The following is a 72,089-nucleotide window of genomic DNA, read 5'->3' on the forward strand; positions in this document are numbered from 1 at the left end:
GATACCGCGAAACAAAGAGTATGCATTATTTGTCTATACTGATGATTTATTTTATTTGTTTAATAATGTATTATAGTTTTACTAATGTGTTTGTTTTCTTCAGGTATCATTGGACTTTGACTATCGTTCATCTTGAGCGGAAACGTGTTTTTCTTTTGGATCCATTGAAATCTCGTTTGGGCTTGGAAAATGATCAATGGAGATATATTGTTGATGAGTATGTTTAATAATCAAATGCTCTTTTATAATGTATTTTATTTATTGAATGCAATAGTTTGACATATATATGAATTTGTTTTGCAGATCTATTATTTCTTTTTATCATGAGAAGGTTTTGGTAAAATGGATTTGCCTTGTGGTACGTGTTTAATTTGTATGTATATTTGTGTATTTTTTTTTATTGTTTTTAAGTTGTTTGTATTTTATTTTGCAGAATATTCCATCTCAGAAAGATACAAAAAGCTGTGGGTATTATGTAATAAAGTATATGGATGATATAGTGTCTGAGAAAGTGTTGAAAATTGATAATATTGTAAGTGTTTATTCTTTGAACAATTGGTGTTTCTTCTTTGAACAATTGGTGTTTATTTTTGGAACAATTAGTTTTAATATATGACATTTTGAAGTTATAGTTTTGATGCATGATTTTAATTGTGATATGTTTTTTAGTGGGATAAGTATGCTAGGAGGTCATCTTACGGTGTAGATGTGATGAATGAATTACGTCGAGATTTGGAAGATATTATTTTGAGATATGGTATTGATAATGAAAATGGTGGAGGAGGTCGTGTAAGGAGGATTGTTAAGGAATCTAAGTACCTCCGTTCTCCATTTATTTCTCGGCATCCAAAGTTGATGGATAACATGGATAGTCGTAAAAGGAGGATTGTTGAATTTGCACTGAGTCCTGGTTTAAGCAGGTAAGAAGTTGAAGTTATGTTTGTTATATGAATTTATATGTTATTTTGGCATATACTGATAGTTTTTTTCCTTGTTTTGAAGTGATGTATTTTTCAGTGATGGACAAACCTTTATTGATAAACGGGAGATTTTATCACTGTTTGGTCATGATCATATTGTCAATAATATTGTGGATGCTTGGAGTTCAATTTTGAACACTGAAGAATTGAAGAAATATAATGGAAAACCGAAAAGATTTTTTTTCAGTACATATGCTTTTGTATGTTTCCTAACTTTGTAAGTTTGTTTTTTGTTTTCATTTTGTAAATAATTGTTATGCTAAATATTGTTTTGATTATTTTGTAGAATCTTCTGTTTTCTGGTGCTAGTAGATCAAGAGAATATAATTTTAAGGAAAGGCTTCAGAATGAACTTTCTTTTTTCAAATTTAAAAACTTGGCTGATGTTGAATTGGTAAGTTTTATGGTGGAACAGCAGCTGTTGAATACTGTTAAATGTATTGAGATACTAATGTTTTTTGGTGTTTATTAGGTGTTTTTTCCTGTTATTTCTCATGGACATTTTTATCTGATTGTTGTCAACAATCTTTCAAAGACTCTTGAAATATTGGATAATATGACACTCCCTCGAAAAATCAGTCGTGCTGATAAGTATGATGATTGTCCAGAACAATTGGTATGTTGTAACTTGATTTACTTCATTCTTTGGTTTTTTTTTTGTATATGTGATAACATATTTTCTGATTTGTTTGTTGTAGTTAAAATCCTATGCTGATTTTGTTTTCAAAAATGATGCTTCTTCATTAAAACAAATGTGTGCATACAAAGTGCAAATCCTGAGGATGAAGTGGAGAAGCAACAATAACCACAATGATTGTGGTATTTTTCTTTTGAAGCATATGAAAACATACATTGGTCAGAGTGTGAAGGAGTGGAATATTGGATTGACAAAGAATTATAAGGTATATGTTGTAAATTCTTTATGTAACAGTTTGTATTACTATTATTCTATTTTATTATATCATTTTTTTTTCAGAGAAAAGAGTTTAGAAAGCTTAGAATTCTTTATTGCTGGAGCATTCTTTTGAATCCAATAAATCAGCTTGTTGAAGAAATTGATAAGAAGTCAAAAGAATGTGTTGTTGGAGCTGGACTAAATTTAGAATAGTATATTTTGTATGTTAAATTTGTAAATATATTTTAGAATTTGTAAATATACTTTAGAATTTGTATATAAAATTGTATATTTAAAAAGGTTTTTCAAATTATGTTTGTTTATTCTTAACATATTTCAATATTTAGCAGATATAATTCATTTGGAACAGACGTTACATTTAATTTGAACAAATGGTATATTCATTCGGAACAAACTATATAATTACATTGAACAAGTCGTACAATTTTGTAGAATTCATCCACAACCTTTTTTCAATACTCACAACTAGGGGTGCACACAAAAATCCGAAAAACCAGAAAACCAAACCGAAACCAAACCGAAAATAAGGTTAACCGAAACGGATGGACTAGTGTACGGTTATTAATTCTAAAAATAATGGTTAATGGTTACGGTTACGGTTTCTTTATTCCAAAAACCGTGGTTAACCGAAACCGACCGAATCTCAATTAAATATTAAAAAAATATAAAAATAAATTTATTTATATGGGTAAACAATTATTTAGTCCCTATAGTTTTTCATAACTCATTAATCAATCACTATTAATTATAAGGTCTCTAAATTTTTTCACTTTTAATGGTTTAGTCCTATCAAATATTAACATCAAATGAGATGAAAATATGTAAATAACTCTCAGTTAATTTGTTAATGTCTCTCTAATTTCAGTTATTCGGGTTTTTTTTTTATGTTTTTGGATGTAGAAACAATGATAAAATTTTATTACTTGTTTTTCAAAATTTTAACTCCGCCTGTGAGGGTCACTTGGTGGCCTTTACAGCCGGTCCCAAGCCTGGACAAAGGAGGAGGGTTGCGGTAGGTTTGTGGCGGCCAGTGTAAAACTTAGCCACATCTTATGACATGAACCATAATATAAATACCGTTGGGGCGTTCCCTACTCAGCGACGCGCTGCACTTCCTAGACCCGGGTGTAGTGATAAATGTGCAAGGGTTGCTAGGTCGTCGCCCCGAAGCGGCGCGCCACCCCAGGACCCGGGGGTGGTGTCAAATATGCAAGGGTTGCGGGTAAATAAGCTAGTCCACGGTAATGGTAGGGGTAGGGGTAAGGGTAGTAGGTTACGCTTTGGGACATGGAACATAGGTTCTTTGACAGGAAGATTAGCTGAAATTGTAGATGTTATGAAGAGGAGGAGAATAAATATATTATGCCTACAAGAAACCAAGTGGGTTGGAGCCAAGGCTAAAGAGATAGCTCATTGGGGTTATAAGCTTTGGTACTCAGGAAAGGATAAGGGTAGAAATGGAGTAGGTATTCTTATTGATAGGGAGTATATTGATGAGGTAGTAGCGGTGTCTAGGAAGAGCGATAGAATTATGAGTGTTAAGCTAGTGATAGGGGATGAGGTTGTGAATGTCATTAGTGCATATGCGCCACAAATAGGATTAGATGTGTCTATAAGACAAGCTTTTTGGGATGACTTAGAGGAAGTGGTGCAACAGGTTCCTAGGGATGAAAAAATGGTACTAGGGGGTGATCTCAATGGACACGTGGGTTCTAGGCGAGATGGGTTTGAGAGTGTTCATGGAGGGTATGGTTTTGGAGATAAGAATGAAGCAGGAAATGATATTTTGGAATTTGCATCAGCCTATGACTTGAGTATCATGAACACATGGTTTATGAAGAGAACATCCCACTTAGTGACTTATCGGAGTGGCGGTAATGCGAGCCAAATTGACTTCTTCTTAGTAAGGAGTGCTTGGAGAAAGAGTTATATTGATTGTAAGGTGATCCCTGGTGAGAGTACGACAACCCAACATAGAGTAGTGGTGCTAGATTTTCGAAGTAGGAAATGTATAAGAAAACAAACACCTCAAGTAGAGACTAAGATTAAGTGGTGGAAATTGCAAGGGGAGAATCAACAAAAATTTGTGGATGAGATGACCAAAAAAGATATTTGGACTTGCAATATGGATTCAGATATAGATTCAATATGGAATAAGATGGAGCATAGTATAAGGGAAGTAGCGAAGGAAGTTCTAGGGGAATCTAAAGGTAGCATGCCACCGGGTAAGGACACATCTTGGTGGACAGAAGAAGTACGACAAGCAGTAAAGAGTAAGAGAGAATCCTATAAACTATTGGGGAAATGTAGGAGTGACGAGAACTACGAAAAATACAAAGAGGCTAAAAGGGAAGTAAAGAAGGTCATACGAGATGCTAGAGCAAAGGTGAATCGGGATCTGTATACAAGATTGGATACGAAAGAAGGGGAAAGAGACATATATAGAATTGCTCGGATGAGAGATAGGAAGACGCGAGATCTCGGAAAAGTTAAATGTGTGAAGGATGTGGACCAGAAAGTCCTAGTTGGAGATAAGGATATCAAGGAACGATGGAGGTCCTATTTTGATGACTTATTTAATGGAGATCGCCAACAAGATGTTGGAGATATAAGTATCCATCACGATATGATAAATCATGAATGCCTGCGGAGAATTCAAAAGGGTGAAGTCAAAATGGCATTAAGTAAGATGAAGTTGAAGAAAGCAGTAGGACCTGATGGCATCCCTATTGAGATTTGGAGATGTTTGGGAGAAAGAGGAATCGAATGGTTGACGACGTTCTTCAACAAAATTTGGAGAAACAATAAGATGCCATCAGAATGGAGGAAAAGTACCTTAATCCCTTTGTATAAGAACAAAGGCGATGTCCAAGATTGTGCCAACTATCGGGGAATCAAATTAATGAGTCACACTATGAAACTTTGGGAGCGAGTGATTGAACAAAGGCTAAGGAGGACGGTGAAGATCTCAGAAAACCAGTTTGGCTTTATGCCGGGAAGATCAACTATGGAAGCCATCCATCTAATGAGACAATTAATGGAGCATTATCGAAATAAGAAGAAAGACTTGCATATGGTTTTCATTGACTTGGAGAAAGCATATGATAAGGTACCAAGGGAAGTACTTTGGTGGGCCTTGATAAGGAAAGGCATTTCGCGGAAATATATTGACATCATAAAGGACATGTATGAGGGAGTATGCACGAGTGTACGTACTAGTGTTGGGAAAACTGAAGAGTTTCCTATTACGATTGGAGTGCATCAAGGTTCCGCACTAAGCCCATTTCTTTTTGCCATCGTTATGGATGAACTAACAAGTTCACTTCAAGATGGTATACCATGGTGCATGCTGTTTGCAGATGATATTGTGTTGGTTGATGAGACGAAAGAAGGAGTGGAGATGAAGTTGGAACTATGGAGGCAAACTCTAGAATCTAGAGGCTTTAAGTTGAGTCGAAGTAAGACAGAATATTTGGAGTGTAAGTTTAGCGGCCGTAGGAGTAGGGAGGCAGGGACAATCACCCTAGATGGGAGAGTTGTTCAGGCCTCGGATTGCTTCCGGTATTTAGGATCTATTATCCAAACGGATGGAGAAGTAGATGGAGATGTTGCCCATAGGATTAAAGCTGGTTGGTCGAAGTGGAAGAGTGCTACGGGTTTCCTTTGTGATCCCGGCATGCCTAATAGATTGAAGGGAAAATTCTACCGGACGGCAATTAGACCAGCATTGTTATATGGTACGGAGTGTTGGGCAGTGAAACACTGCCACATCCATAAGATGTCGGTGGCGGAGATGCGTATGTTGAGATGGATGTGTGGTCACACGAGAAAGGACCGGGTGCGTAATGAAATAATTAGGACAAAAGTAGGGGTTACATCTATTGAGAATAAAATGAGAGAAAACCGACTAAGGTGGTTTGGCCATGTGAGACGTAGAGCGCTTGATGCGCCGGTTAGGAGAACCGAAGAGTGGCAAAGGGATGTAGTGGTGAGGGGTAGGGGAAGACCTAAGCAAACTTGGAGGAGGGTGATCGAGAGTGATATGAGTTTATTGGGAATTGAGGAAAATATGGTAGTGGATAGGACGGAGTGGAGGGAGCGAATCTGTGTCGCTGACACGACTTGATTTTCACGGTTTTATATGATGGTTCATGTTAGCCGACCCCGAATCATTTCGGGACTAAGGCTTTGTTGTTGTTGTTTGTTGTTGTTTTTCAAAATTTTATAGCCATAAGTTTTATTAGGGGCATTTTGTATTTTTTTATCCGTTTAATTGTTTTTTAACACATTTTTAGACGGAGATTTGATATAGGGACTAAACAATTTAACAGAATCAAAATTGAGGGATCATAATGCACGTACATCTCCCTCTCCGCAGTTAATCTCTTCAACTCGCCATTGACCCGCCGTCTCCCTCACAATAAAAATTAGAATTCTTTTATTATTTTTATTTTTATTTACTAATGGTTAGAAACCGAAATAAAATATTAACCGACCGAAATAATTGGTTAACCGATTAGTGGTTAACCGAATTTAATGGACTAGTGTATGGTTAGTGTTTTTAAAAAACCGATTAAATGGTTAACCGACCGAATTAACCTTAATGGACTGATTAACCGACCACGTGCACCCCTACTCACAACCACTTAATGGTACATTAAGTTGGAACAAATGTTATAGTTATATTAAACAATTTGTACAATTTATGTATACTTTTGGATCAATATAAGAGCATATCCAATGGTTCATACTCACAACCACTTTATATATATCATCCATTTAATAAACATCATTTTATTAAATAAATTGTGTTGGAACATAGTACTAATTATATTTGAATGGGAAATGATTTTAGATCACATTAAAGTAAATAAAAAGAATGTAACTATTTTTGATTGATCAATGTAATATTTATTCCGGAAAAACATATGTATTCTGATGGAACAATTCAGTTTATGGAATGGAACAAATGGTTCATTAATTCGGAACAAATGATATAGTTACATGGAACAAGTGGTACAATTTGGTAGAATTCAGTCTACAGCATTTTTCAATACTCACAACCACTTAATGGTACATTAAGTTGGAACAAATGATATAGTTATATTAAAGAATTTGTACAATTTATGTATACCTTTGGATCAATATAAGAGCATATCCAATGGTTCACACTCACAACCACCTTATATACATTATCCATTTAATAAACATCATTTTATTAAACAAATTGTGTTGAAACATAGTACTAATTATGTTGTAATGGGAAATGAGTTTAGATCACATTAAAGTAAATAAAAAGAATGTAACTATTTCTGATGGAACAATGTAATATTTATTCCGGAACAACATATGTATTCGGATTGAACAATACAGTTCATGGAATGGAACATATTATGTATACCGTTGGAAGAATATAAGAGTATATCCAATTGATCAGTAAGTTTGCTTTTGACGATTCATCTTGTAAAATAGAAAATGAAATGATATAGTTACATTTGTTTCAGTAATAAGGGATCAATAAGTAATCACTGTTTGTTTGAATATAATTAATACATGGTATATGTTTCATTAAAGTTTTAATTGTTAATAAAATGAATACAAATTTATTTTAATCTGATTTTAATTCATCCCCTTTGCAATAATAAATAAATGAGGAAATAATTATTGATTCTGATACGAATAGTTTAAGAGACTGATTCACAGATTTATATAGGAAATAATACCAATAGTTTAAGAGACTGATTCACAGTTTTAATTTAGTTTGCATTTAATAAATATTTTCATATACGTAATAATCTTAATACTGTTGAGATTCCTAATATACATTTATTTTGAATGAAAAGTCGTGTTTCATTGCAGGAAAAGTAGAATTTGAAGAGTCTAAATTAATAAAAGCTTCTGAGTTTCCCAATAGATAATCATTTGAATGAAAGAAAGCATGTTTGATAGTATGAAGTTGAAGAGACTAAATAAAATTCTATAAATAGTATTGCTCTCTTTATTGATCGTATTTTCTTAGTAGAAGTTGAATTGGAGCAAAGATGTCAGGAAGCAGTTCGAGTTCGTCTAAGAGAACGAGGTCTTCTTCTCCTGTTGAACCTTTAGTACGTAATGAACGGAGTGAAATTCCTAATGAGCTATTTAAAGTTATTGAAGATATGGAGGAAACTTTTATGGAAGGGTATATTGACGACATCATAAAGAAGCTGAAGGGCATGAAGATTTTCATGTCTTTATTTTGTGACTCAATGATGTCTTTCATTGAGAAAGGAATGGAGGAGAAAGTGGAGTTGAAGGAGGAGCTGTAGGAAGTGAAGATGAATCTGAAGGACCAGATTAAGAAATATAACAATGATGTTATGGGTCCTGATAATAATTTTATTTAATGTTTTTTTTAATTGTGAACAATTGTTTTTATTTTTATGTTTTTATGTTTTTTATGTTTATGTTTGTATGTTTTTTTTTATTTAATGATATATTTTTTTTGTTATGTTTTTTATACTGCTATATATTATTGATGTTCATATATTGTTAGTGTAAATATATGTTGTTTAAAATTAACACATAAGTTCAGTACGTAAAGCAGGTAGTGATATTCCTGATGAACTTTTTAAGGTCATTGTTGATATGGAGGAAACGTTTATGGAAGGGGATGTTGATTGCATCATGGTGAAGCTGAAGGGCATAAACGCTTTTATGTCTTTATTTTGTGTGTCCGTGATGTGTTTCATTGTGAAACGAGAGGAGAAGAAAGTGGATTTGAAGGAGAAGCTGAAGGAAGTGAAGAAGAATCTGAAACGCAAGACTGAGCAATATAACAATGATGTTTTAGGTCGCAATAATGATCTTATTTGATCTTTGTAAGAAATGTATTATCAAGACATATAATAACAAGTTGTTCCAAAAAAAATCACAGGTTTCAAAGTGAAGTAAAATAACAAAATATACTGTTAGAGGAAAGAAAGTTTAGATATAGGGATTTTACCTTATCTCTTTGCTTTTTCTGGGCAGTTTCTAATGTCATGGTTGCACAATTGGTGACATCCTTTGTTTTTTCTGCGATTGTTCAATTGCTTTCTCTTTTTCTCCCTTTAATCTTTTCTCACTGTTTGTAAGCTGAATCCCAGTTCCTTTGTTTTTAGAAATTTTAGGTTCTTTGATTAGAACTTCAGAGGGCCGACTTGTTCCAACCAACATCTCTATGTCTTGAATTTTAGTAGAATTGTTGATGTCCTTTCTTTTCTTTGCTTCCAGCTCTGTCCTCAATGATTGAATGTTTCTTGTGAGATTATTTAGGTCCTCTTCATCCCCTTCAGCCAAACACACAGTCATGTGAATCTCACTCCATAAGTTATTCAACATTATTTTCTTTCCCATTGTTCTAGCACATTCTTCTATAACATTATTTTGCAATGTTATCTCTGGTAATATTTTCCATCTGTTTAGCACGTACTGGTCATGAATTTTTTCCAGCATCCTATCCTTCCATACGAGCACCATATGTCTACAGGGAATTCCTGCTCTATTGAACATCTTGCACAAACATGTTGTGTCATTGTTGTCTGTATTATAAACAACCTGATATGTTATTTTTTTACCTTTTTCCCTTACAGTGATTCTGCATTTTTCAGTGTGTTTCTGTATATCATCAACGCCACATTTAAATGAAGCATCTATCACTTGTCTTTGAAATTCATAGAAGATTGTTCTTGTAAATACTTCTGATCCATACTTTTCGATAGGAATTGGTGTTTGAGTCATAGGTATTGAGTGTTTAGAATCATTGTCATTTTTTCCTTGTGTATGTCTTTGTGCTTCCATTGCACCCTCAAACCGGAGGAGGAATTCAATGAGAGTTAAATGACTTTTTGTGAAATAAGTGAAGAAGTGATTTTCACTTTCTGACCTTGAGGTTGTTCTCATTAAGCCCGCTAGGAATGAGTCTCTGAAATAAGCAGGAATCCATGTTGATCTTATATCATACATGTGTTTCAGCCATCCATGTTCTTGTAAATTGAATTCCAAAATAATTTTCATCCATTTTTGTTCAAACTCTTCTGGTTCCAATTCTACACTCCACACGCAAGAATTTATCTTTGTGATAAAATATGTTTCTTGCATTATTTGTCTTCCTGTATTTGTAAGAAAAGAGTTTAGAATAAAATTAATGTATGCGTATTGAACAACACATATATCATTTTGGAACATTTTATGTATTCGTATGGAACAACACATGTATTATTTTGGAACATTGTATTTATTGAATAGGACAATAGAAAATAAATAGCATAGAATTATTTTTCGTACCTATTTTGTCTGACATCTTCTTCATAATGTACCACATGCAAAATCTGTGTTCTGTTTTTTTAAAAACATTTTTTATTGCAACTATCATTGCTGGATCTTGGTCTGTTATCAAGCAAGTCGGCTCATTGTTGTCCATTGTTTTCAGAAATGTTTTAAAAACCCACTCAAATGATGCAATATCTTCGTTAGCCACGAAACAAGATGCAAATGTAATACATTTTTTGTGGTTGTCAACCCCAGTAAATGGTCCAAATATCATATTATACCTGTTCATTGTAACATAAAAATAAGTTTTCTGTTTGAAGAACATGACACAATTTTTATGTTTCAAAATCAGTATATGAATGGCAGAAAGCAATAATTTTATGTCAAAGATTATTATGTAGTACTTGTTTGTGCTATATGTGGTGTCAAATGAGATCATATCACCATAAAGAGCGTAGTTTTTGATACATACAGGGTCTGCCCATAAAGCTCTACAGAGTCTGCCTTCTTGATCTACTTCAAATTCGAAAAATAATGCACTCCATAACTCCTTTTTTTCTGAAAATTATCTACAAACATTTGTTCATCTGAATCCTTAATATATGCTTTCAAGTCTCTCTGGAAGTTCTTAAAATCTATCTTCGATGCACCAATATTTTCATATCCTCCATAAAGTTCCTTTGCTTGTCTATAAGTTCTTAGAGGACCAACATTCATCTGTTCAACCAAATCAGAATTTATTTTATTTTTAGATGAAATGAGCAAAATTCTATAAGTAAACAGAATACATTATTTATAATGCATAACTATTATGAAGAAGATTTTTTACCTTTGCATTATTAACTATCATCTTTTTAAGTAGAAGGTTCATGTTCCTGCCCTCTTTTTGATATTGTACACATCCTGGAGTGTATAGAAGATGATTATATTCTTCTTTAAACTGTGTCACTTCATAGTTTCCATTGTCGGAAAGTTTGATAATCATTTTAGCACTGCATCCTACGCGACTGAGTGTCCTTTTTCTGGTTTTTATATCACTGGATGTTGCTTTTCTTTTGTGATATTTGTAACCTTCTTTATTGCATACAAAAAATTGTTGTTTTATAACACCTTGTTTCTTTCTTGAAGTTGATATCCTACTATTAAATCCAGCAGCACATGCATATGATTTGTAGAATTCTTGAGCTTTATTATAATTCTCAAATATCATTCCAAGAGCAGGTTTTAACTAATTTGAACAATTAGGAATCCATATTTTTGTTCCGTTAGGGCTGAGTCTTGTGATTACTTCTGGTGTGTAAGGTACAATTGCAGTAGAAGAGTAACTAGGTGAAAGCAAATCTACAAAACAGGTAAGAGAATTGAGATTAGGACAAATATGTACTTTGAACAAATGGTACATTAGTTCGGAACAATTACTATATCTAGTTTGAACAAATAATATATTAATATGGAACAAATGATATATTCACATGGAACAAGAATTACAATTTGTTAGAATTTACAGTACAGTTTCTGTTAATAATTAGTGTAAGAAAGCTATTATCAAGTCTGAGAATAAGTTTAGAACAACTATTATCAAGAAATCCATATATATCAGATAAATTTCAGATAAATCTATTATCAACAAATCCATATATATCAGATAAATGTAAAGTTTCAGATATAAGCAAAATACCTGGAGATGATGTTATGGTGTGTGCCATATTGCACTGATTGTTGTCTTCAGATTCCATATTTTGGTGTTCGTATTCCATATTCAGATTGAATTATATGAATACAGATGAGAAATCGATCGATAATGTTGATGTCAAGAGAATCGATCAGTAATGTTGAGAGTAGAAAATCGATCGATAATTCAACGGAGAAGAAAATCAAAGTTTAATCTCAATACAGATTAGAAATCGATCGATGATTGTGAGAGAAGAAAATCGATCAAGAATGTTGAAGAATGAGTTTGATTCGCGCGTTTTTCCTGTGAGGAACAGAGGAGAATTGACGCGTGTTTTTTGTTTGAATTTTATTGCCAAAACGACGTAGTTTTGTTATGTCACACAATAAGCTTATTGTCACAACTTAAGCCCTTGTCACGCTGGATCTCACCTCTATATATATATATATATATATATATATATATATATATATATATATATATATATATATAATAAATTGAACGATTTCGATTTAACAAAAAAAATAAAATTACGCACACATGTGTAAAATTGACCCTTCCAACGGAACAATCCTATATTTAGGGGGAGGATTGGTTCGGTTCGATTACTAACCGAACTGAACTGTCAGTAAACCAAACCAAAATATACCTCATTTTAGGAATCGAAACTAATTGGTAATCGAATATTATATAACTTTTCGGTTCGATTCGCTTAGCAACTGAATAACAGAAATATATAAATTTATGATTTAAATGTCTAAATTACAAAACTTTATACTAGAAAATATATTTGTTTATTAAACAAATTATTATATTTCTTACCAAGATACAATTAAAGATTTAGGATTAGTTTCCTACAAATAAAAATAATAAATGGGCTTAAAATTAAAATGCAATGGGTTAACGGCTATATGAACTTTATTTATGTGAGCTGCTAAATATCGCCCCCAAATTACTTTATCACTGCTTTTATTTGGACTTTTTTACCCTTCTCATAATTTTAAGGGTTAATTACAAAAAACTACTCTGTGGTTTGGACTTTTTGCGATGTGGTACCTGTGGTATTTTTTGTTACAAACACAACCCTGTGGTTGTCACCGTTAGACAAATAAAGGAGACGGTCAAAATTCTGTTAAAAAGATGATGTGGCACAGGGGCAATTTGGGAAATTCGATTTTTTTATTTTTATTTTTTAGTTTTTTCTTTCTCCCTTTTTCTCCTCCTCCTCCTCCTCCTCCTCCTCCTCCTCCTCCTCCTCCTCCCTTTTCTTCTTCTTCTTTCTATTTTTTTCTTTTTCTGTTTTTCTTCTAATTTTTTTTAGATTTATGGAAATTCCAGAAATTTGGAATTTCCAGATTCTGGAAATTCCAGAAACCTGGAATTTCCAGACGTGTCATGTCTGGAAATTCCAGATTTCTGGAGTTTCCCGATTTCTGGAATTTCCATAAATAAAAAATTAGACGGAAAAAACTAAAAAGAAAAAAATAGGAAGAAGAAAAGAAGAGAGGAGGAAGAAGGAGAAGAAGAAAAGGGAGGAGAAGAAGAAGAAAATGAAGGAGGAGAAGAAGAAGAAGAAAATGAAGGAGGAGAAGAAGAAGAAGAACACGATGAAGAAGGAGAGAGAAAGAAAAAACTAAAAACTAAAAATAAAAAAATCGAATTTCCCAAATTTCCCCTGTGCCACATCATCTTTTTAACAGAATTTTGACCGTCTCCTTTATTTGTCTAACGGTGACAACCACAGGGTTGTGTTTGTAACAAAAAATACCACAGGTACCACATCGCAAAAAGTCCAAACCACAGGGTAGTTTTTTGTAATTAACCCTAATTTTAATCAAAAACTGAAAATTCTCTCTCCAAAATCATAAACCCGAACAACAATAATTGAAATTATGAAAATAATTGATGTGTGACAACCGAACCCCGAAAATGGATGATTACGAGTCGGAAACATTAAAATTTATATTTTTTTTATCAAAGAACTCATGAAAATAATACATATTTTTCATGATGATTTTGTATTTTTCGTCATAAAAAAATTGGAGAATTTGTCATTTTTGTCACAAAAAATTGAACGATTTTGTATTTTTCGTCACTAAAAATTTTATTATTTTGCACATTTCAAAATTTGGCCTAAACGGGTGTCACATCCGTTCGATCCATAATTATAATTATATATATATATATATATTTAAACTTCGGTTCGGTTTCGAACCGATTATCAAACTAAGCCATTATGAAAACCAAACCAAACTAGAAAGTAAAACAAGTGAAACCAAACTAAAATTTCATTTATGCCACGAGTTACCGGTTATTTTACTCAGCTCTACATGTATTTGCCACTAGTGCAAATGTATGTTTGGTTGGAGGGAAGGGATGACCGAAAATGTGACGAAACTCTTAGTCTAGTGGTTGAGAGCATATCTAGGATTACTAGGGAGTCATGGATTCGAATCACATGAGATAGGGGTGTAAATTTTTCTTTATTACTATATAAGTGCAATCATGGGTGTAAACGAGCCTTGATAGTTCGCAAACTATTCGAGCTCGGCTCGGTGAAAGCTCGATAGGGCTCGGCTCGAGCACTAACAAGCTAAGTTCGAGCTTCCTCAGGTTTGACTTAAAAGCCCGCGAGCACGCTCAATTATTTTTAATTACTATGTATATTTCATTGGTTATTATTATTTTTCATCGCAATTTATAACTTAAATAAGATTAGGTTTTGATAAGGAAGAAAATACATTACAAACTTTAATATACATTTCATTGTTTGAATTTTTTTTCCGAGTTTGTGTTTTCCAACCATAAGTACCATATACTATTCTGAAATGTATGTTATAAAACTTTTTTGTTTTTTACGCTACTTATTCTATGTATGTATGATGAATTTGGTTAAAACTCGTTAGAAACTCGATCAAAGCTTGGCTCGATCAAAGCTCGTCAAAGCTCGGCTCGAGATATTACCGAGCTAATACCGAGCCTTCCTTTTTAAAGAAAATGAGAGGAAGTACAAACCTCCATTCCTTTCCTGCACTAGGACGCGAGGAAATAAGTTCGATCAGCTCGAGCCATGAACACTTTCTTGTACTAGGAAGGGAGGAAATGAGTTCGATTCAGCCCGAGCCATGGACAGTTATAAGCATACATCTATCTATACTATATATAATAGCGGAAGCAGAGAGAAATGAGGAGAAGTGTTTTAAAGACCTTTTTGATGAGTTGTCAACGTAGTAAAAAATCAAAATTAAAAAGATTTAATTAATTAAAAATAATAGATTTATATTTATAATATATTAAATAATTACTAGCTCATTAATTAAAATAATAAAAAAAAAGTAAGAGTCACAGGAAGATGAAAATATTAATTAAAAATATTAATTATTTGAATCTCTTCAAATTCTCAAATATTGAGCATAATGATTCTAATTAATAGAATTAATTTCACATATTAATTATAAAACGTTTTTTTTTGTACTGAGTGGTTACAATTGCGGTTTAGTTTTATTTAACTAAAATTAATTTATAGACTTAATACTTTATTAAGAAAAAATAAAAAAAATTAATTAATGAGCAAAAAATATTTTCACTCTCCTCTTTATATGCTTATACCTTGACATTCTCTCTTATTTTCGAAAAAAACGAGAGAAAGATATAGTTCTCTCCTAATTATCATTTTTGTCCCTTCATTTTTGTTTTCTATTCTTTTGTTTGTTTTCTTGCTTATGAAATTCAAGAATATATAATTATTAGAAAATATTAATGAAGGCAAATAAATGATATCTGCGAGCGTGACTGATATTCTATACAATGAAAAAATGAAGAACAAATTGATTGAAAGTCTTGATGAGATATTACGAGATGAAAATATGAGAACTCATCACCTTAAGTTGATTCAATTAGATATATTAGGTTATTGTAGCATGATGAATAATTGAATTCGAATACTTGGTGTGAAATTCGATCAAGCAAAATGATTATCATCAAGATGAATTTGTGACTAATTCTTATGAATTTTTTTTTTTATATGTAACATATTGAATTGATAAAGTTTCTTCATATGCAACATTAGAGAAGTATTGATCGTAATAGTTTATAGCATAATATATTGATGTTGCTTCCATTTTAACATAAATTGTAATTCTTTTGTATCGTAGATATAATATTTAATTTTAATTGTAGTTTAATTCAATTTTTGTTTAACATAGATTGTAATTCTTTTGTATCGTAAATATAATATTTAATTTTAATTGTAGTTCAATTCAATTTTTGGTTTTTTCATTATTTTCTAATATATTTCTTAATTAATCTCCTATTTTATTATTATTTTTTCACAGAATTCCAGTTATAAAAAAATATGAAAATTTATTAAAATTACTAAAAAGTACCAATCATTGAATTTTGTAAAAATAAATAAATCATTTACCTTTAATTAAAATTCTATAAAAAAAATTAATCAAGACTAATTTACTCTTTTTTTTTTTTGGTAAGATAGAGTAGCCTAAAGGCTACAAGGGGCACAGCCTGGGGAAGGAGACGCCCAGGACATCTTGGAGGAGGATTTCCAAAACTAATTTACTTAAATTTGAATCATCAATAAAAAAAAATATATTAATTTCAAATATACTTAATATAAAAAAAACTTCATAACATGATATAAAATTACTTAAAAGTAAATGTCTTCTTCAAAAAAAAATAAATAAATATGTCAATTTACTTATTTATCTAAATTATATAAAAGTTTCATAGCCCGGATTTTCGACTAGTATAGAAATAAAAATGAAGAAGAGGCTGCAACTCATCTATAGATTAAACTCTTTCCTTTTCCAAATCAATGCCTAAGAAGTAGCAAGAAGAACAATAGCACTCGTATTCAGTTTAAAGTAGACCTGTTCACGGGACGGGTACACGCCTGACTCATGAACATGTCTCGTTTAAAGCAATTATACATATATAATATAACCAGGTCAAAATCTTTTCTAATTAATCTAAGTTGTGATTCTCTCAAAATGAGGATCTCTAAAGATTACAAGTCTAGCTTGTCTGAATCAGACTCTTGTTCCGTGTTACTAGCCGAATTCTCCCCCAGTTATGTCAAATGCGCGCCAATACCAAGACTGCAAATCGCCTTCAACTCTTTGCGCAGCAGCAGATGATCCGGAGTACTAACGAAGAATCTAGCTGCACGACGACTGTAAGAATGCTGTTCAATGCTGCTGCTGCTGTCTCTAGACGAATATTACTTCGAGCTTGGCGCACGGATGGACTTCCAAGTGACTCTGGAAATCTTCATCCCCTTTGAACCGGAATGTGTATAAAGCTTGCCTCTGTGTCAAGCCTACTGGGTATATTAAGTACACGTTATAATCATCGTCTCTTCCTCTTATGCTTTCCGGTCTTTCCTTTTTCCAGATCGGTACGTGTTTCTTCGACTTGAACTTGTTCAGCACTTCCGACTCCAGCGCCTTTAGCGTCAAATTCCCGGACCTGCACATCGTAGACTTGATTAATGTTTAATTACACAGAACCTGAAGGTAAAACTGCAGACTGGACACGGAATCTACTCTTAACAGTATCAACATATCCGAGCAGGACGACAAAAGGAAGCAATCAGATTATTTTTTGGGAAGTATCGATTTAGGCTCGACGTATAAAATAGCACCAATATAGGCTTAACGTTTAAAAAAGTACCAATTTAGGCCTCGATACGGAACGTGACACGTCATTCGTATTAATCTGTTACGTTCTGATTTATCTCTCCATGTACAATTGACATAACTTAATAGAGTAATATATATAGCGTGTCACGTTCTGTTATCGAGGCCTAAATTGCTACCTTTTTTTAAGGTTAAGCTTACATTGGTGATATTTTGTAAGTGTAGCCTAAATTGATACTTCCCCAAAAACTATAGGCATATTTTAGTACCTTATCCCTATATTAAATGTATTGTAGGACTAAAAACTACGAAAATACGGAAGGTCGAGAATTTATGCACGTTTTCCTGTGTCTAAAAAGGCATAGAGACATACAAGGCTTAATACATCGTTTGCCCCCTGAACCTCTCCAAAAAGTTTGATTGGTTCCTTGAACTTTCAAAATGTCTTGATAGCTCCCTAACTTGCATAAAATGTTCAGTTAGCCCTCTCAACTTGCGTAAAATGTAATCAATTAATCACTCGGTTGCAAAAATAGTAAGTTAAACGCGGAAGATGTATTGCACACATTTATAAAAAACTAAAATGACCAAGTCCGGGGTATGCGGTTCTAACATTAGAGAAGACAAGTTTTATAGTTGAGCAAGAAAGAACTTTCGTTTTTAATCTATTCTAAGAATTATGTAATAACATTATAAGACGCCTGCAATACATCTGCTCGATTTAACTTACTTTTTTTTTGCAACCGAGTGATTAATTGATTACATTTTATGCAAAATCAGGGGGCTAACTGAACATTTTATGCAAGTTTAGAGGGCTATCGAGACATTTTGAAAGTTCAGGAGCCAATCAAACTTTTTGGACAAGTTCAAGAGGCAAATGATGTATTAAGCCGACATACAACAAACATATATATACCTATCACTTGCTTGATTGCTCTGTTTTTAGCTACTTACTCGGGAACTAGCTTCGCACGCACCTCACCCGAGAACGCAAAGGCGCGTAGCTTGTTCCACAATTAAACGGTTCTGCGTGTATCCCTCACCTAATACCGCCTACTGAGGCTTGAAAGAAAGTAGCTAATCGCCTGTATAATAGATCTACGAATAGCCAACAACGCCTCTAACATTTACATCTACTTAGAACAAACATGTAAGAGGTGGCAATTTCGTGTTTCATGTCAATATCGTGTTATCTCATATATATGTTCCATATGGTTTTAAATGTTATAAATGCTAGAGAAATGATTTTCGTGTCAATCATGTCGTGTTAGTCGGGTTGTTTCTGTAAATCATGTTTTCGTGTCAGAAATTGCCACTCTATGTACATACAACCAAAGTTTGAATCCAGTTATTTTAACTAAGAATGCGTCACTAATATCCTTTAAAAAAAAGGGCGGGTGCACTACACGTCCCCGCTAAGCAAGGGTTCGGGGAGGGGTCCCACCACAACGGTGTACTGGGGCAAGCCTTCCCCTTCCACTTTTTTTTTTTTTTTTGCAAGAGGCCACTTCTAAGATTCGGTCACACGACAACAACGTTTAAATTCTCGATTATGGCGAGTAATTCGGTTACCTCAAGAAAACGGACTCCATTTCGAACCTTCCTCGTTCTCTTACGTATAAATGATAAACAGTTTGAGAGCCTCGCATGCACTTGCAAGGGCGTTTCTTAAACTCGGGGCTATGTTCCTCTTTCTCCCGAATCATAGTTGCCAAGTGAATGCAAAGACGGCACGATGAGTGTACAGCTGCCATATCAATAAGAGCCTTGAAAGAATCGGATGGTCCATCGTACTTCCACCTGATTAACATAAATCTTTTCGTCAAGAAAACATCGGAATAATTCAATAAAATACACAGAAATATCAAACCATCATGTAGACCTGGCAATTTCGTGTTCGTGTCGTGTCATTTTCGTGTTCATGTTGAAAAGATTAAACCCAAACCTAACCCAAAAAATTTCGTGTCATTATCGTGTTAACCTACTCGGACTAGTGTTGATTTAGTGTCATGTTTTCGGGTTACCTGTAATTTTGTTATACATATATATTAATAATAACTTTTAAAAATATAAGAAGATATGTACTTCTTTTAAATACTTTATGTCATTTTTATATTAGTATGCTAACACTAACCATCGAAAAATCCGTTAATATCACGTTAAGGGGTCATATAATGTGTTTCTAACAATTTAGGAGATTCGAATGAGGGCGAGCCTTGGCGCAATGGCAAATGTTGTTGTCGTGTGACCAAGAGGTCACGGGTTCGAGTCTTAGGAAGGGCCGCTCTTTTATAAAAATACGAGAGAATATACGAATAATTTTAAATATTCGTGTCATTTTCGGGTTAGCATGTAACCCAACCCAAAAATTTGCGTGTCAGTTTGGTGTCAACACAAAATCACACATTACCTACTTAGTTAAACCCAAACACTAAAATTGCTGTCGATTTCGTGTCGTGTGTACTTGTACAACCTCTACCATCATGTGCTATATCTAATAGAATCATACCTCAGTGATTGATTGTATGCACTGGGATTTTCTGCGAGGTATTTCATAGTTTCGGCGACAGTCTTAACATCTTCGATCTGTTTAATGTGCAAAACTGAACCCGGTTGAGGAGCAAATTCTTGAATATTTGGAGCACCAACAACCACAGGGATGGTTCCTAACAAAAAATTTGTTGCAATTTAGAAACAAAAGCAACTGCTAAAATTTGGTAGAGCGCAGAGAGACCGAGAGATCGAGAGAGATCATACCAGCGACGAGAGACTGAAAAAATTTCTCAGTGACATAATCCTCCTCATTTGAGTTCTCAAAAGCCAAGCTAAATTTATACCGTTTCAGAGTTTCTACTTTGTCAACTGCAGAAGAAAAAGGTAATATATGAGATTTTTTATGCATAATTCCAGGTAAATTTACATGCAAGACCCTGAACTATAATGCTACTAACAGTATAGCACCTAAACTTCATTTTGTGACATAAAAGTCCTTGAACTTTACATTATGTAACATTAAAGTCCTCCAAATAAACAAAAAACCGTTAAAAAACTAATGAAATGATGAGGATAAAATAAGTATTCAATAATAATTTACGGTGAGATGCATAAAAAAAGAATCAATGTAGTTAAACTTATCCGGATCATCATTTCATTTATTATTTTTTTTAGGCCTAATACATATGTTGCCCCTTGTACTTAGCTCAAAACTTCAACTGCCCCCCTGAACTTTCAAAAGATCCAAATGCCCTCTTAATCTTGTCCAATTGCATTCAACAACCCCCACTTTTTCAATAGAATTTGTTGGATGCAGAAAAATGGAAGACATGCTCCGCCACATGTAGAAGTGCTCCCCACTTATCAAAACGAAAATGCCAAATAGACAAATAATTAGCAACTTTTGAAAGTTCACGGGACAGTTTAGTTTTGGGTTATTGAATGCAATTGGTATAAAAATAGGGGCTATTGGACAAGAACAAGGGGTTAATGAATCAAATTGGACAAGAATAGGGGATTACTGAATCCAATTGGACAAGAACAGGGGGTTATTGAATGCAATTGGACAACAATAGGGGTTATATGGAACTTTTGAAAGTTCATGGGCAGTAAAGTTTCGGGCCAAGTACATGGAGCAACATATATATTAAGGCTTTTTTTTAACGGATTTTGTTGATTTGGATTTTAACGCTACAGTAATATAAAGTTAAAAGATTTTTATGCCAAGAAATAAGGTTTAGAGACCATAATATTAGTAGCACATAGTTCAATGGTCATAAATGTATTTTACCCACATTATTCAACAAAAACAAGTATATAAACATATATTATGTTGTGTGGTTATGGGCTTAATGCTTCTCCGGCTCCTTAACTTGTCCAAATTGGTCATTGTACCCCTCCAACTCATCGAATGTCCTATCTACCCCCTTAACTCCATAAAAATGGTATTTCTCACCCCTTAACTTGTCCAAATTGGTCATTTTACCCATCCCCAACTCATCGAATGTCCTATTTACCCCCTTAACTCCATAAAAGTGGCATTTCTCACCCCTTTATAGTACAAAATTAATAGGACTTATTCAAATGAGTTTGAAAATATATTTTTTTAATATCAACTTTTTATTTTGTTTTAATTTGATAATTATATTGATCCTTCATGTGTTTATTACAATAATATTGTATTACAATAATTAGATAATCAAAATTTAACTAGCCAAAAAAGTTGAAAAGAGAAAGAATGAATAAATGATATAAATAACAAGAACATTAATATAAACAAGTTAAAGACATTATATGTAGGGATAAGGTATCAAAATAGGTCTATGGTTTTTGGAGAAGTATCAATTTAGGTTCCACGTACAAAATCTCATAAATATAGGTTTAACGTTTAAAAAAGGTTATCAATTTAGGCCTCGATAAAGGATTGTAAGGGGTGAAAAATACCACTTTTATGGAGTTAAGGGGGTAAATATGACATTCTATGAGTTGAGGGGGTAAATGGACAAGTTGAGGGGGTGAGAAATATCACTTTTATGGAGTTAATGGGGTAAATAGGACATTCGATAAGTTGAGGGGGTAAAATGACCAATTTGGACAAGTTATGGGGGTTGGAGGAGCATTAGACCGTGGTTATGATTAATAATTATTAGGGAATGAAATCATAAAAATTGGGCTACCACTAAGCAGATTTCATATCTCAAAAGATATAAGAAACCACATTTCTAATACTCTCTGAGCCCTCCCACAATCCTTGAGCAAGAATTTCTTTTTCTTTTCCACTGTAAACAAAGATCGAACTCACCCCAAAACGTACTTCAAAAAATGAGGATTAGCTCATATGTATAAGGAGGTATATAACTCCCTAAGCAATATGAGATATCCTATGTTGCACGGAAACGGGAAATGAAACGGAAAACGGATATCGGGAAACGTTATTTCTAAGAAAAATTAGCTAGGAAACGGTAATAGAAACGGAAACGGACACGAAACGTGGAAACATTAATGAAGAAGAGTTTTCGTGCAACATAGGAGATATCTAATACACCTTCCTCACACCCAGACTTGAAACCATTTGGGGCGCGAAGCAAATATTCATGGGTGACACGATATTGAATAAAGAACAATGATACCCTCTAAACAAACGTCTAAGTCACCCCCAAAAGGTAACCTCAAAAGAGGAGAATTGCCTCATACATATATACAAGGAATTGTGTTGCATGGAAACGTTATTTCTAAAACATAGCCTTCAATCGGAAACTGAAACAGATATGGAGACAGACAAAGCGAAGTGTCCGTGCAACATAGATAAGAATCCATATAACTCCCTAATTAGTAATTAAGCAATGTGAAGTTGTTGCAGACGAATAACATCTCAAGAAAGGGAAAGTGAGAAATACCGTAAACAAAGGCCTAACTCCAAAAGTTATCTTAAAAGGAGAGGATTGCCTCACAGATATTCATTAAACAAAATTAGAGAATAAAAGAAGAAATGCTCACCCCTTCCGTCACGATTCCGGTGGCAACCACCGTAAGAATCTATTGAAACCTTGGCGTTTTCGAGTGCCTCAAGTGCTTGTAAGCGGAAATTGCGTGCACCGCAATTGGAAATGAAAGCAGCTGCAAGTGATTTCTCAGTCTTTGGCTGCAATGGTGCCATGATATCATACTCAGCCCAGGAAAAATAACCAACCGGCACATCTGATGAGAGACTTGTTGTCATTATAATATTGTAACCCTTCCTGAATCACAAAGAAAATTCAATATATCAGGTTTCCTCCTCATTAGCAGAGGAATATTTTCTTCTAACATTCTATCCTGCAAAAGTTTCACCAACAATGCAAGGAAGAAAGAGTAATGATTGATTAGTTTCAACATCCACATATGCAAAAACGAGATTCAAGTCGTGAATCGAAATCCACATTTTGTGAATCATGACTCGTGAATCGAATCGTAAGATTCAGTTCAAATTCACAATATTATAAAAAATAAAATATTTACCATGTTGAACTCAAAATATTATCAAATATTAGTCTAGAAATGCAATTTTAATATCAAAAAAGAAATCATATCAACCAAGTACTTACAATTCAAATCTAATGTAAATGCAATCCTAATAAAACCAATTCACAAATCGGACTCTGTTTAATAACGTAGTGGAGATGGAGAGTTTGAGCTTCTTACTCTTTTTTTTTTTGCCTTGTTGTCAACTTGATAATGATGGAAAGAAACTAGTTTGAATTGATAACTTGCTAAATAACAATCGGACTAGAGGGTAGTGGATTTAGTAGTTAGTGTTGTTGAAGTTTTTGATGAACATTGATGAAGATCCGACTCAAAATAGAGCTGAATCGAATCGAATCGCATGATTCGAATCGCGATCGAATTGTACGATTCGAATCGTGAATCGTAAGATTCTAACAACAGTGTGCAAGGGAACTATATTTCGGATGGTAAACTTGGTAGAAGGATGATAGTTATTAAAGGCGTATGGCGCACTAAGGTGCAAAGGGTCTTGGAGTCTTAGCACAAGTGTAGGCGTGCAACTGAGTGACACAAGGCGCACTAGAAGAATAAAAATAGGCTTAATACATCTGTTGCCCTGTGTACTTGGCCCAAACCTTCAACTGTCCCCTCAACTTTCAAAAGTTCCAAATGACCCCTATTATTGTCCAATTGCATTCAATAACCCCCTATTATTGTCCGTTTGCATTCAATAACTCCATATTCCTATACAATTGCATTCAATAACCCCAAAACTTCAAATGTCCCGTAAACTTTCAAAAGTTCCTAATTATTTGTTATTTGGCATTTACTTTTTGACAAGTGGCGAGGACTTTGACACGTGTCTCATATTTTCTGCATTCAACAACTTCTATTGAAAAATGAGGGGTAATTGCACGCAATTGGACAAGAATAAGGAGTCATTTGAAACTTTTAAAAGTTTAAGGGCACCGTTGAAGTTTTGGGCCAAGTACAGGGAACAACAAATGTATTAGGCCATAAAAACATATGAAGCCATAAATGATAATGTTTAAAATATAAGAAATGTAAATTCTAAAATCAAAATGGAATAAATACTAAATTATGACAATATTCTTAATCATAAATTCTAGCGTGCATTAACCCCGTATCTAAAGTTCAAGTGTTTAACTAAATAGTAAATCCTAAGTTGTCTAATAGCTACTTCTCATCAAAAGTCTCCAATTTCATCAATCATCACTCCTCACCATCACTCTCCTCATCTCCAACATCATCAAATTCCTCTTCAAGGATCTAATCCTCTTCATCCTCATCGTAATCATTTAGGGTAATTAGTATTGGCGGTCACTTAAGTTTGGACAATATCCTCAAAAGGTCACAAAAGTTCAATTTGTCTCAATAAAATCACTTAAGTTTGCTTTTGTTCCAATAAAGTCACTTTGAACGTTTTTCAGTCATCTTTTCGTCAAAATTACTGACGTGGCATCTCAACCGTTACGTCAATGCTACATGACATATTAAAAAAATGTAACTACACATTTTAACATTTTAATTGACAATCGATATGTCACGTGGGTTAATTTGTGGTTAAAATTTTAATTGACAATCCTTATTTACTTTGGTTAATTTGTGGGTAATTATTTTTGTCGTTGAACATGTGATTAGATGTCACGTAATCAACTCTAGCGAAAAAATGATTGGAAAACGTCCAAAGTGACTTTAATGGGACAAAAACAAACTTAAGTGATTTTATTGAAACAAATTAAACTTGTATGACCTTTTGAGGACATTGTCCAAACTTTTATGACCACCAGTGCTAATTACCCTAATCATCTACAAAGTCAGTTTCCCGTTGTGCATTTGCGTCTCTACAAAGTCTTCCTTTCTTTTTCTATTGTTTATTTTGGACACTAGACGTGTTGTGTCTAATCCAACTGTGGAGACTAAAACTCTAAAAAAGCACATGTGACATATGGCACACCTCTTATAACCACGGCCAGATGTGCCTTGGCAAAAACGCTCGCCCATGGGGGTCTAAGGCACTCAGCCTAGTGCATTGTGCACCTGGAGCCTAAGGCGCGTCTTTAACAACTATGCTAAGACTAAAACTCTAAAAAAGCACATGTGACATATAGCGCACCTCTTATAACCACGGCCAGACGCGCCTTGGCAACAACGCTCGCCCATGGGGGTGGTAAGGCACTCAGCCTAGTGCATTGTGCACCTGGAGCCTAAGCCGTGCCTTTAACAACTATTTGATCGATACAACAAACACCAGCAAGAATATAAGAACTACACACAAACTTAGAATGTTTATTTGATGCACATTGAATTTTTTATTGTTCAAAACTAAAACTTCTCCCGGGATGCAATTTAGTGATGTATCATAGATTGTGCTTACCCACCGTCGTGCCTGTGCTATATTGTTCTCCGCATAGTAGTGCGCTGATTCCATTGATCGAAGCACACTGGCTGAACCATGCTGAGGTGTGCCAAATGAAGCATCAGGTTGTTTACCGCCTTCAAAGCCAAAATGACATCCCACGGAACAAGTCCTCGTCTCCTATATGAGATTGTACGGGTAAGAAAACTTGGGGCATAAACAAAATTGTTGAATACTTCTGAAACATTCATTGCAGAGAAAAATAAAATCACAATATCATAAGCATAATTAATAGGAAAATGGAAGAACTGGGGAAGGATACCTTTATCCATTATCAGATTCAACCACAGAATCAAGAAAGTACAAGGTCACAGGATAAATCACTAACTTTTCTCCTAAAAAGTTTATTCCTGAAAGTACTATTTTAATCACAAGAATATGACTCTTGTAATTCAAGCCTGTCTGGTTCAGCTGTTGTCATAGTTATTAAAAGCGCATGGCACACTAAGGCCGAAAGGGGTCCTGGAGCCTTGGCGCATGCCTGAGTGACACATGGTGCAATAAAAGAACAAATATATATATATATATAGGGTTAAATGCATCATTGGTCACTGAACTTACATGGTTGTCTCAAAATGGTCACTCAACTTCAATTTGTCTCAATAAAATCACTCAACTTTGAGTTTTGTCTCAATTTATTTCAGTAATTAAAAGGCATCAGAATAATGACATTAGTGACATGTCAGCATGAGTCAACTCAGATCTCTGACCAAAACGACACATGGCATCCACGTATGAGCCAACTGCTTGTCACATATCGGTTATTTTTATGAATAAAGACACAAAATTTAATTTTTTTCATAAAAATGACTGTCACGTGGGTGCCACGTATCATTTCGGTTAGAGATCTGAGTTGACTTATGTTGACGTGTCAACCATGTCATCATTCTGATGTCTTTTAACCATTAAAATCGCCGGAGTGGCCTAATTGAAACAAAATTCAAAGTTGAGTGATTTTAACGAGACAAATTGAAATTGAGTGACCATTTTGAGACAACCATGCAAGTTCAGTGACCAATGATGCATTTAACCCCGTATATATGCAATAAATAATAAATAATTATTAAATCATGACAATATTCTTAATCATAAATTCTAACGTGCAATAAACTTCAGATTCTAAAGTTGAAGAGTTCAACTAAATAGTAAATTTTAAGTTAACTTATAGCTACTTCTTATCAAAAGTCTTCAAATTCAGCAATCATCAATCGTCACACCATCACTCTCCTCGTCTCCAACATCATCAAATTCTTCTTCAAGGATCTGATCCTCATCATATTCATTGACAAAGTCAGTTTCTCGTTGTGTATGTGCGTCCTTTCAAAGTCTTCTTTTGTTGTTTATTCTAGACACTAGATGTGTCTAATCCAATGATGGAGATTAAAACCCTAAAAAACCTATGTGACGTATAGGCGTGCCACTTATAACCACGCGAGGCACACAAAGGCGCATCCTGTTCTCGCCTTGGCGACAGCATGCCGCTTTGGGGGTGCGAAGATGCTCCACCTAGTGCCTTGAGGGCCTGGAGCTTTAGGCGCGCCATTAATAACTATAGTTGTGTTGTTTGTTATAGCTGATAGCCGGTAGATATTAACTGATTTTCATTCCAAAATAGCTATCAACAACAATTTCTAAATCCTAACCTAACACGTTTGGGGTAAAATAGCAAAAATGAGCTACAAAAAGGAGATTTAAACAGACACTTAAAAGCCTATTTGGTTCAGCTGTTCATATCTATTGCCTGTTGTTGTCGTTAGTTGTTTACTGTTTGTTGACCAACATTTACTGTTGTTGGTTGTTTTCTTTTCGAATAGCTATAAACAACTGTTTCTCAATCCTGACCGAACATTTTTATTCTATTGTTTGGGGTGATAAAGTAAAAAAGAGCTACAAAAAGGAGAACGAAACGGGCACCTACTACATCTTCTATTAACTCTTACACAAAACCCTTCTTTTTCAGGATTGACAAGTAACAAACTAGAAGAAAGAGTTGAAGGGGCTGCAAACAAAGGTCTATTCAATCAAATAGAGTGGCTTAGATCCATGCTTCACTTCTATTAAAACAAATAGAGAACATATCCACATTGCAAAATTTGAACTAACACCACAGCCACTTTAAATCAAGTTACTGTAAGTAGGGCTATAATCGAGCCGAGGCGAGCTTTGGCCTGCTCATGCTCAGGCTCGGCTTGCCAGAACATTGACGAGCTCGCTCACGAGCTGTTTGTGAGCTTGTTAATGAGCTTGTTCACAATCATGATTATGAACACAAAACTACGTAGTTTTTAAATCTACAAAACTACATTATTTTACATTTCCCCCTTCATAGAAATATTGGCCTAAACCATACGAGACCACCTATTTGCCCCCTTCAGCTATTTAAAAGTGGTATTAGTAACCCCCTCTTTTCATTATAACGAAAACAATCATGACATGTTCTCGTTGCAAGCACCAAGATCATAATAAAAAGGGTTGTGCACTACTAAAACAAGTTGCAAATGAGGTTAGTACACAAGTACTGTTGTAAAAATTGCATATAGCTTTAACTCCTTCTAAATCGTCTACATATATGAAGGCTGGTTCCAATACTTCTATGAACACGTGTACTAATGTTGGAACTTCATCTTGTTTTCGTTATAATGAAAAAAGGGGTTGCTAATACCTCTTTTAAATAGTTGAGGGGGCAAATAGGTCGTCCCGTAAGTTCAGGGGACAAAATGACCAAAATTGATAAGTTCAGGGTTGCACATGTATGGTTTAGGCCAAGAAATATTATTATTAAAAAATAATCAAATCAAGCTTATGATTATGAACATTATACCCGAGTTTACTCATAAACATGTTAATGAACCTATAATTGAGCTTGTTCACAGTTGCTCCACTCATTTACGAATCGAGTGGAACAAGATGGATATTTTGTGGAGCTGAATGCGGATGAGCAGCTTGGCTCATTTACAGCCCTACTTATAAGGCATTATCCATTCTTCCAAATACTAAACCAAACAGTGTTAACCTAACTAATCCTCAATCATAAAACCTAATTAGAGTAAAATTAGAACAAATCAAAAAAAGGGAATGATTTAATTAAACAAACCTTCTCAGCACCAACAACCAATACAGGATCTTTATCGAAATCCCTAGCATAGACAACAGAATCCTCTTTTTCTAGCCATTCTTCGCAGTCCTTAACACTTGCAGCTACTAATTCCTCCCCCCCACTATCCGAACCTGAATCCAGCGACATAGCCGACCTGTAAAACCGGCTATGAGCCCAGTCAACCAGAGCTGCATTTTTAGTCATGTCAAGACGACCCAAAAATGCGATCTCCCCCACAACAACAAGAACGATAAAAGCCATCAACAAGTTTTTCCATTTCTTCTTAGGGGATGACGATGAAATTGAAGGAGATGAAGATGACCCATCAGATAAATTTAATCCTCCTTCTTGATTTGCTGTTTTCGACCCCCTTAGATTTGCTAAAATGCCCATTAATCAAATCCCCTTTCAATTTCAATTTCAATTTGGGAATAATGGGGATTTTGGAGGCAATACCTATAGTTAATAATAAGGGAAGAATGTTTGTTGGGTTTAGGATTAGGTATCAGAGGGTCAATGGTGATAATGAAATTGTGGAAATTGAAAATAGTATGGAAATAGGATCAATCAATCAATCAACCAAACAGGGTGTTCAAAGGAGGTCTGGTCTGCTCTTCTCCCTCCTCCTCGGCTTTGTGTCTTTCTTTTTGCCTTTTGCCAATAGGAAGTTGACAACTCGGATTGCTTCCAAAACAATTTTAATAATGTATTTATAAAAAAAAAATTAAAAAAAGTATGGATTTTTCTTCATGATTCATCAAAATAATGTTTTTTTTTATGAATTTTATTGTACTCCAAAATAATATTATCAACATTCTCAAAAAAAAAAAAAATTATCAACCATTCTACATCGTTTTGAAATTTACAGGGAAGATAATTGGTGTTAAGAAAAATATATTTATACCAACTATAACTTAGAGTTAATTTAATGTAAAAGCATCATCATCAATTCTTTCGTATTCATTGAAATATTAAAGAGTTGTTTAGTTAGAGTGATATGGAGCTTATGTCCTTCACAACGACAAAATTGATACATTGCTACCATTTGAGATCAAGTGATCGGTTCTATTTGGCTCGGAGCTATGTCGAGATCTCGAAGAACTTATAATAAGTGACAACATGGAAACTCGAAATTCAAATAGGAGATAAAAGCACCAAAGCGCAGGTTTGCTGTCTAGGAAGGGAAACGTGTTTCCGTAGGTCTTAAAGTAACGGGTTTGTCGTGGAAAATGGAAAGATTTGTACAAGTTATACCTTGCCTCATAAAGAATAAATGTGTTATTAGATATTCTGCTAGTGCTGAATCTCAAGTGTTAGAGTCTCTAGTACGTAGACTCCTTCAACTTTGTATACAATCGCTATTAAAGCCACATCCTCTAGTTTGAGAGAACATGATTCGTGTAAAGAAAAACATATTTATACATTGGTGTAACTATGACTTGGGGCTTAACTTAATGTAGGAGCATCATCATCGATTCATTGAGTTCGTATCCTTGCCAATATTAAAAGTCGTCCCGTTAGAGCGACAAGGAGCCTATATCCTTCGCAACGAAAAAAGTGATATAAGGCTACCATTTGAGACCAAACAATGGGTCTTATTTGGTTCGAGGCTATAGCGAGATCCCGAAGAACTTCTAAAAAACAATAACATGGGAACTCGAAATCCAAACAAGAGATGTGCCTCATAAAGAATAAAGGCGTTATCATACATTCTGCTAGTCGCTCGAATCTCAAGTCTTGGAGTCTTTAGTACGTAGGTTCCTCCAACTTTGTATATAATGGCTATTAAAGCCACATCCCCCGGTGTTAATATATGTTAATTACAATATAGAGTTGATTACATTGACGACCCAACAAGAGAAAAAGTTATTGGATTCACTGACCGGCAAATAAAAGATACTTGATAGTATCAAAACGAAGCTATCGATGATCTACAGAAACTATTCACAATTAAAAAAAAAAATTCAACATAAATGCTGTAATAAAAGACATACTCAAGAAAATTGAAATTCGTAAGGAAATTGATCATATTTATATCCAGATCCTTAAGCCGATAAGGAGTTTCTTGAAATTTCTGAACTTCAACAAAATTATCTACAAGAATAAGATACCAATTCGAAGAACACGCACAAACCAACCAGAGTCATCCCTAATAATGCACCCTAAATACAAAACTGAAATAAGTGACAAAACGTGCACTATCAGAATTACATTTCAGCCTAAAATTAAGTAGAGGCGACCAGTCAGGGGCGGAGCCAACCTAGGGCCTGGGGGGCCGAAGCCCCCCTGGCCACTGGCTCTGTCCTTGAGTATCGTTAGTTTTTCCCATCTAGCCTCCCGAATATTGATTTATACTTAACCGATGTAGTATTATTTCAATAGTTGAAGTTAGTCGAGTTGGTTTAAGAGCTTTATTCTAAGGTGAGAGATCAAGGGTTTAATTCCCACCAAACTCATTTTGTTGAATAAAGTTTTATTTATTTCAACTTCATTTCCAAATGGATTCTTTATTAATTTAACACTTTTATTACATCTCTTTTTCATAAAAAAAAACAAATCAAATATTTTTGAGACTCAGATAATTTAATTTCTAAATAAAATTTTATAAAAATTATAATAATTTATAGCTAAATTTTTTTAAAAAAAAAACTATAAAAATGTTAGCCAACATACTAAAATCACAAAGTTTTAGCGTGCTTGAGGCTAATTTTTTTTTTCAAAAAATTACTCCCAACGATAAAGCTAAAATTACCCCCTAGGTATAGATTCCTGGCTCCGCCCCTGCGACCAGTGGTACTATGGAGATACTGAAGTTGAAAATTAAAAGCACGCCTATTGTTGATTATGTTGGAGTAATGATCATCTGCTCTCCCCTTCCTACGATCTACAACCTTCTAAGAATCCATCAGATAAGGGCAGAGACATAGTTGCTCTTTACGTTCATGAAAACGTCAGATCTTCCTCTTACAGAAGATGTCGAATCTACCCTCACCGAGAAACTCTTCATCTGGAGAAAGGAGATGTAAATCTGAGAAGGTGTAATATGAAAGAAAGGAAAAAATATATCGGAAGAAAACCAATGAAAAACAAACACCTACAAAATTTCTTGTCGAATTCCCATAAGAATCATATCATATTAAATAAATACATAGAATAAGTAATTCGTAATTGTGAAGTTAAGTGCTTTATGTGAGTGAAATTGAGCACAATTTGACTGAAACTCCACACAATCTTCGAATTTTTACAGGGGCAATTCGCATTTAAGGTATTGCAATTGCAAAATAAGTTTCTTATTTCAACAGCTTGAGTCGCTTTTTGTCAATTGTGAAGCACTAAACCATAGAGTTACTTCAAAATTCGGTCTCAAAGTATATAAAATGTGGATGATAAAAGTTAGTTCATAATTGGACAAGCTGGTTCGCAATTGGTGATATGTGAAAAGTGAAGAAAACTAGGTTAAATTATTTGACAATATTGGATAATAAAATCATAAATTCTGAACTTTAATTGTGTAAATTTTTTAAAAATATTGTCTAGTTTGGTAGCATGATGGGTTGAAAAGTGTGTAGAAATGTAAATGGTACATAACTTGCTAACACGACTCGTGTAACCCGCAACTTATACGAATTAGGATTGAGGCTTAATGAGCTTGAGTGATAAACGAGTCAAATGGGTCAACTCATTTAACTCGTTTATGAAATATGTCGGGTTGCAGGTTGACATGCGAATTAATTGCAACCCGTGTATGGGTCGACCCAACTCGAGAACTCATTTAACCTGATCCATGTAACTCGTTTAACTCGTATATGCTTGTATTATGGACAAGATACAATCTGACTTTATTTTAAGATTTTTTTTACTTGTGTTTGAGTTTATTTTGATATTTGTTGAAAATTTTATACATTTTAATTAACATTTTATGTTTTTTTTTTTGAAGAATTAACATTTTATGTTTATTTATTAGATTTTTGTTATAATGGGTTGACGAGTCATACAACCTATTTAACAGATTTTGATAGTATATAACAGGTTAATGGGTCAAACGAGTTATGTTAATTTTTTAGTCATATTTGTTTACGTAAACGAATTATCTAGATCAACCCGTTTCATAAAGGAATCCTGTCGTATCAACCGGTTTATTAAATAGATCGTGTTAGGATTGATCTAAACGGGTCAACCGGGTAGGTCGACACGACCCCCTAGCCCCCTAACTAACCCGTATTGACACCCCTACATTAGGTTAGTTTTGTAAATTTCCCCTCATTTCTGCCACCGTTTGCTCTCTCTAATTAACAGCCGGCTGCTGCAAGGACTAACTGAGAATAAATCGCAGCTCTCGTTTGTATATCGGAGAAGGAAACCGCAGCTCTTCTACTCTTGTAGTTCGACTGATTTTGACCTTAAACGGATTCTGGTAAGTTGATTCAAACTTAAATGCTTATCTTCTGTATTAATTTTGAACAATTCTAGAACTGAAGTATGATGATTTTGGAATAAATTTAATTCTGGTAAATCGCTTTGTAGCTCTTCTGCTCTTGTAGCTCGACTCCTCTGGTATAAATTCATTGTTTAAATTAATTTGGGCTTCAACCATGATTGAACAAATTTGAGTTAATCGGTGAAAATTCACGGCTTAATTTCGAAATTATTTTTGAGTGCAGTGAGTCTGGTGATTTTCTGGTTGTAAGGTTGTGAGTGTTTGGTTGGGGTGTGTTGTTTATGTTTGGTTGGGGTGTGTTGTTTATGTTTGGTTGTTGGCAGGGGATAAATGTAGCTTTTATCCAGCTTTTAACAAGTAAAACGAAATTCACCTTACATTCATAGAATGTAGAAAACAAAAAACCTTATGACATATATATTGAAGTGTGTTATTGTCGAGAATAACAATAGTTGGTACTTGTAGTCAGAAAACACAAACTCTGATAAAAGTTTCAAACAATGAAATATATATTAAAGTGTGTAATGTATTTTGTTCCTTATCAAAACTTAATTGTCTAGCTAAATGCTCAAATGTCTAAGTTTTTTTGTATCATTTTTTTTTGTGTCAAATGTATGAAATATATAGTAATTAAAAACAATAGAGTCTGCTCGCGAGCTTTCGAGCCGAACCTGAGGAAGTTTGGACTCAGTTCGTTAGTGCTCGAGCCGATTCCGAACTCGAGTCGAGTCCTATCAAGCCAAGCTCAAATAGTTTGCGAACTAGCAAGGCTGGTTTACACCCCTAGTTGTTGGTGTTATTCTGGATTTGTGAGGTTTATTCCCTGTTTGGTTTGGACCTTTTGTTTGTTTGAGTTCTCTTTTCTTGTGCTAAGAAATTCTTTTACTGACCAAAAAAAAACTATTTGATTCCTTAGATGTTTCCCAAATTGATTCAGGTGAGAACTTTTGTGAAGGATTCAAGGGATGGATGATAATATGAAGCAATTCCACCAAAGTTTGGTTGAGCTTGAACATGAAGCTGAGCATCTCCTATTAGCCCGACATCAGGTCATTTAGACCTTTTAACTTCATCTCTCTACTTCAATATGTATTATGTATATAGTTTTTGGCCCAATCTGTTTTTTTTATTAGAAATTGTAATGGAAAAGAAATTTTTGTACATAGAAAGGATTTTGTTCTGATTCTCTAATTGGCTTTTTTGAATCTCTAATTGGATTTCCTCTTCATGAAAATCACTATCCGAATCCGAAACATCTGTTTCCGAACGGAGCTATGTGATGGACTTCTAAAATATTTTGGGCCAGTTTGAGAAAGTCATGAAAAATAAGTTCAGAAAACCATAGTTATTAAAGGCGCGCCTATGGCGCACCAGGCGCAGGCCTTAGCGCCATGGCAGCCCCATGGCGAGGCGCAATCGCCATGGCGCACGCCATTTTGTGCCAAAGGCGCGCCTTGGCAGTTAGAGGCAGTTATGGGCAGTTTTTTTGTAGTTACTTTATATATCTGGAATGGAACACATGTTATATTAACAAAAAGTATTAAAAAGGAGAGAGATTATAGGTTTTAAACTAAGTAGAAGACGAAGAGACTCTTTGAAGAGGAAGAGACAGAGTCATTTGAAGAGTAAGAGACAAAGTCATTAAAAGAGGAAGAAGTTTAGTAGAAAGAAAACACATCAAACAAATTCAAACAATAGAAACAAAGAAGCCAAAGGGAATTCAACTTCAACAGTTTGATGATCAATAGTTTGATGATGCCTTAGATGAGGAGTGGATAGTGATGATGAGGAGTGATGGATTTGGAGAGTTTTGATTAGGAGTAGAACTTAGGAATTAGTATTCAACTTTAAAGTTTTCTAATATGGGGTTTATTTTGCATTTTAAAATTTATTTATGCTTAAGATATTTTCATGATTTAGTTTTATGTTAGTTTTATATTTTTATAATTTTTATTTTTTTAAGTGCGCCTTGACTCGCTATGGCGAGCGCCATGCGCCATGGCTCCAGGACCCTTGCGCCTTAGTGCGCCATGCGCCTTTAATAACTATGCAGAAAACTCAAGACTACCACTCAGAACTTGGATAAGTTTCCAAGGATAGGGAAATGATATCCGAGAGAGATATAATGAAAGCTATTCTTGAACCTTACATAATTTTTGGGTTAAATGGTTCCTTGATATGGTACGGGAGCATCTTAGACCAAGTTGTCGAAGACTCAATTCTTGGCAACTCCATTTGTTAATGAAATTTCAACACATGGTCTTGCGTTGTAGCATAGTTGTTAATCGCGACGCATGGCACAAGGCGCACAAGGCTCAAGGCCGTGTGCCTTAGCACCCCCTAAGGTGAACGATGTTGCTCTGGCAATGCTAAGGTGCGCGCCCTGGACATGGTTATGGAACGCCTTTTGTGCAAGTTATTTTTTTAGGGTTTTATATTATTGACCCACATGTTCAATCTCCACAGGTGGATTAGACACATTTAGTGTCAAAAAGTAAACAAAAACAAAAGGAAAGGAGACAGACTTTCAAATTGAACAATCATAGAAAAAAATAGAGAGAGAAAGATGCATAATGCGAAACAAAGGGAAAGAACAAGCACACAACAAGTTTATCGCATATTAGAATTTATTATTAAGAATATTAATCCGATGTCTTATTTTTTGCATTTTGATTTTAATTATATACATTTTAAATATTGTCATTTATGATGGTTCTATATAATTTTATTCTTTTAATGAGCCTTGTGTCGCTCAGGCGCGCCCCAAGGCTCCAGGACCCCCTTGAGCTGTAGTGCACCTTACGCCTTTAATAACTGTGCGTTGTACACCCTTCAAGCCCAGGGGCATTTGTGTGTCTGTCAAAGATAATAATAGCAGCTATTCTTGGACCTTACTTATAAGCGTAAACGTTTGGGTTAAATGGTTCCTTGACATGGTATTTTTGGTATCCTGTTTGAGGAATTATGGAGCAAAAGTTTTTTGTTCAACAAGGCCAATTCTAGTTGTTTTGCAAGGTCTAATTCATTAAATTCAAATCCCATGTTGAGATAAATATGTGTTTAATGCTATTGCTCTTTTTTAGCTTTCTTAGTCCATAACTGAGTCATGTATAATGTATTCAGGTGGTTGAGAATGACAAATTAAGGAATGGGAACCGGGAAGCACTTACGGCATTGAGGAAGAGGGCTCGGACAACAAAAACTAGTGTTTCTTCTCCTTTTGAATCAATAATGAAGGATATTGGAAGGTCTGCATCAAAGCCATTGGTGAAGGAGGTATGCACGACATGCGGCAACCACAATTCCGATGAACGCACCTGGATGATGTTTCCGGGAACCGATGTCTTTGCCAGCATTCCATTTCATGCTGCTCATACCATTTTGGAGACAGGTTTTCTCTATATCTAGAAATCTTTGTCATGCTAGTCAATCAATATAATGAATTCATGAAAAATGTGTTACCTCATTGGCCCTTTGTATATGGTTGAGTTACTGCTAGAAACTTTAGTACATAAGGTATTATACTAGGAATTGAAACTTATCCCCAAAATTTGCATCTTTATTTTTGAGAGTTTGTAAGGAGTAGACCTAGAAATTTTATTAGAAATTTTAGCTTGAGCTATAACTCGGTACTGGGAATAATTTAGAGTATGTACTTTGATTTTGCGTAGAGAGATTGCAAATTTTTGATCCCTGCAATCGTACAAAATGATCGAAGCCTTCAGAATATTGATAAAGAACACAGCTTATCACCAAAGGCATGAGAAAGCTGATGTCATGAACTCCTATAATGTTGTATTTCTCATAATGTTATATTGGGTCTTCAACAGACATATATTTTGCTTTGAAATATATCTGATATAGGTTCAAGTTGATATTTTATCTAAGGTTGTGTGCACAAAGAGACATCCAAAATCTCTCATCGCTCCACCATGTGGATTTCAAGGGTCAATAGGTCACTTGCAAGTCCAGGGGATAAATAGGACGTTTTCAACGTTAGTTGGCAGTTGATTTTCCTGGACAAGTATAAAGGGGTTAGGGATGTATTAGGCCATATACTTCCCATGCCACCATCCTTTTCTTGCCCCCTAGTGCAGCAGCAGTATGCCCACGCTTTCGACGGCGTTTGATAGAGGAATCCTTGATCATAATTTCCAGTAGAAAATTTCAGATTAAGAGGAGACCATGATATGGATGGTGAAACACCTATTTCCAATTGTAAGCCATTATGTCGTTAATTTTTTAAAATATTTTCTTTGATTTGGACTTCAGTGTTACTGTAATATAAAATTCAAAGAGTTTTATATCACGAAATAAAATTTAGAGGCCATAATGTCGGTAACACTATAGTTCAGTGTCCATAGATGTACTTTACCCCCATACCCCTCTTCTTTTCTTATTTGGTTTAAGCATGATAAATAAATTTTACTTCTAATGCGACATAATTTGTGAAGCATGGATTTCTTTGTTGCATTTCAGATCATGAACGACTTGAATATGAGGCCAAGAAACTGCAAAGCTATGTAAAAGAGAAGTCCTTCATTCTTTCAGAAAAAGGTGTTCTTGCTGATAAAGTTAGTCCTGGTGTGCTCAGATCTTTGGTGAACTTAACTGACAAACCAAAGTAAATTTGTTTTCTTCTATTCTTTTGATCCTTGGTGTCTTTTTTTTTCTTATAGAAATAATTTTAGAACACAAAAGGGTTTATTGATTAGAAAAAAGATTTTAAGGGTCTGTTTAGTTCCGGTGTTGATGTTAGCTGGTAGATATGAACTAGTTATTCTTTCAAAATAGCTATAGATAACTCTATATCTACTCTTTAGAGTAAAGAATTAAGGGTCAAAATGACCTTCAAACTTGTCAGTCAGGATCAATTTGTTCTAAATCAAAGTTTAGGTATCAATTCATCCATAAGTTGGTAAATTTTGCCAAATTTTATAAATTTTTGTTATTAAAACTGATTATATTCGGGTCAATTTGTCAAAATTTGCTAACTTCAAGACCGAGTTGATACCTAAACTTTGATTTGGGTTAAATTGACAGTAACCGTCAACTTGAGAGACCAATTTAACCCATAATTCTCGGAGTAAAACAACAAAAAACTTGAGAGACCACTTTAACCCATAATTCTTGGAGTAAAACAAAAAGGAAAATCAAAATGGCACTAAGAGTCCATTTGGTTTAACCATTGTATATTATTTATTTGTTGTTATTAGCTTTTTACTGCTAACTAGTAGGTTGAAACTTCCAAAATGCTTAAAATGGTAATAAGCAGTTGTTTCTCAATGCTAATTGAACACTCTATATTTATATTTACTGTTCGGCGAAACAGTGAATCAAGTTACAAAAAAAAAAATAGAGAATCAAACGGCTACGTACTGTTAGCTTCTAATGACAGAAAATGGTTCCATCATGTTGTTGGCTTGTAATTAAAAAATCTTCTTTTTTCTTTTTTAAGTAGAGATCTTCTTTCAACGTCATATTGATTTTCTGAATTAAATAACTTTATAATATAGTTATATGTCATCATGTTTTTCTAGTCTTAATTTGATACATTATTAACAGAAAAATCAGGAGTCCTCATTTCATTTCATGATCATATTCATAAAATTCAAATCTTTAACAGAAATAATAATAAGAAAAATTAATATCAACCTGTTTTTGTAATCATCATCAAATATTCATTTCTATTGAAGAATCATATACAATTAAAGAAGAACCAATCCATATCAAGATTTTAACTACATAACAGAGGTAACATGCAAAAACGCTTTGGGATATACATGCTACGGGAGATAGTTGGAGTATACGAAGCGAGATGAAAGTTTTTGCGACAGTCGCAACACTCATGCAGTATCTTAGGATTCTCGCTTTTTTCTTCGATGCTCACTGGTTTTGTCCTCTCATGGTCGCATTAGAGGAGCGGGGATAGCTCCCACCAGATTTGCCTAGATAACATGTTCATCTGCCATAAATTACCTCGAAATTTTTGCATTGCTTGAGGTCAAGTCTCACCCTAATAGGGAAGTAAGGACAGTTCTCAACCAGTTTGGTGTTATTTAGGGATGTAAACTGGACGGGATAGTGAATGTATTTTCCATCCTCGGAGATTTCCATCTCTGTTACCACGAGTTAAACGAAGATAGATTTGTCCCTGTTCCTATTCTCGCGGATTTTCCGTTTACGGATGTTTCAAAGACTTTTTCTCCATTTCTCATTCCTCGTTCCAGCAGGGAATCACCGTTTAAGTTTATCAGAGATTCTTTATCCCATCGGGACGGGTCATCAAGGAGGGGACTCCCCGCATTATTTACATCCCTAGTGTCATCCGTCATAATAGTCAAATCCAAGACATGTGGCAAACTCCCAAAACACGTCAAGCTCCCAAAAACTAAATTGATTCTGCATTAGTTTTTTATACATAAATTGGCCTTTTTTCAAAGCAAATATGAAATTCAATGATTTTTAAAGTCATTAAAAGAAGTTCAACAAGCTTTATGAAATAGAACTCGAACTCCACTGACCCTCAACCAAAAAAATAATACCAAAAATTATAACGAAATAGATTTACCAAATGAAAATAACCGGTACACTTAAATATAATTAAATAGGCAGTTTTTTTTTTCTTTTATATATAAAATTATTGAATTCATGTAAGCTTCTACTGAATGGTTAGCCATTCAGTACATCAAATACAAAATTTCCATTTTCCCTTACAGATTTTTTACAGCAAAAATGTTACAATATTACAATGAATGATTCATGTTTCATGATAACTAAGTCTAATCAAATAAACTTTTGTGCCTTTTCCTACTTAGCTAAAAAATTCTTGGCATCTCTCCTTTGTATCAAACACAGCTCTTTTCGTTGCGTTTTTTCGCACTTTAGACTTCTGGTTTTGGACAGTTATCAAGGTTGTCTAACTGTAAATCTTGGTTGGTCTGTTCTTCCTTAATAGAGAAAGCTTGAGGGGACGTTGAAGCATAGTTCGTACTAGGATTCCGACATGGTACAACCTGAAACAGCATAAATTAATTAGTTCATGCGCTGAAAAATGAAACCCTCCAAACTCAAGAACTTAATAAACACACTAAGTTAGATGCTAGGCCCGAAAATCGAATGAAGACTAAACAGGTTATAAGTTCAGTGCAGAAAATTACTTGATCAGAGCCTGAATCATCAGCCACAGCTCTCTTCAACCTCTTTACCCTTGGCCTACATTTTGACCTCTCTCCTTGGCCTACCTCTACAAAGTTCTGATCTGAAACTTCTGCAAAAAGACACAAACGAGTTTAGTAAAAGTAACACGTAAAAAATCGAAGAACAACTGCAAACGTAAAGGTTCTAAGGCGTGTTGCATATCAGAAGGAAGTTCTGACTGCAAGAACTTGCCACTAGATAAGAAAAAACATCACAAGAACGTTCTAGGATCGATATGTTGAGAAATAGATACCTATGGAATGCTGCGGCGAGCTTTGTGCTGAACAGACAGGAGAATTCTCTCTGGCATGTAACCTTTCACTAGAGGCTACATCTTGATCATTACATGCACCAATACTTCGTTTGACTGAAGATGTAACGCGGTGTTCGTATTGTTTTTCCGGAATTATATGAGAATCAGCCGTGCTTTCCAATAAAAGGTTATTCTTTTGAGGATTCGTCTTCTGCCTTTTGACATCCTGCAAAACCATGAACTCAATTATAAACGATGATAAATGAAACAAGCAGCAGTATAACCTCCCTAGCGTGCACAAAGAACTGAGGCGTGAGATTCTATTTACCTGATGCACAGATGCGGAACTGTTGGTTGGCATTGCTCGGTGGCTCCATAAGATCTCTCGCAGGCAACCACGCAAAGTAATGGGATTGTTTAAATGATTAACAAAAGATGCTTCCAATGAATCAAGATATAAGCTGTGTTTTTCATCTGTCCACATTGTAGATGCACCCTGCCATAAGAATTAAAACAAAAAATTAGAACTTAGTATCACAGCTTAACAAGCTATCAATTATCCCTTCTTCTATAAAGAGTTCTACCAGCCTTATATTCATTAGACAGCAAATTTCTCATTTCTCATTACATTGCTTTACGAAAAACAAACCTCACTCATATTTGAATTTGAAATTGCTGGTCAAAACCTCACTCATATTTCACAAGAACTTTTGACAGTTGCAAGAACAAACACGCAACCTAAGGACCTAGTCTACGTTAATCAAGGAGAAGCTAGCCTTTGGGATGGAAAAATGATATTTGTTATCTATGGTAACAAACTTTATTTAGATCCAAGTGGATATTTGCAGAATACTTAGTTATGGTAACAGATCTCTGAACAAGATTGATTTAGATCCATATCTCAACAAAACATTACAAGTTATACAAGAAACTGAATTGATCAACCAAGCAGATGAAAATCTTAAGAACTTCCTCTCTAAATCAAGACTCTATAGGTTGAAGCGCCGAAGTAGGATCCAAAATACAACAATTGCAAGAACAAGCATAAATATACTGAATATTATCTATCCGGCTTCTATATCAAATCACACCGGATCTTTCCATTGGCCGGACGGATTTAGACTGAACATCTGGTCTTGATGAGATAATCCGTTTCTTACACAGAAAGCGATTCCTATCCCGACTAATCAGAAACGTGCTATAACCTCCTATAGCATGAATTCACACCTAACCTATGTGATCTCAACATAGGAAAATCGATTGCTCCTATATAATCACAGCACCAAAACTTTTTTGTTTCTCCCAATTCTAAGAGCACGAAAGCCCTGACAACAATTAATTGCAAAACTAATCATTAGAAATTGAGAAATAATATGTAAATCTAATCAACACTAATTTGGACGGAAATCAAAGCATCAAGCTTAAAACGGAGAAAAAAAATTAAGAACAGACACAAAACAAGTGCAGGATAGAACAATCGGAACAGATATTTACAGAAAATCACCATTTTCAAACAATCAAATTAAGAAGGAGGATTCGTTTCCTTCACTTCAACGAGATCTCATATTTACAAAAATTTCACATTCTATAGCATCAAATTAACAAAACAAAACAAAACAAGATTATCTCAAAAGGACAGGGAAATTACCGGAGCTAAGCAATCCTCGGCGGTTATATCAGAGGAATAAAAAGAATCCGTCCGAGTCAAGTTACGGACACAACCAGCCTCCATTGCGACATGATCCGGTGACGGATAAGAAAGATTCCGCCTGAGATTCTGGCCTTGCATTTTGTGTAGCAGAAAGGGGATTGAAAAGTAGAAAGAACGTGAAAATTGTGTTGTATAAGTAAGAAATCTCAACAGAGAAATCGGGCTAAATTTCTAGAGAGAGAAACAACGGCCATGAACTCCGTAGAGAAAGAAGCGGAGAGAGGAGAGAAGAAATAGAAGAAGGAGGAGGAGGAGGAGGCGGTGCTTTTGGTCAATAAAGTATCCAGATGGCAGCGCTTTTACACGTGTCAATCCCGTCGATTGAGTGCCACGTCAGATGGACGGTTGATAATATCTTAGGCTAATGACAAAATCAGATATTTTTCAATTTTTTGGTTGCTTCTGTGTGACGTGAAGCAAGATATTTTTCTTAGGATATTTTCTATGAGCAATGTAATTTCCGAAAAGGAAATATCTAGATTGATTTTTTTTAATAAGAAAATATATAAGTAAAAAAATAATAATTGGAATAATGAATTAAAATAAGATTAAGGGCTTTGAGAAAGTAATATGTTCGTAAAATATAGTACTAATTTAGGTTTAATATTTAAAAAAATGTCTAATATATCAGAATTTGTCTTTTGGTTAGGGTTGTGCATCGATTTAAAACCGAACCGAATTTACCGAATACCGAAATATCTAAAAATCTTGTACCGAACTGAACCGATAAACAGATTTTTTCGGTTCGGTTCGGTTTTTCCCGAATTAACCGAATTAATATAAAACTTTACAAATAATCTAAAAAACACAAAACTTTAATTCATATACTAAGTAAGAGCATAAATCAATGGTTATACTAAATGTTTTTTTTTAAGTTGCTAGGGGTGTCAGAGGAGGATCCCATGATGGAGGTGGATGCTTTTGAGAATGATTCCGGGGATTTTCTCTCTGATTCCGATTCTGAGGATGGAGAGCCTGATAACCCGCTGTGTCCTAGGATCCGGCTGTCCTCAGATGACAAGCGGGTCATGAGATCGAAGTGGAAATTGGCGTTAATCGTCACTGTGTTGGGGAAAAGGATCAGTTTCAATTATTTTGCCCAGAGGATCCAGGCTCAATGGGCAAAGAAAGGAAAGGTTACTATCACAGACCTTGAAAATGACTATTATGTCATTAAATTCACAAGGGCTGAGGATTTCAATGCTGTTGTGAATGGTGGTCCGTATATTATCTCCAATCATGTGTTGGCTCTGAGACCTTGGGTCCCAAATTTTGATCCCCATGATTGCTCTGTTAACAGGATCCTTACTTGGGTTAGGTTCCCGGGCCTACCTCTTGAATACTACAGTGATAGGTTCCTGAACAAGATTGGTAGCCTTGTTGGGAAAGTCCACCATGTTGATAAGACTACCATTGGGGCAGTGAGAGGCAAGTTTGCCAGGGTCTGTATCGATATTGATCTCGCTAAGCCTCTTCTTTCTCAGTTCTGTACTCAAAACAAGGTCTATCATATTGAATATGAAGGTATACACAACATCTGCTATGAATGTGGTATGTTTGGCCATACCCTTGAGGGTTGTCCTAAGAGGAGGAAGGACGTGGAGGAGTTGGTGCAACCTATCATAGGCGAAGCTGAGAAGAGTCAAGGGGAAGTAAGGAGCTTTGGCCCATGGATGCTTGCCAAGAGGCCAGTGAGAAGGAAGCCACGGGCTAATGTTAATGCTAATCATTCACCAGATATCAGTACGAAGATGACTACTCTCCAGATTGCTCCTGAGATCAAGGTCAGACCCCCGGATATTAAGAAGGGGATTGAGACTGGAGTGGACTCAGCTTCGGGTTCCGGGTCAAGGTTCGGTGTTTTGTCTATGGAGGAAGATCAAGACTCGGATCCTTCTGATAAGCAGATTGATTTAAGCATGCCTGGTCTGGAGTCGGTAGAGCATGCCTCTAGTCTGGGTAATTCTATTAATCCTCTCTTTGTCTCTAATGCTTCTGCTAAAGGCAAAGAGATTCCCCAGTCTATCCTGTCAGCTGGGAAGGGTTTGAGTAGGGAGGCGAGTACTCTACATCCTCCTGTTGATGCTCCTATTGGTAAGACTATAGGAGTGAGTAAGTTAAACATGAAGAATCCCAAAGGGAAACCTAAAAAGAACCTTCATGGTTTGAATTCTTTGGATAAAAGGGGTCCTTCTGGGACCGCCTCTAGGCTCTCCGGAGCCCCAAACAAATACCTGATCTAGGGTTTGGGCCTGCGTCTGTAGTCTCCCCCTCTGATGGACTTCTTCGTTTGGAATGTTAGAGGTGCGGCGAGCAAGGCTACCCGCATTCATGTCAATGATCTCATTAAACAGTTTAACCCTTCCTGCTTTGTCCTTCTTGAGACCAAGGTTAGTGGAGCCAAAGCAGATGAGGTGGTTAGAAAGTTTAAGAATTGGAATTGCGTCAGGTCGGAGGCTACTGGTCGGGCAGGGGGGATTTGGCTCTTTTGGAAGCCAGGTCAAGTCAATATTGATATTGTTACTATGGACAGTCAATTCATCCATAGTAAGGTGTGTTACCCGGGTAATAAACCCTTCTTTATTACCTTCGTCTATGCTGATCCTGTTTCGACTAACCGAAGAAGGCTGTGGGAGATCCTTCATTCTTTTAGCTCTAACATGGTGGAGGCGTGGTTGGTTGCCGGAGATTTTAATGACATTGCCCTCTTGAGTGATCAGAGAGGAGGGGGTAATCATTATGTGAACCGGTGTCTTAATCATAAGCAAAGTATGGATATGTGCGGGCTTTCGGACCTGGGTGCTGCTGGCCACAAATTTACCTGGAAAAGGAATAGTGTGTTTGTTAGGTTGGATAAGGTGTACGCTAATGTTGCAGCGATTTATAGGTTTTCTGAGGTCAAGGTACTTAATCTCCCTTTCCGTCACTCAGACCATTGCCCTATCCTCATTAATTTGGTCAAAGGAAATCGGCTGAAAGGTAATAGACCTTTTAGGTATCTGGTGGCTTGGGAGTCTCACCCCGAGTTTAAGGATTTCGTTAAAAGCAATTGGCATCCCCACTCTGATGTTCTCCTCGCTACTGAGGAATTCAGGAGGAATGTGGCTGTTTGGAATCAAAATACTTTTGGTCATATTATCAGGAGGAAGAACAAACTCTTGAGGAGAATGGAAGGTGTTCAGCGTTGCTTGGAGGTTCGTTTTGATCATAGCCTGAATGGTCACCTAAGAGCTCTTCAGAACGAGTTGGAAGCTGTGCTTAGACAGGAAGAGCTTCTGTGGTTCCAGAAATCTAGGAAGGCTTGGATTCAAGACGGGGACCGGAATACCAGGTTTTTCCACCTCTCAACGATCATTAGGAGACAGCGAAATAGGATCGAGGCTATTAAAGACGCCAGTGGTGAGTGGATTTTTGAGGAGGAGGACATTCGGCGCCTTGCCCTTGATTTCTACAAGGACCTGTTCAGAGAGGAAGCTGTGGACCTAGAGAGTGCCCACTCTGGCATTTCCTTTCCTCGTTTGGGGGAGGATGCTATTAATAATGCTTTCCATCCCATTGAGCTTAAAGAGATTGATCTGGCCTTCTCCAGCATCGGTTCCACTAAGGCTCCTGGTATTGATGGTATCCCCGCTAGTTTCTATCATAAACACTGGGACACTGTTAAAGAGGGTATATACAGCTTTGTGTTAGGTGTCTTTGGTGGTTCGAACGATATCAGTTTGGTTAATAAAACCCTCATTGTCTTGATTCCTAAGGTTGCCAAGCCTTCTTCCTTTCTCCAGATGAGACCCATCAGTCTTTGTAATGTCTTGTATAAAGCTATTACTAAGATTGTGGCTAATAGAATCCGGAAGATCCTTTCGGATATTATCAGCCAAAATCAAGGGAGCTTTGTTCCTGGAAGACAATTGATGGATAACGTTGTTATTGCCCAGGAGGTTGTCCATTCTATGAAGATTAAGAAAGGCAAGAAAGGGATCGTGGCTCTCAAGCTGGATCTGGAGAAAGCCTATGATAGGTTGAACTGGAGCTTTCTTCTGGATAGTTTAGCCAAAGCTGGTATCCCGGAGAACTGGAGGAATTTGATTGGAAAGTGTATCTCCTCTCCTGTTTTCCAGGTTATGATCAATGGGGATATGTCGGATGAGTTCTCTCCATCCAGGGGTATTCGTCAAGGGGATCCTATGAGCCCCTTCCTTTTTGTTATTGCCATGGAAAGATTGTCTCACCTGATCCAAGAGGCGGTGAGCAAAGGGACTCTCCACCCTGTTTCCATCAACAGACATTGCCCCCCTGTTACCCATTTACTCTTTGCTGATGATGTCATGCTTTTTGTGGAGGGTAATGAGGAACAAATTAAGGCTGTGATGGATATCCTCGACTGCTTTTGTGAGGCTTCTGGCCAGAAGATTAACATCCATAAATCCCGTATGCTTTGTTCCAAGAATATGGATAATAGCTTGTGTAAAAGACTGAGTGAGATGTCTGGCATTCCCCTGACTCAATCGTTTGGGAAATACCTTGGGGTCCCTCTTCATAGTGACAGGGTGTCCAAAGCCTCTTTTAAAGACATTTTGGACAAATCTAACGGTTTGTGTGCTAGCTGGAAAGCTAATTCTCTTTCCCTTGCAGGTCGCCTTACTTTAATCCAGTCTATCAACTGCGCTGCTCCAAATCACATCATGCAAGCCTGTAAGCTCCCTGAGCCGGTCCTCAACGACCTTGATAAAATTAATCGGCGTTTTCTGTGGGGAGAGTCTGGGGATGGGAGGAAGATTCACCTGGTCCCTTGGAAGGAAGCCTGCCAGCCTAAGAGCAGGGGGGGTCTTGGTATAAGGCAAGCTAAGGACAATAATAAAGTCCTGTTAATGAAGCTTCTTTGGAGAATGTGGCAATCCCCCTCCTCCCTTTGGGTTCGTCTTCTGTGCGGCAAGTATAGGAAAGATAGAATCTTTGGTGGCCCGAAGGAGAGGGTTGTCAGCTGTTCCTTCCTCTGGAAAGGGCTTAGTGCTGTTTTTGCTGAGTTCTGTACAGGGATTGGCTTGGAGGTGGGTAATGGGAGATCCATTAGTTTCTGGTATGACACCTGGATTGGTGACAAACCGTTGATTGAGGTGTGCATCGCCCCTCCGCCGAATGATCTCCTCTCCTGGAGAATTGCTGATGTGGTGGACTCGGAGAGAGACTGGATCTGGTCTAAGTTCGACTCCTTTCTTAGCCTGGAGACCCTCCTTAATATTAGAGGTGTGAAGATTAGTAATCAGGAGGAGGATAAGGACAGACACTGCTGGGCCTTGACTAATAATGGTTCTTATTCTTGCAAATCGGCCTATGAAGCTTTTACCCCTAATAGGGCTGATCCTCCTTTGGAAATTTGGAAGTCCATTTGGGCCCTCAAAGTCCCCTACCGCATTAGGAGTTTCCTATGGCTGGGAGTCAAAGACAGGCTCCTCACGAATGCAGATAGACACAGAAGGCACTTGGCTGTATCTGGTGCCTGTAGCAGATGCAGCGGCCATGTGGAAACCTTGTGCCATGCTTTGAGGGATTGCCCGAATAGTAGAAAGGTTTGGGAAGGGGTCCTTTCTCACCACATCCTTCCTTCCTTTATGGGGTTCTCTGATATTGACTGGTTCTCTGAAGGCGTTAATGGGAATTTGTTGGCCAGTATGGAGCACGGGGCTATTCTCTTCGCTATTATTTGTCACCAAATGTGGAAATGGAGGAATGAAGAGTTATTTGCTGAGAAGACTGTCTTTATTCCTGACCTCCGGTTTTACTTCTCGAAAAAACTCTCTGTTATTACAAAGAGTTTTGAAGGAGAGCCCCTGGTTCACCCCTCCCCGGTTAAAGAGGTCCAGTTAGTTGGTTGGAGGAAGCCCAGGGAAGGGGTTGTCAAGTTGAATACGGATGGCTCCTGCCTTAGTAATGGCAGAATTGCTGCTGGTGGAGTTCTTCGGGATTCTGGTGGCGCCTGGCTGGCTGGGTTTACCCATAACTTAGGTACGGGCTCCTCCTTTACTGCAGAGCTCTGGGGGATCTTGTCTGGCATTAAACTCGCCATTCGCATGGGTGTTAAAAGACTTTCGGTGGAGTCTGACAATTTGGAGGCTATCAACAGGATTTCGGATAGACATGCTGTTTGTCTTAAGAGTCAGAATCTCATTAAAGCCATCTTGAGGCTTCGTCCTGCCTTCGATTCTCTTACCTTCTCCCATATTTATAGGGAGCAAAACCGCGTGGCGGATCGCTTGGCAGCTGCTGGGCATGGGGGGATGTTAGGTGTTTCTACCCTTTCCGTTCCTCCTTCTTTTCTGTTACCTTCTCTTCTTGAGGATAGGATTGGGGTCAGTCTTCCTAGACTGATCCCGGGTTAGGTTTTTGTTTGTTTGTTTTTTTTTCTTCCCTTCTTACCAAAAAAAAAAATGTTTTTTTTAAGGTAAATAGGTGTTAGATTAGAATTTAATGATTATAAATTCAAAGTTAAATTAAATTAGAATTTAATGGTTATATTAAATATATATATATATATATATATTTTTTGTAGAATCATAAATTAAAAAATTAGCATGTTGTGTTATCATTAGATAGGTGTTGTGTATAAATTTAGGAAGGGTTAGAATTTTTTTTCCAACCATACATGTATAAAACGACATAGTAGCAACTAATCGGTGCGGTTCGGTTATTTAGATTTTTATTAGAAACCGAACCGAACCGCACCGAAAACCGATATTCACCAAAATAATACACCGAATCCGAAGTGTAATAATAAAACCGAACCGAAAAACCAAACAGTGTCGGTTCAGTTCGGTTTTGCGGTTTCAAACCGCATAATGCACAGCCCTACTTTTGGTTGAGTTTCTGACCTTTTAAAGTGTCGATAACTTTTTGAATTTATAAAATATTCAGTTAGTTTTCTGAACTTACATAAAATATAATCAATTAGTCATTCGGTTTTAAAAAAATAAGTTAAATGCGGAAGATATATTACACACGTATTAAAAAAAGTAAAACGAAGATCGTATATCCGGTTCTAATATTAGAGAAGACAAATTTTGCAGTTGAGCAAGTAAGAACTTTATTTTGAATCTATTGTTTGAATTATGTAACAACATTCTAAGACGTGTGCAACACATCTTCCGCATGCAGCTTATTTTTTTTTTTTTTTTACAACCGATTGATTAATTGATTACATTTTGCACAAATTTAGGAGGCTAATTTAATATTTTATGCAAGTTCCATAGGCTATCGGGACACTTTGAAATTTCAGGGGGCTAATCAAGCTTTTTAGACAAGTTCAGGGAGGCAAATGATGTATTAGGTCTTAAAAAATATATTAATTTAGGCCTAAAAAACGAAATGCGACATGTAATTCATATTATTCTGTTAGGTTATGATTTCTCTCCTCCACGTACAAATTGATATAACTTAGCAGAGTAGTATGAATGACGTGTTACGTTCCGTTATTGAGACCTAAATTTGTACTCTTTTTTAAACATTAAGACTAGAGCTGGGCGCGGATCCTAGAGAAACTAGATTGGACCGAATATCCGAGTAAAAAGATCCAGAATTGGACCGAACTGTTGGCTTTTACCAAAGAACTTGACCGAACTAGACTGTTGATTTTTTGCCAAACGATAACCGAATTGGATTGGATTGAACCGAATTGGATTGAAAGAACTGAAGATTTATCATATTAAATTTATATTTTATATATGAAGTTTTATATTTTTCTATTTTAGTGAATTGTTGTATTTCCTATTTTTATTTAAGGTAGGTTGTATTTTTTATTCTTATTTATGGTAGGTTAGAATTATTAGGGTGATTTAAGGTAGATTGTATTTCCTATTCTAATTTAAGGTATGTTATAATTATTAGGGCGATGATTTGTTAGGCCAGCTGTACTTTCCTTGTCTCGTTTCCTATATAAGAGAATCAGACTGTACTAATTGATTATGTCATTGATTAATGAAATCTTTTTTTTTCTTCTATATTCTTCTCTCTGTTCTCATTCTTTTTTCTTCATGTTCTAATATTCTAGTTTATCAGAATCATAGCTCCGACATCATCTTCTCAATTTCTTCTCTAAATTGGAATCTAATTGTTTGCAATTTCAGTTTTTCTACTACTGTACTTTAGTTTGTTAGTGTTTAGCTTAAGTTGTGCATTTCTTAAGATTTGTGTGTGTTAAAATGTTAAAATTGTTAATCTTGAAACTAAATTACCCATTTCTTTTCGAGTTGATTAAGCTCAATTGACACAGAAACCATATTTTCTTCTTTACTTCGGACTAAGTAAGCTTTCTTGAATCATTTACAATCTTGATTCAATAAGCAAGATTGAGACAAATACAATATTGTAGATTTAATACTATCAGTAATCAAAAGAGTACTGGTCTGGGCTAGGGCCACCTCTGTCTGGTTACGAAGCTTGGGTTCCTTCTTCTGAGAAGTTAGTACCGAATAGGTAACGAATAGGGGACTTTCTGTTGTGAGATTGACTTACTTCAGTAAGCAACTGAACTAAGCCCTCATCTATCTCTTATTACGTAATACCTCTCTATTCTAGACCTTAATTCTGGCTAACTACCGTTACCTTTGTGTAAGCCCTAGGTAAGGTATAGTTCAGATTACGAAGATGGACTACTGCTCTGGTTAGGTTCTAATCCCTATAACCCTCTGTCTGGTCTAATAGGTATAGTAGCCTTACTAGCGCCTCAGGTGTAAGACGTTTATGAAGATGTGTGTCTGTCAAGTTTTTATAGTAGTTATTTTACCCATTGACAATTTTTCTGTTTAGTTCATTCTAACTATTAAAAAATGGCTCTTATAATTTGTCATTTACATTTGACATGGTTTATACAAACTTTCTTGAAATTTTATGTTAAAATTAAGGGTATTAATTTATTAGTCCCTATATTTTAACAAAACACACTGTTTAGTCCCTCTATTTTCAAAAACACACGGTAAGGTCTCTAACCTTTTTCTCGATGAACTGTTTAGTCCCTAACGTTTGTCTCGGTGAACTATTTAGTCCCTGCCGTTAGACTCTTATGAAGATTTAATTAGTCAATTTGGATTTGAGTCAAAATCTATTTGCCTTAACTACCATTTACCACAAAATCAAATATATAAGACCATTATCTTCATTGTTTCTCATCTCTGCGTTCTTCTTTTCCTTTATGTTCTTTTCCTTTATGGGTTAGGGATTCAATCATTTCTCCATTTTTTTTTGAGCGTCGGTTGTGAGAGAAAGACATAGAGACGTGAATTGCTTTTGACTGATAAACAATAAAGGGTAATTTAGTCATTTCCGAATTCATAAACGGTAAAAAATCTGACAAACAGACGGAATGGCTGAACTGAAAAAAAGGTTAGAGACCTTGCCGTGTGTTTTTGAAAACACAAAGACTAAACAGTGTGTTTTGTCAAAATATAGGAACTAATAAATTAATTACCCTAAAACTAATTATCTATTCTATTTTGTAATGAAACAGAATATTTTTACCGAGTAGGAAGAGAACTAATTATCTATTCTATTTTGTAATGAAACAGAATATTTTTACTGAGTAGGAAGTGAAAATCAACATGTGATAGTTCATTAACCGATAATTTTATGTCTCGATGAGCCAAATATCCAAAGTGGCCTTGTTGCTTAGCAAGATATTTTTCTCAGGATATTTTCTATGAGCAATGTTATTTCCGAAAAGGAAATATCTGGATTGATTTTTTTAATAAAAAATATATAAGTAAAACTCCAAAAAAAAAAAATGGAATAATGTATTAAAATAAGGTTAAAGTTTTTGGCAAAGTATTAATATCACTCCACCAATAAAATAGCGTGAATATAGCACTAACGTAGGTTTAATCTTTAAAAGATCTAATATATTATTTGTCCCTGAATTAGTAAAAAAGTTTAATTGGTCTTCGGAACTTTTAAAGTGTCGTGATAGTTTCTTGAACTTATGTAAAATACAATAAATTAATCAATCGGTTGTAAAAAAAAGTAAGTTAAATAAGAAGATATATTACACACATCTTAAAAAAAAGTAAAACGACCAAGATCGTGTATGTGGTTCTAATATTAGAGAAGACAAGTTTTGCAGTTGTGCAAATAAGAGCTTCATTTTCAATCTATTATTTGAATTGTATAATACATGTGCAACACATCTTCCGCATGCAGCTTACTTTTTTTTTTCAATCGAGTCATTAATTGATTTCATTTTACGCAAGTTCAGGAGGCTATCGGGATACTTTGAAATTTTAGAGGGCCAGTCGAACTTTTTTGGATAAGTTCATGGGGAAAATGATGTATTACGCCTTTAAAAACCTATTAATTTAGGCATAAAAAACGAAATGTGACACGTTATTCATATTACTCCATTAAGTTCTGATAACTTAACGGAGTAATATGAATAATGTATTATGTTCCGCTATCGATGTCTAAATTTTTATTTTTTTTAAACATTAAGCCTGATATTATTTTGTACGTGGAGCCTAAATTGACACTTTCTCAAAAACCATAGGTCAATTTTTGTACTTTATTCCTAAAAAATCATAAAGACCTAAAATAAGAATCAAATTAGAGATAAAGTGCAAAAATAACCTTAACGTTTACCGCCATGAGCAATTTTTCTATTAACGTTTAATATGGTGTAATTTTAACTCTAATATTGGCAGCCAAGAGCAGTTTTACCCTTAGCCAGTGGCGGAGCCAGGAATTTAAACTTGGGGGAGGGGGCTAAATTTAGCCGTGCGGTTGAGAGTAAATTTTCAAAAAAAAAAAAATAGCATCCAACACGTTAAAATTGTAAAAATATTGTCATTTTTTAGAAACTGACATTGAGCTAATAGAAAATTAAATATGTTTATTTTTTTTAATGGAAAAGACATAATAAAAATGAATTCAAAAGTGTTATCAAAATAAAAAGTATATTTAAATTAATTAATAATGGATAATGTTTTTATAATTATTTAAAAATTAATAAAAACTTTTTAAAAGAAAATAAGGTTGGATGGAATTAAACATAGGACCTCCCAAAATAGGGGTACACATCTTTAACCATTTAATCTACCTTTAAACATTGAAATAATACTACATATTTTAGCGGGGGCTACATGGGAAAAATCGATCCGTACTCAAGGGCGGAGTCGGTGGTCGGGGGGCTCCGGCCCCCCCGAGCCCTGGGCTGGCTCCGCCCATGCCCTTAGCGTTAGCAAGTTGGCTCCATTTCAGATGTTATTATAAAACACATATATTATTCATTATTCTGCACCAATTGCATTTTAGTTGATTCTAAAAAAAAAGAATTATTTTTTTTTTGTGATTTAATAATAGAATTGGAGATAATATTTATAGATTCGGCGAAATATATGAATTTTTTTGTCAAACTCATACAAAATATAGTATGTTTAAAAAAATCACGTCCAATCTTATGTTTGTGAGCTGTTATTAATGAGTGATAAAATTACGCAAATATGAAGTGTAGATAACAAGATTCGTGACTGAGAAGACAGTTTGATGAATTATTTTTTTTAATTGACCAAACTTGTCAATGTTAGAGGTAAAATTGCTATTCACTGCCAATATTAGGGTAAAATTGTAGTCATGGATAAAATTGCTCCTGACCTCTAAAAGTTAGAGGTATCCCATCAAATTAAGAATTGAATAAATATGTAAATTCAAATTTATAGGATTCAAATTTTATTATTGATACCAACGAGACGGCTAATTGGATGGCAAACTACGTATGACGATTGTTTTTGGGTCTTTACGAGTATGATGAGCTTCCTGCAGATATCCAGAATATTTTACTTTCGAATATTAATGGTTCGTGCATTCCTAGAATGACTCAATACCCGTTGTAAGGCTTCTCGCCTCCATGCTATAAAAAAATATTATTGAAGATGAATAGATTTGAATTGATATTGAGATTTAATTCAAAATTAATTAGTTAATTTGATTTAGCAGTTTCAAGAAAAGAAATATGTTTTAATTAGTGGAGTTATTAAATTAATAACTAATAAATAGATTAGTGATTATTAAATATTTGAATTTTCTATTTTTTTATTGTTTATGATTGAGATAAGGTGTGAAAATACATCTAACGTTTACAGGCAGAAGCAATTTTACTCTTAACGTTTAAAATGGTGCAATTTTACTTTTGCTAAAGAATAAAGAATCTATTATTTGAGAGAGTTCTTCTCGGGAAAATTATCCAATATTATTGATAGCTTCAAAGGAGATGTACTTGCTAGTTCTACCCAAAAGAAAATTTGTCACCTTCTTGGCTGGTGTAGGCCTAGGGAAGGGGTGGTAAAATTGAACACGGATGGTTCTTGCCTTAATAATGGTAAAATTTCTGCAGGAGGTGTTTTAAGGGATGATGGGGGTGCTTGGCTGTCTGGGTTTGTTCATAATCTGGGCATGGGTTCATCCTTTTCGGCTGAATTTGGAGGATTTTTTCTGGCCTAAGACTGGCCAAGAGTCTGGGGTTGAAAAAGTTGCTTGTAGAATCTGACAACCTCGAGGCCATCAAAATGATCTCCGATAAAAAAAAAAAAGCTATTTGTTTAAATAGCAAAAATTTAATCAAAGGTATTAGAATGCTTTGTTCTTCCTTTGACTTCATCAGCTTCAGCCATGTCTTCAGAGAGCAAAATCGGGTAACGGATCGTTTGGCGGCTGATGGGCATGAGCGGATGCTGGGCGTCACTACCTTATCTTCTCCTCCTGATTTTTTATCTTCTCTTCTTTTGGAAGATGTTGTGGGGGTTAGCTTCCCTAGGCTAATCCCAGGTTAATATTTTTTTGTTTTTTTGTTTTTTCTTTCCTGTTCCTACCAAAGACAAACACATAAAAATTAAGTCCACTTTATAGAAATTTAATTACTCATAAAGAAGTTAATGTAAAGTATATTTCAACTCATGACATGGTAATTGATCCTCTAACAAAACTTGTCGAGAGGATGTTTATGTAAAGCATGTTAGATCATAGGGTTTGTTTAGGAACTTAACATATTTTTATTTCACGTATTTTGTGAACATGATTATTCAATAAAGTCTATAAGTTCATTACAATACACGAGTGTGAATGTTATTTGTTAATGTTTACTGTTATAAATTATTATGCATGTCAGATAGAGAAGTAATTTACTATCGCGGGTTTTTATCTTTATTTTTTCTCATGATGACAAAGATAAGGATGAAACTGTTTTTGAATAATCGAGAACTTGTTTAACAATAGAGCTCGTCTTGTTAAACAATGAAACTGACTTCATTAAAATATAAGACTATGATATACATCCACAACAATGCTTTTATATATATATATATGGGATTGCGTGTAATCTATAAGGTCTAGTTGAGTCATGAGTTGGACCTTTATATCCTTGTGGCCGAAGGTAGTCCTTCAATAGAGAGAACTAATGTTAAATGTTCTGGCATATCTAAACTAATGTTTTCATATGGTGTTATTTGAGTAAAGACATGTGCTTCTTTCAAATGGAAGAAAATGAACACCATAACACATGTTTTCATGTGACGTGTGCTTGGCAACCACGAGAACGAAAATGAACAATCTCAACATTTTTCTAATATGAGACTCACTTTGTGAACTGTGATTTTTCGATATGTTATCCTTATAATCCTTAAGCAGCTCCGAAAGTATAATTTAATGTGCCTATCTTAGAAGAATGCTCTCATAGGTTAGGTGATAATTGAGCCCGAAAAGAGACTGATTATACAAACGCCTTAAATATGATGGAAAGAATATAGTAATGGGAAAGATTCCATATGTTCACATCTTCAATGTTCAATGTTTCATAGTCTGGACTGTTATTCTCAGGGTCATAATTGTAAAAATAAAAATACGTAGAGATAAAATTTGTCGCAATGAATATGATATGAAATCTAGGATAAATCATACAAGTATTCTATAACATATATTCATAAAAAAATGTTATATATCTCCAAGGAGTGTATAATACAGGTTTTGATACATGTTATATGAGAGCGTGTATATCTCCAACGAGTATACAGTACTAGAGCTCTCGATAGTATGTCGGTTGCATGAACTATTTGTGAGTATGAATGAGATGAGGTAAGGAATATATTTACGTGCGAGTTGGAGATGTGGGAATTAATTAATTGGGTTGGGTGAGCCTAATTAATTATCCTTCCGTAATAGGAATGGACCAAGCATAGTTCTATTAAGATTAAGTTTAATCCTAATAAGTGACATATAAATAGAACATTATACCACATTTAAACCTTAACCTAACATAATCAGTATTAAAGAAAACTCTCTACTTCCCTATCCACGAGAGTTGCACGCTCATCCTCCTTCTCGGTGTGCGCTTTTAGATCGTGGATCAATCACAACTCATCCTAGACTTCTATTAAGACCGACAATACCAGATCCGGTTCGTATTTTCCGCTGCTATTCAATTGTTATAAATTAAAAGATGTAACCCGTTAATTTGTTATATTCAGATTCTTGACCTATATCTTTTCCCTGATATATATATATATATATACATCCCTTTCCTCGAGAGTCGCACTTTCCTCCATCTCGGTGTGCGTTCTTAGTTCGTAGATCAATCACCACTCCTTCTAGACTTCTATTAAGATCGACAATACAGATCTGATTCGTATTTTTCACTACTATATATTACAAGAGGTAACTCGTTAAATCATTGTATTCATATTCTTGACCTTTAGCTTTTCCCTTATATATATAAACATCTCTCTCCTCGAGATTCGCACGCTCCTCCTCCCTCTCGGTGTACGTTCTTAGTTCGTGGATCAATCACAACTCCTTCTAGACTTCTATTAAGATCGACAATACGGGACCCGGTTCGTATTTTTCCGTTGTTATTCAATGGTTATACATCACAAAAGGTAACCTGTTAAACCGTTATATTCAGATTCTTAACCCACCACTCCTCCTAGACTTCTATTAAGATCGGCAGTACAAGATCCAGTTCGTATTTTTCCGCTTCTATTCAACGGTTATACATTACAAGAGGTAACTCGTTAAACCCTTATATTCAAATTCTTGACCCATATCTTTTCCCCTCTCTCTCTCTCTCTCTCTCTCTCTCTCTATATATATATATATATATATATATATATATATATATATATATATACCCTCTCCTCAAGAGTCGCATGTTCCTTCATCTCAGTATGCGTTTTTAGTTCGTGGATCAATTACCACTCCTCCCAAACTTCTATTAAGACCGACAATACGAGATCCAATTCATATTTTTCTACCGCTATTCAACGGTTATACATTACAAAAGATAACTCGTTAAACCTTTATATTCGGATTCTTATTTTCATGATATATATAAACTAACATAAAAATATCATGATAACACAATCTAAATTATCACTCCTTTTTTTTTTTTTAATTTGCGCAATCTAAATTATCACTCCTTTTAACAAGTTATTTTATTATTTGAGCAATAGATAGTTGTTTCCATTCACATATAATTACATGTTTGATTTTGAACTATAAAGTATCATGATTCATATTATACCTTAATAATGTTTTAAATTGTACTTTTGTTTTAAGTGGGCCCCACTTGTGTGTTTTTGATATTTTACAACTATCTATTATTAAAGATAAATTATTTAAAAATAAAAGAGGTATATAATATAGGCCTAATACACAAATAACCCCCTGAACTTGTCCAAATTTTGCAACTGCCCCCTTCAACTTTCAATTGTAACAACTTACCCTTTAAACTTGTCCAATTGTAAGACATAACCCCCCAAACTTGTCAAATTATAAAACAGAACCCCAAATTATTGACACGGACTGCAATTGAAGAAACACGTGAAATACAAAAGCTGCAAACGCTCGTGGAATGTGATAATCAGATCTTTAGACCCAAAAAAAACCAGTATTTAAGTAACCAAATCCTCAATTCTTCAACTTTTTCTTCTTCCTTTTGTTATTCCTATTCATTTTTTTTTATTGATTTCTTGATTCAAAGTTCTGAGATATTATGATGGTGAAAATGTGTTTATGTGGGGAAATAGCTCTATTGAAGATTTCATGGCGTGATACGAATCCGGGGAAACGTTTTTACGATTACTTCAAGTACTTAGGTAAAAAAAATATTCCAATTTGGAGTTATGTTTTACAATTGGACAAGTTTGAAGGGTAAGTTGTTACAATTGAAAGTTGAGGGGAACAGTTGCAACATTTGGACAAGTTCAGAGGGTTATTTGTGTATTAGGCCTATAATATATTCAATGGACGCCACGCAATATACGACCATGTGGTGAGATACGTACTTAAAGAGAAATGACAACACTTTGCAACAACTTTTATTTTTTCTTAAGAAATAAAATCAGAAATGATAAATTGAATAGATATTTTTATTTTTTTTTATTGACCGATAACTATGTTTATAAACTCGGGACGAAGGGTCTGAACATCTTAAGGATCTTTCTGATTCAACCTGCAAAACAGAACCAAAGGTTAGAGGGAGTGGAGTCCGGCAATTCGCTCTAATGCTTAAGTCAATGGATTCTTAGAAATGATTGAAGAGTAAAGACGAAGTGTGAGTTGTTGAGTTTATGAATATGGTTATACCTGTCTATTTATAAAGATGAGTCAAATATCTTACTCCCTCCATCTAGGTCATTCTAGGATTTCAAGATCTTTTAATTTAGTTTTTTGGTCCAAATATTAAATTTTTTATATTGGTACATGTGTTTTCTAATATTCCAATACTTATTCCGCAATAGTGATATGAGAGAGAATTTTTTTTACTTAACCAACATATTTCTTAATTTGTGTAAAATACCCTAGAATGACTTATATAATGGAATGGATGGAGTATCTTCTAGGAATTCTTTTAGTATTAGGAATCCTTCTCCTATTAGGAGTTTGGCTTTAAGAGAAGTCGTTCATGATATGGAGTCTTCGACCTAGCCACATGAGAGTTTCTTTTAGAGGGGAAACACCATGGAAACTTCTTGGTGGACCCGAAATTCCAAATTAAGACACGTAGACAATATCTACATGGTATTGAGTCGGACCGGCTTTGTCCTTAGGCAATAGAGACGGCCGTCTAAGGCCCCAAAAAATTAGGCCCCATATAATAATTTTTTTCTTAATATTGAATAGTCATTAAAAAAAACTAAAAAACATTGAATATAAATTTTAATTAGTGATTTTAAGTCTAAAAGGGACATAACAGTTTTTAGATAATTTTTCTCTTTTTTACAAATTCTAAAGTTATAAGGTGTTTTTTTATTATTATTTTTAATGAAAATGTTTATATCATTTTATTAGATGAAAAAAATACAACTAGAAAATGGTAAGGGATAAAACTTCACACAAGTATAGACTAAAGCCAATATAAAATCCACGAAGTGAATAAAATAACTACAAGGAATAAAAAAAGCCATAAAAAATACATTTTTTCGTCAAATTCAAATTATATAAATATATTTAATTTAAAAATATTATTTATGTATAAAGAGCCTACAAATTGTCTTGCCTAGGGCCTCCAACGATCATGAGCCGGCCTTGGATGTTACAATTGGTATCAGAGCTGATTCTCCATGTACGATGTGTGGTTTGGAAACGAACCAGGTGAAAGTTGGTGGACCTTAATGACCCGATCCAGAGTGGGTGGTGCCGGGGTAGAAGGCCTGAGCAAGGAGCAACCCCAAGAGATAACAATGGGGCAATAATGAACTGAATCTCAAATCGGAAATGGAGAGGGATTAAATGACGCTTATTAGTAAAGTGAGAATCCAATACATGAAGATGCATTTTAAAGCTGTGAGGCCCAAGGTGTTGGATTTGAGGTAAAACGGAAAATATCTACATAGTATTGGGTTGGGATGTTACAAATCCGAAAGATCCTAAGAGATCACGTATCTGATTCGTTTTATATAATATCATTAACCAAATCCAAAAATTAAATTAATCATTCATTTTAGGGATAAGGTGCAAAAATACCCCTAATGTTTACAACCATGAGCAATTTTACCCTTAACGTTGGCAGCTAAAAACAATTTTACTCCTAATATTGATAAATTGGATCAATTTGAGAAATAATTCATTAAATTGTCTTCTCGGTCATGAATCTTCTAATCTATACTTCAGTTCATATGTGCCTCACTTTATCAATAATTAGTAACAAATCACAAACATATGATTAGACGTGAAACAAATAAAATTAAATTAAAAAATATATTGTATTTTATATAGAGTTTGACAAAAAAAAATCAAATATTTCATCAAATTTTTTAAAAAATTAATCTCCAAATTTATTATTAAATCACAAAAAAAAAATATGAAATATTTTTTTTTAGAAACAACGGATATGCAATTGGTGTAGAATAATGAACAAAATATATGTGTGTTTATAATGATGTGTAAAATTGATCCAATTTGTCAAAGTTATGGATAAAATTGCTCTTGACTGCCAACTTTAGGGGTAAAATTGTATCATTTTAGACATTATGGATAAAATTGCTCCTGGATATAAATGTTAGGAGTATTTTTGTAACTTATCCCTTCATTTTATATGTCTTTGTTATATATATATATATAGGAGGGATCAAGTGAGAACCCTCCCCTAAGTGAGAACTCACCTTAGGTGAGAACCACCCAAAACTACGTAGTTTTGATTAGGAAAATTAAGGAAAAATGCTACTGCTTTTTAAGGAGTTCGAACCTATGACCTATTCACCCACACTCCATGTTGTTTACCACTAAGCCAATTGCTCTTTTTGTGTATTATTTCGCGCGCTGATTAATATACCATCTCCCTTTTAGCTTCTATTGTTTTTTTTTTTGTTTAATATTTGACGCATGCACTTATTAATATCGATTAAATATGCATAATAATGAATTATTAATAGAAAAAAGGAAATGTGCATATTAATGAATTATTAATAGAAAAAAAGAGAAATGTGCATAATAATGAATTATTAATAAAAAAAAATCCAAGAACATGCTCTAATTTCTTATTTATTTAATTTCTTTATATTTTTGTAATTTATGTTACATAGGAAAATATATTTTTTTAAACATACGTTAGGATATATATTTTAACTTTTAAAACACGAACTATGAAGTTTAGAACGTACGACATATTTTTTAGAACATACGTTATGTTTTTTAGAACATGTGTTATGTTTTTTCAAACATGAGTTATAAATTATATTATAAAACAAATGAAAAAACGATCCAGATATCTACTGATTTTTTAGAACATTATACTTAATTTTTAGAACACAAACTATATATTTTTTAAAACATACGTTATAACATATATTTTAACTTTTAAAACACGAACTATGAAGTTAGAACGTACGACATATTTTTTAGAACATACGTTATGTTTTTTAGAACACGTGTTATGTTTTTTCGAACATGAGTTATAAATTATATTATAGAACAAGTGAAAAAACGATCGAAATATCTACTGATTTTTTTAGAACATTATACTTAATTTTTGGAACACAAACTATATATTTTTTAAAACAAACGTTAGAACATATATTTTAACTTTTAAAACACGAACTATGAAGTTTAGAACGTACGACATATTTTTTAGAACATACGTTATGTTTTTTAGAACACGTGTTATGTTTTTTCGAACATGAGTTATAAATTATATTATAGAACAAATGAAAAACCGATCGAGATATCTACTGATTTTTTTAGAACATTATACTTAATTTTTGGAACACAAAATATAAACTTTAGAACATGCGTTATGTTTTTTAGAACATACATTATGTTATTTAGAATATGAGTGTTATAAATTATATTATAGAACAAATGTAAAAATGGTCCATATATTTACTATTTTTTTAAACATTATACTTAATTTTTAGAACACAAATTATAAAGTTTAGAATATATGTAACAATATTTAGAACATCGTCCTTAACATTTTAAAATATAAATTATAAAAATATAGAGGAATTAAATAAATAAGAAATTAGAGCATGTTTTTGCATTTTTTTTCTATTAATAATTTATTATTATGCATATTTCTTTTTTTATTAATAATTTATTATTATGCACATTTAATTGATATTTGGCCTAATACACAAATAACCCCCTGAACTTGTCCAAATTTTGCAACTGCCCCCTCCAACTTTCAATTGTAACAACTTACCCCTCAAATTTGTCCAATTGTAAAACATAACCCCTCAAACTTGTCCAATTATAAAACAGAACCCCAAATTATTGACACGGACTGCAATTGAAGAACCACGTGAAATACAAAAGCTGCAAACGCTCGTGGAATGTGATAATCATATCTTTAGACAAAAAAAATCAGTATTTAAGTAACCAAATCCTCAATTCTTCAACCTTTTCTTCTTCTTTTTGTTATTCTTATTCGTTTTTTAGTGATTTCTTGATTCAAAGTTTTGGGATATTATGATGGTGAAAATGTGTTTATGTGGAGAAATAGCTCTATTGAAGATTTCATGGCGTGATACGAATACGGGGAAACGTTTTTACGGTTGCTTCAAGTACTTGGGTAAAAAAAAATTCCAATTTGGGGTTATGTTTTACAATTGGACAAGTTTGAGGGGTTATACTTTACAATTGGACAAGTTTGAGGGGTTATACTTTACAATTGGACAAGTTTGAGGGGTAAGTTGTTACAATTGAAAGTTGAGGGGGGCAGTTGCAACATTTGGACAAGTTCAGGGGGTTATTTTTGTATTAGGCCTTGATATTAATAAGTGCATGCATTAAATATTAAACAATGGAAGCTAAAAGGGTCGTAATATATTAAGCAGCGCGACACATAATATACAAGAAAGACAATCGGCTCAGTGGTAAGTAGTGTGAAGTATTGATGTAGGATCCCAGGTTCAATCCCCCTAGACAATAGTATTTTTTTAAAATTTTCTTACCAAAAACTACGTAGTTTTGGATGGTTCTCACCTCTCACCTAGGAAAGGGTTCTCACGAGAGCCCTCTCCTCTATATATATATATATATATATATATATAAATTAAAGATATTTTCTTATAATGTACATTTGTTTTTTTAAACTAATTGTTACATTTTAATTCTAAACATTAGATAAAAAGAGTGATAAATTTTCGAAACAACTACTTTTAACAGAAAAATCAACTAATATTTACTACATCTATCAGAAACATTAAACGGCAAACAGGAAGATATGAACCAAACTTACTCTTAATTGATTTGATTATTTCAATATGGATAGGTCCATCGTGTTATTATATGAAAATATAAAATAACTTATCTTCTAGTTTTCAAATTTAATCAGAATAGTTTTAATAAAGTTTGTGTAGTATATATATACACCGAAATTCTTATACGTGCATATTAATTATAAAAAAAAAATTACATTTCTTATTCTCTTAAAAATTTACTTTTATAATTTTATATTGTTCTACTCCAATTCTAATTATTTTTACAATATTTATCATTCATTTTTTATTTTTTTTGGTAAACTTATCATTGATTTTTTTATTATTGATTAAAGTCTATATTACTAAATTAAAATTTATAATTATAAGAAAATTAATAAAACAATTAACTAATATTAGAGAGATTATTATTATTATGAAGAAAAAAATATAAAATAGAAAAAATAGATTTTTTTTGGTTCGTAAGGGTATCCCTTTCGCAGATGGTTTGCACCTCTATGGGTGGGACTGCTGGACCTTTGGTTAAGGGAGAAGGAGCCTTTACCATTCCACCACAACTTCGTGGTTAGATATTTTATTATTAAAACATATAGTAAAGGGTAATTTTAGTATTTTTAATTTTATTTAGTCTAATTTAATCATTCACGCAAAGATAAAGACTAAAGAGTTGACGAAAAAAAAAACTTATTGACTATATAATCATTTCTAAAAAAAAACAACACTAACTAGTGTATATAATTATTTACCTTTCCTTTTTCTCCTTTCATTTTCTCCGTATGTTCCACAATACATGTCTTTTATGGTTAATTCACACTAATTAAGAAATGCACTTAATTTTAACTAAAAACTTTGTTATCCTTGTATTAATTGTATCTACTAGTAACTTTATCTATTCTCAAGATAAAAAGTTAATTTAAATAGGGATATATTTGGTAAAAGTAAATTAATGGGTATAGATTAAAGCAAAATATCATGTATTGTGGAACAAAAACAATTCTTTAAAAACACATCTATTGTGGAACGGAGAGAATACTATATTCTCTTTTCATCAATTTGTGCATTTTCACTCTATCTAATAAAAAGGTGAGAAGTGTCTAATTCCTTGGCTTTCTTCATGGGTAAATTACACTCATGGCCACTGAACTTTACCGTATGGTATATTTGCTAAACTTTAAATTTTAATATAGAAGCTACTGAATTTTACAATTTATAAAATCTATGGTCACTAAATTTTAATTAACTCCTCAAAATGACCATTAGCGACTTCAAAATGAAAATATTCAAGAATTAAAGTTGTTCAGAACGATAATTACCATGAGACCACATTTTTTATTTTCCAAAATCACCATTTTAGAGCTTTTTCTCTATGAAATCCAACGTTCTCTCCTACTCAAACAACACCTAAATGACCTCAAAACGGAAATTTTTAAGAATTAAAGTTGTTTAGAATATTATTAATTCTTGATTTTTTTTATTTATTTTAAGACCGTAAACAGTCATTTTGAGACGTTGATTGAAGTTTAGTGGCCACGGGCGTAAAAAAAAATGTAAAGTTCAGTGGATTTTATATTACATTTTAAAGTTCAGTGGTTATACATGAAAATTGATAAATTTTAGTGGCCATGGGTGTAATTTAGGCCTTTGTTCATTGTATCTTTTTCTGAGATTATTATGTGTTGAAATAAAGTGATTTTTATGCATAAAAACTGCTTGAGTTTGTGTGAAAATAAGTTTTCTGATGCAATTTCGTTTAATTAATTGAATTTATATGCTTCTCCAAAAAAATTCATAAATTTACATGTAAAAATGATTAGCTGAAGTCGAGCTCAGTCCGTTATTAATTTAAAAAAACTCAGATTTAAAAATTAAATTTCAAGTTCAATCTAATTAGTCTATCTACAAATATATATATATTAATAAAAATTTAATAATTAATATTAGTAGAATACACCTCGTCGATCAAGTTTTATTTTTATAAATTTAAACCAGCGTTAGAAAATGACAGGTTTTTGGTAAGATTGGACCGAACGAGGCCTAATCATTTTTTTCTTGAATGTGGTTATAAACGAACCGGGTGAATACACAGACCCACTTGAAAAATTTACCATTAATCAAGCTAAAGGTAAAGTTAAAAAAAAAAAAAGTATTCCACTTTTTTTTTTATCAAATTGGTATCTACAAAAAAAATTGTCCAAATAAACAAATCAGGAAATGACTGAGGTTTTTCGCTTTACAAAAAATAATGACCTCAAAATTAAAATGAGCGTTAACAACTTTAAAATTGAAAAATTCAAAAACTTGATGATATTTTAAGTACCTTTAATTCTTCAACTTTTTAATTTTTAGAACATTTAGGTATGAAATCGAATGTTTAAAGAGAGAAAGATATGAAAATGATGGTTTGTTAAAAATAAAAAATTTGGTTCCAATAGTAAATGTGGTACTAAACTTTAATTGTTGGAATTTTTCATTTTAAGATCGTTAACAGTCATTTTTATAGTGTCAAACTAAACGGTTCTCGTTTTTAGTAAAACGAAAATCATAATCCTTATCTGGAGAATTTTTTTTCCAGATACAAATTCGAAAAAAAAATGAAAGCACAGTGTTTTTTTAGACTTTTCTCTTTAATTTTACAAGTTTGTACTGTTGGAGTACTTAAAAATAGACATTTCATGGATTGAGTTAGAGTTAGACTATGTTGTTTTTTACTGGAAAAAAAAACTCAACTCATCTACTGAAACTGAAATAATAATATAATTCTTTAAAAATAGCAATAATTAAAATAAAAAGCTTATAAAAATGATAAAGGTTCTAGTAATACTAATAAAAATAAAAAAAAATATAAAAGTAATTATAATTAGATCCCTAACCTTTTTCTCAATGAACTGTTTAGTCATTTCCGTCAGTTTGTTAGATTTTTTACCGTTTATGACTTCGGAAATGACTAAATTACCCTTTACTATTTACCTTCAAACTTTAGAAGAGGAAATCCAATTTAAAAGAATAAGCTATTTGTATGGAGAACAAGAAAAAGAAAAGACCCAATGCTTACGAATTTGAACGATTTAAGAAGAAAATCAAGAAGAAGAACACTTAAAGTTGATTTCAGATGCATTAGAGTTTGAAGGAAAGGAAAAGAAGAACGCAAATCCAAATTGACTAACAAAATCTTCATGAGAGTCTAACGGCAGAGACTAAACAGTTCACTGAAAAAAATGTTAGGGACTAAACAGTTCATCAAGAAAAAAGTTATGGACTTTATCATGTGTTTTTGAAAATACAGGGACTAAACAATATGTTTTGTCAAAATGTAGAGACTAATAAATTAATTATCCTAATTATAATAAGTAATGAGAAGTTACTGAACTGAGCTGAACTGAATGCTAGTGAACTGAACTAATTGATATTAAAATTAAGTAATAAAGAACATGGCCTTAAATCGGCCGAATCCAACAAAGTTATACTTAGTTCAAATCCAGTTCAATCTATTATTAATTTAAACGGATTAAAGTTTAAAAATCAAATTTCAAACTCAAGCTAAATAATCTCAATTTGGTGAATCCAATTCTATTTTTATAAATCTCAAAAAATGATGAGTTTTGGTGGGATGAGATCCAATTGGGCCTAATTAAGTGGTTATACACGAACTGGGCGGATACATAGGCGGGCTAATTACAAATCTAGCCCAATTAAAAGGGTCCATTTACATATCTAACCCACTTTGTTTCAATATCACCAAATTAGACACTTTCATCCACTTTGGACAAGAATACCCATATTTCTATTCGATCCATTCTTCTTCTTCGATCGATTCTTCTTCTTCGATCGAATCTTCTTCTTCTTCTTCTTCTTCTTCAGTTCATGTTCTTCAATTTCTGATACCAATCGTTAGTGATTATTGACGTATTATGTTCAATTTCCTATAGAAATTGTATGTTTTTAGCTTATATACATGTTTTTCTTGCTAGTCTTGCCTATTTCTTCATCTGTAATGGTATTGTTTCAATTTCCTCTATTTTCCACCATTTTCCGTCAATTTCCTCCATTGTTGTCGCATTTATGATGAATTTGTCATATTTCGTCACAAATGCGACACCACTTCACAAATGCAACAATCGCTGTCGTATTTTGTCGCAAATGCGACAACAGCTGTCGCATTTCGTCGCAAATGCGACAACTTGCTGTCGCATTTCATCGCAAATGCGACAACCGTTGTCGCAGATGCGACAATCTTGTCGCATTTGCGACAAATTCGTCACAAATGCGACATCACAACAGTTCAATTGTTAGATTTTTTTTCTTTCTTATTTTTTAAGATTTCCTTCCTAATCCTCTTCCGTAGACACTAGTTCTTCAAAGGTTGAACGAAATAAAATCTCTTCTCTCTATAAACCACCATCTTTTCGCCCGTTTGGGATAACGAGAAAGACGTTCAGAATCTGAGAAAGAAGATGAATTGAAATAAGGGTATTCTTGTCCAAAGTGGATGAAAGTGTCTAATTTGGTGATATTGAAGCAAAGTGAGTTAGATATGTAAATGGACCCTTTTAGTTAGGCTAGATTTGTAATTAGCCCATACATATGCCTAAAATATACCATCTAATCAAACTAATTGAACTTATTTTTAAAAAAAAAAATTACATATTTACTTATGCAGTCTTGATCACATGCACCTTAATGAGTATGTAGAATTTGCTCATTCACCATTAGATCTAGGCTTATTAGAATCCTAAGGTGGAGATTCAAAGCATCTTGAGGCTTAGATTTAATAAGCCTATATCTAACGGTGAATAAGCAAATTCACTTGCTAATTAAGGTGCATGTGAAAATTCTTGTTACTTATGAGGTCAATCTAATTCTATTTTTTTAACAAAAGGTTAATTATAAATTTGGCCTATTTTGAAAACTCATTCACATATTAAGACTAGTTGTCTAACATCATACAAATCTAGACGTTTTTTACTATATTTGGACAAAAATACCTCCATTTTTCTCATTCCTCGTCTTCAATCTCATACATATCAAAAACTCATATCTTTCTTTTTTTTCTTCCCTTTTTTTGTGCTTTTCATATGTGTGTAAGATGAATTATATAAGATGTATGTGTCAAGGATTAATGAAAATAGTTTAGGTTTATAAAATTCGAAGCCATACTTCCCATTGAAAGTCTGCATTTTCAAAAAAAATTTATAATACTACACTTTTCTGTAATTCTCGATATTTGTTGCATCTATCGCAATGCGACAATGGTGTAATATTTTTAATGTTGTCGTGTCTGTCGCATTTTATCATAATACGACAAACTTCAGTAGTATGAGCTTGTCGCGTCTGTCACGTTTTATCATGATGCGACAAACGCGACAAGCTCATACTACTGAAGTCCGTCGCATTATTATGATAAAGTACATGATAAAATGAGACAGATGCAACAAGCTCATACTACTGAAGTCTGTCGCATCATGATAAAATGCAACAGGCGCAACAGATAAAATGCACCAGAGGCGACAACATTAAAAACACTATACCATTGTCGCATTAGGTTGAAATGTGATAGATGCGACAAATATCGGGAATTGCAAAAAAATGCATTATTACGAGAATTTGTTGAAAGTGCAGAGTTTCAATGGAATGTATGGTTTCAGATTGCATAAATCTAAATATTTTTCATTAATCCTTGACATATACAAAGTGTCTGAATTTGTAAGATGTTGGACAACTAAGTTTAATATGTAAATGAGCTTTTAAAATGGGTCAGATTTATAATTAGCTCTTTTTATGGGTTTTTTACATGAATATCATAATTCACTACAAAATTACAACTAAATCATATCATCAAACTTAATTCTCAATATGTCATTTTTTTCTATATATACCAAATAAAATATACTTTTACACCTAATTTAAAATGTTTAAATCCCAATTAATAAATTTCAAACTCTTGACAACATATTTTAAATCCCTAATTTATAAACTTTAATCTTTAAAAATAATAATGTTATTAGTTTGAATACCGCATGGTATAGTTGCAAATAATTTTTCAAAAGTGACCCTTTTATAAATCATAAAAAAATGATGGGTTTTGGTGGGATGAGACCGAATTGGGCCTAATAACTGGGCGGATACACAGGCCCATTTAAAAATATACCATCTAATCACTAAAATGGGTGAAATATATGAATATCATAATTAAGTATAACTACACGAGCGATGACGAAAAAAGGGGAGAAGAGCGATTTGGGGCGTTTTAGGGTTAAGGAGGCAAGGGGCGGCCGGACGGCGCTAGGGATGAAGATCAGCTCGGTTGGCGCGGCCATGGGAGGCGTGAGCGGGCAAGGTGGTGGCTTGGCGGGGGATGATGGGTGTGGGGCGGATCTGGGCGGCGACAGGCATCGAGAGCGTTCTCTGGATCGCGGTCGGTCGCCCTTTATGGAGGCTTCGGATCGGAGCAAGGCGTCTGTCCCGGGTTGCGATGGCGAGGAGAAATCGGTGAAGCCGCGGGAATGGTGGGAGGTTGACGCGGAGATCCGATTGGTAGGGGATGGATCGGGACAGAAGTGCGGGGAGCCGGGAGCTAATTCGGGCGGTGTGGCGAGAAGCTTGGGGGAAGGGGGCGAAAGGCGGCCTCTTTCGGAGGGAGACGCGGCCAGCTCCGCGCAGAATGGTGGGCAGATTGAATCTGCGGCAGCGGGGGGTGCAGTGGGTTCGATGTTTCAACCCGGGGCTGTGGATCAGCCAGTGCCGTTGGCTTCTGTCCAAAGTCCTAGGGTGGTTTGTGAGGCGAGTGTGTTCCCGGGGACTGTTCCGTTGACTCAAGGGGCTATGGACCTAAATTCATTTAAACCTAATATTAATCCAGATTCCGGTAAACCAATTAATTTGGTAAATAATCCTAAACTAATTAATTTGGTAAACAATCTTAATGTGGATAGTGAGATAGGGAAAACATCTTGGAGAGATAAGGTGTTAGGGGTTGTTGAGGAGGAGCCTATGCTGGAGGATTTCTCTATTGAGGATGGATCGGAGGAGTTTTTATCCGACTCTGATACTGAAGATGGAGAGCTTGATGACCCGCTATGCCCGGTGATCCGTCTGTCTTCTGAGGATAAGCGATTCCTCAGATCGAAGTGGAAATTAGCCTTGATAGTCATGGTCCTTGGTAAAAGGATTAGTTTCAATTACTTTGCCCAGAGGATTCAGGCACAATGGGGAAAAAAGGAAAAATTACCATTATAAACCTTGAAAATGATTATTATGTAATCAAATTTACAAGTGCTGAGGATTTCAACACTGTGGTTAATGGAGGACCTTATATTATCTCCAACCATGTGTTGGCTTTGAGGCCATGGGTCCCAAATTTCAATCCTCATGATTGCTCTGTGAAAAGGATCCTTACCTGGGTTAGATTCCCAGGCCTTCCTATGGAGTACTACAATGAAAGATTCTTGAATAAGATTGGTGGCCTGGTTGGGATGGTTCACCATGTTGATAAGACTACCATTGGGGCAGTAAGAGGCAAGTTTGCCAGGGTTTGTATTGACATTGATCTTGCTAAACCTCTTCTGTCCAAGTTCTGTGTTAAGAATAAAGTATTTCACATTGAATATGAAGGCCTACACAATATCTGCTACGAATGTGGCATGTTTGGCCATACTTATGATGGCTGCCCACAATTGAAGAAGGTGGTGGAGGAAAGGGAAGCTCCTACCACAAGTAGAGTTGTTGATAATCATGGTGATGGAAGGAATTTTGGCCCATGGATGCTTGCCAAAAGATCGAATAGAAGGAGACCACATGCTAATGTTGTTAGGAGTCTCTCTCCAGACATCAACAAAGAGATAACCCCTCTCCATATTAATTCTGAGACAAAGGACAAGGTTCCTGAGAGCAAAAGGGGTGATGGGGCGGGTAATGTCTCAACTGCTGGCTCAGGATCAAGGTTCAGAGTCTTGTCGATGGAGGAGGGACAGGAAGTGGATCCTGCTGTTGGACATGTGGAGTCATGTATGCCAGGTCTGGAGACGGCTGAGCCTGCTTCCACTCTAGGTGACTCTATTAACCCCCTTTTTGTTTCTACAGCTGATACCAAAGGGAGCGTCCAGACTATCCCCTCTTCAGGGAAAGGGTTGAATAAAGAGGTTAGTAGTTTGAATCCTCTTATTGATGTTCCTATTGGAAAGGCTATGGGAATCAAGAAGTTTAATATTAAGAAACCCAAAGCCAAACCTAAAAAGAACCATAATCTTTTGGATTCTTGGGATAAAAGGGGGCCTTCAGGTTC

General features: G+C 34.5%; 3 protein-coding genes across 4 annotated transcripts; 1 reads left to right on the forward strand and 2 right to left on the reverse strand.

Annotated features, from left to right (window-relative positions):
• Positions 1-16,644: 16,644 nt before the first annotated feature.
• Positions 16,645-29,640, reverse strand: LOC136226690 (glycoprotein 3-alpha-L-fucosyltransferase A-like). Its single transcript, XM_066015315.1, has 7 exons — positions 29,025-29,640; positions 25,893-26,050; positions 23,005-23,246; positions 20,272-20,376; positions 20,024-20,180; positions 19,087-19,314; positions 16,645-17,344 (listed from the first exon to the last, which is right to left on the reverse strand). The coding sequence occupies exons 1-7, from the start codon at positions 29,418-29,420 to the stop codon at positions 17,086-17,088; spliced, it is 1,545 nt and encodes a 514-aa protein (XP_065871387.1). The 5' UTR covers positions 29,421-29,640; the 3' UTR covers positions 16,645-17,085.
• Positions 29,641-33,292: 3,652 nt separating this feature from the next.
• On the forward strand, positions 33,293-38,205 carry LOC136225610 (uncharacterized). Of its 2 annotated transcripts, none has more exons than XM_066013689.1 (4): positions 33,293-33,441; positions 34,382-34,514; positions 36,589-36,856; positions 37,945-38,205. In XM_066013689.1, the coding sequence occupies exons 2-4, from the start codon at positions 34,431-34,433 to the stop codon at positions 38,091-38,093; spliced, it is 501 nt and encodes a 166-aa protein (XP_065869761.1). In that variant the 5' UTR covers positions 33,293-33,441; positions 34,382-34,430; the 3' UTR covers positions 38,094-38,205. The 2 variants fall into 2 exon arrangements, with proteins under 2 accessions (XP_065869761.1, XP_065869760.1); XM_066013688.1 differs by having other exon boundaries at positions 34,403-34,514.
• Positions 38,206-40,065: 1,860 nt separating this feature from the next.
• On the reverse strand, positions 40,066-42,847 carry LOC136225559 (cold-regulated protein 27). The gene is made up of 5 exons (XM_066013628.1): positions 42,567-42,847; positions 41,247-41,414; positions 40,919-41,144; positions 40,626-40,735; positions 40,066-40,481 (listed from the first exon to the last, which is right to left on the reverse strand). The coding sequence occupies exons 1-5, from the start codon at positions 42,705-42,707 to the stop codon at positions 40,350-40,352; spliced, it is 777 nt and encodes a 258-aa protein (XP_065869700.1). The 5' UTR covers positions 42,708-42,847; the 3' UTR covers positions 40,066-40,349.
• Between the last annotated feature and the right edge of the window lie 29,242 nt (positions 42,848-72,089).

The sequence above is a fragment of the Euphorbia lathyris genome, chromosome 4, assembly GCF_963576675.1.
Source record: "Euphorbia lathyris chromosome 4, ddEupLath1.1, whole genome shotgun sequence".
In the NCBI taxonomy this organism is placed as follows: Eukaryota; Viridiplantae; Streptophyta; class Magnoliopsida; order Malpighiales; family Euphorbiaceae; genus Euphorbia; species Euphorbia lathyris.

Coding starts and splice junctions, on each gene's coding strand:
- LOC136226690 (XM_066015315.1), bottom strand. CDS start 29,420: ATGGGCATTTTAGCAAATCTAAGGGGGTCGAAAACAGCAAATCAAGAA. Junction 26,051..29,024: donor TGGTTGTTGGTGCTGAGAAG/GTTTGTTTAATT, acceptor AATCTCATATAG/GAGACGAGGACTTGTTCCGT. Junction 17,345..19,086: donor ATGGAGTCCGTTTTCTTGAG/GTAACCGAATTA, acceptor TACGATGTGCAG/GTCCGGGAATTTGACGCTAA.
- LOC136225610 (XM_066013689.1), top strand. CDS start 34,431: ATGGATGATAATATGAAGCAATTCCACCAAAGTTTGGTTGAGCTTGAA. Junction 34,515..36,588: donor TCCTATTAGCCCGACATCAG/GTCATTTAGACC, acceptor TAATGTATTCAG/GTGGTTGAGAATGACAAATT. Junction 36,857..37,944: donor TCATACCATTTTGGAGACAG/GTTTTCTCTATA, acceptor GTTGCATTTCAG/ATCATGAACGACTTGAATAT.
- LOC136225559 (XM_066013628.1), bottom strand. CDS start 42,707: ATGCAAGGCCAGAATCTCAGGCGGAATCTTTCTTATCCGTCACCGGAT. Junction 41,415..42,566: donor CCGAGGATTGCTTAGCTCCG/GTAATTTCCCTG, acceptor TTCTTATGGCAG/GGTGCATCTACAATGTGGAC. Junction 41,145..41,246: donor GTTCCGCATCTGTGCATCAG/GTAAATAGAATC, acceptor ATGGTTTTGCAG/GATGTCAAAAGGCAGAAGAC.